We start from the raw sequence: 60,948 nt of genomic DNA on the forward strand, positions 1-60,948 counted from the left end.
TCATAATTTCTCATCCTTGGGCAGTTTCCTAACACACACAACACCCCAATTTCATCATCAAATCATATTTTCATGGAGATCAAAGCTTTAATTGAAGAATCAATGATATTATCAATGATGAAGATTTTAGGCTAATTCTCTTTTGATCATTCTCATGTGAACAATTATGTAAGACAATTGTATTCAACTTTTCTTATGTTCATGTTGGATTAGATGTTTAATTTCCCATTAGTCTTTTACATCTAATGTTGTTTGGATTGTTTGAATGATTACTAGTTTATGACTTGAATGAATTCCATCTATCTTTTGATTTCAAATTCTTGTTAATCAATTATTATTGGAAGAATCTCTTATGAATTTGTAATCTTGTTAATGAATAGATAATTTAGTTATGTCAATTCTCCGGTTTTCATTATCGTGAATCATCACAACCTAATTGATTAGTTCTTAGCATTCATTCAATCCAAGCATATAACGAATCATGTCCATGTGGTTTCCAACGAACATAAGTTAGGTTATACTTTTGAAAACATAATTTGAAGCATGAGAATGGTCCCTTTATTTAATTGAAGTATTTTATTAAGTTTATGCCCATTTTTAGTTTTAATCAAACAAATCAATCAATCAAATCGTTTTAAGTTTATGTCTAATTCAATTAACTCTTGTAATTTGTTTAACACTTTCCCTTGATTCCCTGTGGATACGATACTCTACTTACCCGTACTAATTATTGGTATTTAGTTTTAATTTTGATTGGTTCAACGACATCGATCAAATTTTTGGCGCCGCTGCCGGGGAATCGGTGTGCAAAGTGTTAAAGTTTGCTTTCAATTGTTAACATTTTCAGAAAAGACAAAAAGAATTAGTTTAGTTTTGTTAGTAGTGGTTTAAATTCTTTGTATTTTTGTATTTCCGAATTACACTAGGTGTGTTATTTGTGTAGGTTACAGGTTGTTTATGCATACGAGGTATTCAAAGAAGAAATCACCGTTGTTGTTTGATCCGGAAATTGAGAAAACAGCTAGGAGAAACCGAGTACTTCACCGTGCAAACATGAGTAATCCCGGAAATATGCCACCAATTATTCAACCAACCGGAACCCAACAAGAACCTAACCTTGAACAAAATGCCCAACCCCAAAACCAACCTCAACAACAACATCCACCCCGCTCCGTGAGAAGTGGATTCACAACTCCTCATCGAACTGGAACACCAACCTTTGTTGGAGAAGGATCACGGTATACGGAGTCGGTGTATGAAAGAGTTGATAATTGGAATGATGGGAGGTTTGATAATTATGATGGATATGATTGGAATGGTGGAGATGATTATGGGCAACCACAAAACGTTCAATACCCTCAATTTAACCAACCTCAATACATCAACCCAAGAATTCCTCAAGGACAACCACCACGTCACAATCGTCGTGGAGTTCCACCCATTAACCAACCACATAACCGTGTCAATCCTAATATGAACTATCAACCTCCACCACAAGGAGTTGATAGTCATTTTCGACCCGCCATAGCCGTTAATGCTTCACCTATAGTACCACCGGTGTTGAGGGGTAGAGCTTTTGAAGTTAGACCTCAATGTTTAAGTATTCTACCGAGTTTTTATGGTAAAGCAACGGAGGAGCCTTATTTGCACTTGTCGGAGTTTGAGGCTATTTGTGGTACCATTGGAGGTCAAGGATTTTCTCCGGATGAAGTTAAACTAGTTTTATTTCAGTTCACTTTGAAGGATAAAGCAAAGCAATGGTTTTTATCATTGCCATCGGGTAGTATCTTTACATGGGCTGAAATGCAACAACAATTCTTGGATGAGTATTATACAATGCAAAAGACTAGTGATGCAAGAACTTCCATTAGAACCTTTCAACAACAATCGGGTGAAACATTTCATGAGTCATTTAAGAGGTTTAATGAGTTGTTGAGAACTTGTCCACAAAGAGGTTTATTTATTTACAAACCTATGAAGTTACAAGACACAAAGAGGTGATCCAGGAGCCGAACGAAGCAAATCGAGGAGCAGCAGTAGCTGCCAGCGCCGCTGGGCGGCCTAGATCATCAACCGACTTAAACACCTATTTAAGTCGAAGTAATCCTCAAAACCCTAAGAGAAAGCCGATTCAGCAGCCCTAGCCGCCCCATATTCAACCCTAGGTCGACTTTGCAGATTCTAAGAAGATTTTGGAGCTTCTAACACCTTCCGATCTTCATCTTCAACCTAGATCTACTCTTTTATTTTACTTTCAGTTGGTAAACAATGTCTTTCATCTTTTCAGACTTTGTTATTCCTTTAATAATGTCAGGCTAGTAGGTTGAATACTTGTTTGGATTGATGTGACCATGTAGAAGCTTATTGTTTTACTTTATTTGTTAGATCTGTTGGAGTGTGTTTTACTGTTTATTGTAGATCCATGTTTTACTAGTTCTTCATATTGTTATCGGTTGTATATCCCGAATATATTAGTTTAATTCTGATGGTTGTCTATGATCATACACTAGGATTAATATGCTAGGATAGAAAACATTAGTCGGTCTATAACTAGATGTAAAAGGTGGTTCACTTGTAACCGAGGGATCCAGAACCATAGTAATTAGAATGAATAGAACATGAAGCTTAACAATGTCAGACACGTTTGAGTTGGAAACGAGCATTGTGGTCACCGGAGATAATTACTATCTGGCCATGGCTTATGAGCCGGGTAACTAAGCATGAACTTTAGGTCATTAATGCTTAAACAATGAATCTAACGAGAATTTGTTTATGGGGTAGTGTGAGTCTAGGGACAACACTAACTATTTAGGCAAAGTAAATCTAACGAGAATATGAGTCGTGATTAAGTTTCCAATAGTTTAACAAATGGGTAGGATAGTATTCGGTCCTATCATGAGATCGGAGATGCCAAACAAGTATTTTAATTACTGTTATTTGCTTTCTCAAACTATTTTCAGACTAAGCTTCTCGCTGAACAACGGTTGCGCTTTTATTTACTTTATATTGCATTAGTTTAATAGGAAATCGTGACAACCCACAACCGTTAAAATTACACGTATTACTAGATTAGGTAAAACAATGCATCCCAACGAACGATCATGTACTTATCACTTAACTATACTGCATCTGATCAGGTCCTCTGCCTGTAAAGTGGGTTTTGGGATATTTACTTGTACTACATGTAATAAAAATTTGAAACAAACAAAAAAACGCACGTCAGTATCCTAAATATAGTTTTATTCTAATTACTAATGACAATAATGATTATCCTAATTATAGTCTGATTACAATTAATAATATAAAATAAATTATTGATATAAATATTAATTCATATTACTCCAAATCTGTATCTATATTTATGTGTATGTGTATTGGGGGGGGGGGGGGGGAATTATGCACTAAAGTATTAATTATTTGTAAATTGGGTTAATAGTGTAAATTGGTGATAAAAAACCAAAAAATGTAAATTAATTATTTTTAAATTAGGTTAAAAGTGTAAATTTGTGATGGAAAATCAAAAGGTGTAAATTTGTGATGGAAAACCTAAAAGTGTAAATTAATTTAGACATTTTTTAATTAAGTTTGAAAAATTGAGGGTTGTGATTGGTCAAATAAGGTTAGGTCAATTGTCTTTTAGTATATATTAAAACTAGATTAAACCCATGCGTTGCATGATGAATAACTATTGTCATTAAATTTCGATAAAAATAAATAATAAATAATACATCTTATCCTCACTTAGTTATAATAATAATAATAATAATAATAATAATAATAATAATAATAATAATAATAATAATAATAATAATAATAATAATAATAATAATACATGTATGAGGTGAAAAAAGATCAATATCTATACTATATTATAAAACAGATTTTTCCTAGATTTTCAACATTGAACTTGAAATTTTCAATATTGATTTTAAGTACTTCCCCAAAATGTCTCTCCTATTTATTTTATATTTATCTAAAATAACTATAATACTCTTTCCCTCTCCTCAAATTTCAATCAATCATCTTTTTTCTCTCTCCTCCATAAATCATTTATTCCCTCAATTCATTCAAAATCTTTTATCTCAAAAACTGTACATCGATAAATTATAAAAATTGTATGGGTGTTCTTAAAATTTCATGCTCTTTCATTAGAGATGTCATTCGATATACTTTCGACAAATTTTTAAATCCGAGGGCGGAACCCGTACGACTAAGACATTTTACTATCATACTCTATGACATATCAACTCCTATAACCTATCATACTCTATGACCTAGGTATCACCCCACCATCTCACCACCGCAACGCGCAAGTACTTGCTCTCGTAATTATAAAAAAATGATTACCTTATAAACTTTCAACAATAAAATATCTATAAGAAATAGTAATTTAAACAATAGGTAATAAAATGTTATGTAATTATAATAATTTTTAGGATATAAAATATGAAGACTATTGTAAATTTAAGAAAACAAATCGAAAAAAACTATTAAAAATATGGAAATAGATATGTCATTTGATTTGGATGATCTCGCAGCCGACTTATTATCATTTATGGTTTTTTTTCTTTTTTTACTTTTTACTTTTTTTATTATTAAATAATAATGAATTGTAAAGAATAATTTTAAAAGAATGTTTAAAATTAAGAAATTAATGTAAGTATGACACATAACAAAAAAATCCTACATGACATTCTCTAATAATTGTCAACTAATCAAAAAACTATCCTCTCTTAGTTATATAGAGATATAAGATTAAGATTAAGATGCTCCTAATTCTAGAGTTGTTGGTACAATGATTCATAATTTATAAATATGTTACTAAGCTGTGTGTTTTTATCATATACTCCTATATTTTAGCTTTTATAAACCTATGTAGAGGTTGGCAACCATCAATGTATAAGCAAATAGCAAGTGGTAATATGATGTTTAATATATGTGTGACGTTTTAAACCAATAACATAACAAACAATACCAAATTGGGTTGACCTTCACATATTGAGAGAAAAGTAAAAAAAGAGGTTGACCGTCTTGTCTATTAGACCATATGTTTTGACCTTTGAGTTAATTGCAAAATTGGTCATGTGGTTTACATCTTTTAATAATGGGGTTCTCTTTTCAAGTATCGTTATAATGGGGTCTTTATTCTGAGAATATTCTACAACACTGGTCTCTTTTTAACAAAATCGTCAGTGAGTGTCGTCAAGTCTGCACGTGGCCATTACGTCAAGTCTGCACAAGATCATCATTTCAAAAAATTCAGAAAGGACCATCATTGTTAGTAAACTCGGAAAGGGACCCCATTGTTAATATAGAAAAACCATAGGGACCAATCTTGCAATGAACAACTTATATCTTTTTTGATTTAATTCAAGAGATTGCAACATACAATTGTCAGTGTGTGAGATCTCTAATTAGTAAACTTATGTATACTCAAAATTTTAATAATAGAGATATACCTTATATAACTTTTATTTATTTCTTTTAAATAATTGATATACAAACTTTTATAATTATTTATGGTCACGAAATTAAAGGTTATGTGTTAGAAATTTGATATTACTAAAAAATAAACCTGTTCGAAAAATATAATTACCATATTAAACATTTATGTAACATATTAAACATTTATGCAATTACTTTGTTAATAAATATTAATTAATAAATACATAGTTTACTTTTATATAAATATTAACAAACTGTTTTAATATATTTTTGATATATCGTGTAACACAATTTGTTTTTTTAAGACGTGAATATAAATTATTAAGTGGATTTGATTACCATCAGCAATTGAAACATTCACAAATTTTGGGATATTTTTATAAAAATATACTTCTAATAACTAAATTATCAATAAACATGAAAAGCTAAAGTATATTAAAAGTTATGTATAAATTAAGTATTTATTAAGATTCATTCTTTTATAAAAAAATTAAAAAGTTTTAGTGATGGATTAAAAAAATGTGTAAATTATTAAGACTTTTCTACAATTATTCATAGTACTATTACTTTTTTATTTCATATATATATATATATATTGGCAAGATAAAAACAAATGATAATATGTATTATCAAGACTTAATTGCAACAGTGATCCATATGGTTATTACATTTTAGTAATGGAGGTCCTTTATCGAGTTCATTAGCTATGAGGGTCCTTTATATTTTGTATGAAAAGACAATATTACCACTGTACATGATGATCATGTGCAGACTTGACGACACACTTACGGTTCTGTTAAAAAGGGACCAATCATGCAAAAAGTTTTCAAAACAACGACCCCCATTGCAATAATACTTGAAAAGAGACATCTTTTGCTAAAGTATATAAACCACAAATACCAATTTTGCAATTAACTCTTGACCTTTTATGTGTGTAACTAGTTTTCTTTCTATTTTATAAGTCAACGCAAATCCCATCTTATACAAATAAATTGATTAATAATAAAACTTGCCAACCTACTTACTATGAATGCGTCACTATGATATGTTAAATTAGTTTCAATCATTGAAAATGTATACCATTTATATCTCATCTAATCTTTATCTATAATAAAGAATTCTAAAACTATTAAAAATGTATTATGTGACAAGTCTATATTTTTCTTTCAAAAGGTTTGATTTTATTTATAATTTCATATGTTATATTTAAATTTAATATTGTAATATTTTTAAAAATAAATAGCTAGTTTATTAAATGTTTATATTAAATTCTTACTTTTTGATTGTAAATTTCTTTTTTATGTTTTGTTAATGCAATAAATACTAATCATATATATTATGTTAGCCAACTTAATATCTCCAAACCAAGTTATGATATATCAATCACAAAAACTACATATATTCTTTTAACTTTTTTGTTTTAAAAATTTTAGTTAGTGCCCGGGTTAAAACCGAAATTATTAGCTAGTTGAAAGTAATGTAGGATTGTTTTTTTCTTCGACTAATAAAAGAAGACTAAGGTCAAAAAGACCAAAAACAAGTTTAAGATAAAGATTTGATCAAAATTAAAAATCTAACAACCTTAGGGTTTGCGGGTTCGAAGACTTAACCCATACAAGTTTGTCATCAATTGGGGTTAAAGTATTCTCGTTACTTGTTAATCTATAATCTATAACCTATTATAAAGCAAACTGATATATATTATTTTAAGAAATTCAATACATTTTTATACCTAAAATACCCATATTTCTTAATTTTAATTTTCATATACACATAATCTATAATTTTATACTACTTCTATAACCTATTATATAGCAAACTGATCTATATTATTTTAGGAAATTTAGTACATTTTTATACCTAAAATACCCATATTTCTTAATTCTAATTTCCATATACACCTAATCTATAATTTTATACTACTATCTAATAAAGAAAACAACTCTCTTTTTAAAAGTTACATGGAAGAATTATTTAAAATATCCTTAATGATTAAATTACACTATCAGTCTTTTCTCTTTTAAAATATCTTCATTAACGTTTTATATCAATTACTTTTACATTAATTATCTACACCAGACGCCGTCTCCACCACCAACAATCGCCTCCATCACCACACCATTACCGTCACAATTACCGCCGCATTGCGCGGGTACCGTGCTAGTGTTAAAGAAAGATAACTTAATTTCAAAAACAATTTGTGAGAATTTTTTATTTATGTATTGAATCATATATTTTTTTTTACAGTTCATTAATATATGAAACGTTATATGAATGTATGTTGCATTGTCGTTTTAAAAATAATAAATAAATAAATAAAATGTATGTTGTATAAGAAACGTTATAAAACTTTATATATAATTATATAGTCATTTACTCATATGTAAACGTAAAACTTGAACAAATTCATTCATAAGTTTACAAAAGACTATTTTAGTGGTTTTGAAAAAAAGATTTCTTTCACAACATATATATTTAAAACGTTTTAAATGTAAATAAACTTAAAAACAATATGTAACCCATTACATAAATTAGAAATGACCATAAGGATAGTCTGCTAAATAGTAGTCGTATTTCTTTTTTGTTTCAAAGTATAGTAATTTATCTACATCTTACAAGAATGACGATACTAATATACTATAGAATGATAATACTATCAATTTATGGATGGTCAAATAGGATGATCAGGAACTTAATTTATTAAACTTAATGAAAGATCAAATGTAGACTCAAGAGACGAATGGATGAGATTAAGAGTTGATTTCGATGTGGTGTACAAACTCCTAGTTACCACAAAAGTTACGGTTCCTATTTTGAAATATTGAACCATATATATATATATATATATATTTCCATAGGATTCACATATTCCATAGACCCTTGCTACATATGGGAGTATATGCACGTTCCATAACCTGTTTAAAACCATCAGAAAAATAAGATCAGTAAATTACTTCAAAATAATATCAGAGATATTATCAATTTGCAAATAGCATTCCCATTTCGTCTGAAGATGAGTCCAATATTAGAGATAATCTCGAATAAATGTGTAAAACATGTCAAGAGTGTACGACATTGCTACTAGCTAGTTTTTTTTTTTTAACACGCTACAATTTCTATATTCAAATCAGTATCAAAGATCCTAACAATAGTCATTCAAGTCTTATACAAATTAAGTAATTATCTCATATAAAAGTATTTTTCTATGAACATTAATTAGATCTTTGTTGTGCTATTGAAATATTGATTTTCCAATATTCTTTCACATTGTTTTACCTTTTATCACAATAACATTGATTCAATTCTAACATGAAATAATTTCATCATGCCAAAACTGTTGTATCTTTTCTAAGTAATGTTAATTCCATAATTACTAATCGATTATATTAGTTCATTACCATCCGTTTGCATTATTAGTTCATCCCATGCAAAGGTTGGAGGAACTTTTCTACCATTTAGGTATACAATAGAAGCAGCCTCTCTACTTTGGTAAAGGTAAGGTCTGCCTACATTTTGACCTCCCCCAAACACCGTTGAGGAATTGGGGCTCAAAACTCACGGTAGGCGACACTGAGCAAGTTGGTTCTTTCTTTCTTGCTTTCTTTCTTTAGAAAATCATAGTTGGATTAAACATATAAAGCTCGATCTAACAAACAAATTCACAAATGTAACACTCACTAATTAGGTAATTAACAATTAACTAGCATAAAAAGCACTTTTCCAGAAAAGGGAGAAAAATAATACAGTAATGAAAAGATGGAAAATACTTACTTGGATCACTGAAAGTGACAAGACCACTTCCTTTGAAATCACAATTCCAATAATTTCTTCCATGCATTTGGTAATATGCATTCATTGCATATGATGCATGTGCATGAACCTTATTGGGCCCAAAACAATTCCCATTCTCATCAATCTCCCTACAATCCACACCACCTGGGCCACAACAAAAGTCCAACACACCCTGAACCACTTTCTCATCCGCATGTGGCTTAGCCACACACCAAACTGATGGACCCCTTTGAACTATCTTTGACCCTTGCCCAAACCCAAATTCCATTTTGGCTCCACTACAAAACTCACAGCTCAAATCCACATCATAAACCTTTGAACCATCCCCATTGAACAGCCCAAAGTTTCTCTCACTTGAACCACCTTGTTTCTTGTTTTCATTAAATAAAGCAAATAGGAAGATATCTATTTTGTCATTAGGTTTCATTGGGGTCCCTTTGTTTGATTGCGCCTTGGTGATTAGCCTACTATTGTAGGTTTTTGCATTATCCGGTGAGGCTGCTGTTTCACCGGGCTCACCTTTTGAGGGCCATCCAGATTCAGAAACCGTTATATGAATGGATCGGTTTCCAAATCCTAACGACACAATAGCTGAGCGTATTGCGTCAATTTGTGCATCTAACATATTTGTATAGACATACCCTTTGGGGTCATGGACCCCACTTGAGTTACCAAGTAAGGCGTATTCAAGTGGGACCGTGGTAGGGTTATCACGATAAGCAAAGTATGGATAGGCATTGACCATAAATGGTGAGTCCGTGTCGGCTAAGAAGGTGACAATGGAAGTCATTATAGGCATTAAGGTGGTGGCAAAGGTGGAAGCAGACGGTGGAAATGAACTGGCTAACACTGCCATACTATGTGGGGTGGAGATCTTGATTTTCCGGTCTAGTCCATGTGACAACAATACTTCATGAAGGTTTTGCATGGCTTCAATAAGTGCATTAGGGTCCATATCATCATCATCATCCATGGCTAAGTACTCATTACCAACCGCAATGCCTACAATTGAGGTGGCAGGGATGAAAGGGGCGATACGGGCTGAAAACCAATCCTCAGCCACGGACTTGGAAGAGCTTATATTAGCAACATGGCTGTTTTCGACCGCAACTATGAGGTCAATGCCCGAGTTGGAGAAAGCTTGTAGGATTTGAGGGTTAGTGTCATATATTTTGACTTTGTCTATGAGTGTTGATTGCAAGAGTTGGGCTACTGTTTTTGGTGAAGGAAGGTTGTTTCCGAGTGTGCCGTAGTTTATTCCTACAGCGGAGACGGTGGTGAATAGGCGGAGGAGGTGGAGGAAGACGGTAAGGAGACATAGAAGGGCCATATTGATTCAAGTGAACTTATGCTAGTAAAGAAATGGAGCTAACCAAGATATGAATCCTTTAGTCAATAAATAGATATATAGCATATGTACAAATCTTATGTGGTAATGCAAAATATATTTATCTTTTCAAATAATGGATTACAGTAAAACTTTTGTACATTCTTTATAAAAGTGAGACATGATAATTGTAAATGTTGAAAAAAGGAATAAATCTAAAAAAGAGTAGTGAAAAAGTGCTTTTTTTAATAACGGAATTGGTCTTTGGTCCAGCTGGTTTGTTGAAACAAAATAAAGGTACAATCCCTTTTCCTTGATTGTTGTAGACTGGTAGTCCTCATTCATTCTACCAAAATTCAAAAATTGCTAACTTAATACAATCGATAATATTTCATCTATGACCAGTATTGCTTCTGGTAGATATTTCTTTCTCTAACGTGAAAAAAGTTAGGACTTACGGAAATATATTGAGACCCTGAAGATTACAATGCATAAAGACTCCCTCTAGGGCTCTAGTTACCAAATTTATATCCAAAAGAACAAAACTCGTTATTCCTAGCAAAAAGATATTAGTAAACGGCAAAAATACCTCTTGTTTTTTGGTACCTTTATCTTTACTTCTTTACTACTAAATAAAAGTTTTTAAAGAGTTAAATATTTTTTGAATTAATCAAAATATTCTTAATGAACTTCCCTTCGTAAATAACTAGATGTGAAATGATCAATTTTATCTTCAAGGATTAATTAACTTACGCCATAAGTTTCTTATCTTCTAAAATATCTCTATTTCCGCTTTAAATCAATTACCTTTACATAAATTACCTTCAATATTCACCGACACCATCGCCGTCAATACTGTCGCATTGCGTAGCAACCGTGCTAGTTTAATATTATCAAAACTCTAATCATAATCAAAGTTGGGGGATGTAGGGGTAATTAGACTATTATGTCTCAAAATTGGGGGTAATTAAATCAGGGATTAAAAACCATAACTTTAGAAGTTGGGATGAAAAAGATCAAATTTGTAATTTACTCGATAACTTATCTACTTTCATTTTCTGAGCATCATCAATCCGGGGGAAAAAAGAAAAGAAAAAAAAAAAAACACATATTGGCAAGAAGCCAAACATGGGAACTATATAAACCCACGCATCCATCCATCCATCATAGGGTTTCTCTTCTTCACACGCCGCCATAACCTCAACAATAAAAAGATATATGTTTTCCTGCTATCTGTAATTCTACATTCATATATACCTCAAATAAAACATGTAAGTAAATTCTAACTATTGTTTTTAACTGTTTATTTTACACACACACATTCAGGTTTCTTTTATCAAACTTTCATCTATTTTCAATGGCATAAGTATTTTTGTACTCATAATATATCCAAGTGTTATAGTTGTTAGTAAATGTTTAAGCCTTATAAAATACTTCCCCCTTATTTCAAAATTTTTTATTTTTATTTTTAACTCGCTTTATCCCTTGGTAAATAAAAGTTCTTCAGATTTATTAACTTTAGTTAATGGAATTTAATCCTAAGTCCTAACTATCTTGAAAGCAATTGGAAGCTAATAATCGACCTAAGGGTTATAAATAGATAGAATATCTTCAATAGAGCTATAAATAAATAATTAGCATTTACTTGATGAATTTGTTAAGTTAAATAAAAAGAGGCATAAACGGTGGTGCAGCATATTTTGCATATGATGGCTTACACTTGATCTCTGAATATAACAGGTAAGTACTGTTGACAAAATTCATATTGCTGATGCAAATTATATGTTGCACCGCCTATTTCGGAACTTAAATCAAACCTTTCTTAGCTCCTTTGTAACTGTAGTGAGTTGGCTTAAGATATCATTATATCAAATTTAGACGTTTTTTTTTTTAGTCAATAAGTGCTGAGAGTATTAAACGGCTGAATGTATATATAATGTCTTATGTATTAAGTAAAATATCGGTAATTTACGGTTATTTTTGTTAATGGGACCTTAGTTTATTGGAGAGGCGGTTGAAATACCTTCGCTGGGTATTCATGTCATTCATCGATTATAAAAAGTACTTGTACAGGTATTCGTGTTCTAAAGTGAAGTCCAATTTTTTATTTTTTATTTTCCTAAAGTAAGATTATACTTTAAATATTACTGTCATTTAGTTTGTTAATAAGGATTGCAAGGTATTGTCACATTGTTTTCGATGTTTCATACTGTATTTGTTAAGATACCACATGACGACTGAATAATACGACAAAAGCAAAGATAACGGTAAAGTAGACAAAATCCATTCTCCGGATGATCAAGATGACAACTTTAAGCTTCATTTGTCTCCTATAGTTGGTTATTTAAAACCTGGAGATCTTTGCATAACTTATAGAGGCCGGGATCGAGCACCATCTGATCTGGATAGATCAAGGCTATGCGTGTGTTTACCTGGAAAGTTGTTCTGTAAGTTGTTGCTCTGTGAAATGGTAAGATTTGGTGACACGTGTAATCTATGTTCTTGTAATCGTGTAGTTTACGTGGTGAGGAACCCTACGCCCATCACTGGCCGGGAGCATCTCGTTTTGGTCATACTTGTATAGTTAGAAGTTTTGTGGTTAAGTTAATTATAGCATTATTGATTGGTTTTCTCTGCTTCTGATGTTTCAACTGCTTGTTTACAGCATATTGTATTTCTATTCAAAAAACCAAATACTCATACTATTTATGAATTATGATAGAACTTTTAAGATACAATTCTGATAAATCTCTTGTTTGTATCTAGTGCATATATCTTATAATCTTGTCATGATTAGACATTTTATCAAATAAACTGATCAATTTTATGCACTTCTACAGAAATATGATATATAAGTGTTCTGTATTTGATCTTTGTATTGACTTAACTTCTGTACCAAAAAGGGGCCATTATAGTTTAATAGGTCTACAAAATGTATATATAATGCTTAAAATCTAAAGGGTGGGTATATTGAGAATTCACAAATAAATAAAAAAACGCGAAAACAATTTTATATTACACATTTTCACATCTTTTCTTTCTCTTCAATTAAAAATGAAAATTCATCTAAATCATTCAAAATGTTTTATCTCACAAATTTTAAATCATTAGATGAAAAAAAAGGTATGGTCTCTTTCATTAGAAATGCGACTCGATATTGTAACATCCTAAATTATTAAGCCAATTAAAAATTGACCTCTATTATAGTTTTGACATTAAAATAGTTTCATAGTATTTTATTTTTGAACATGGGATTGTTTTAGTTGGAACTTTAGCGGATAGCGGGTATTTTACCCACCAAAAATATTATGGGACGTGGCATGTAGAAAGGATGTTCAGCCATTTCATTCTTGTTGAATCATCTCCCCACTATCTTGATTCTCCTCAATTCTTCTTATTCTTCAATCTAATTCCAAGCTTAATCTTCCAAACAATTCAAGTTTCCATCAAAGATTAATAATAACAATAATTTTATAACATCTAAGAAATTTAAAGGATTGGGGTTTATGCCTAGTGGTGGTGGCTGAAATTTTGAGGAAGAAGGAGGAGAAATTAGGGCTTGAATTCATGATTTTTGTTCTTGAAACATTAAGGTAATTTTCTTATTAATCATAGTTTTAATTATTGTAGAAATTAGGGTTCTTATTATTAAATTGAATTGGGGAAATTGGGGGTTTTCTTTATATTGATTAAATTGATATAATATGAATTAGGGTTCTTGTAAGTTAATCAAATTAGGGTTTAATTGAGTTGCATGATAGATTTTGATGAATGGAAGTAAGAAGAAATCTGGACAGATTCTGCCCCTGATGTTGTAACGAGTTAAACACCTTCATGACAGCATTTTCACTTGTTGAGTCCTAAAAAGAAAATGTAGGTTATTGTGTTAGCAAAATTTTCCCACTGGAATGAGTTCAAAATTCGAAGTAGAACTCTAGTTATGAATTTTTGAATCCAGTGGCGCAATGCTGATCTTTCAGCAAAAATGATTCTGATGTCTGTTGTTAAAACGGGTAAAACACATTCTTGCAAGTTAATTCATGTTTTGGTCACTGAATATAAAATGTACTAAAATGTGTTAAGAAGAAGTGGCCACTGGAATGAGGTCAAAATATGGTGTAGAACTCAAGTTATGGTCATTTGAAGGCAGTAGGGTCAAAGCTGTTTAACAGCAGCAGTTTTGATTTTTAAAACGACCAGAAATCACCTTTGAAAGGCAATTCACATGTTGGTCACTAAAGATAAAAGGTAGGTATATGTGTCACCTAAATTTGGCCACTGGAATCAAGTAAAAAGAGTAAGTAGAACTTGAGTTATGCTTGTTTGAAGTCTGCTAGGTCAAATATGTTAATAACAATTTTGATACGAAAGTAACTCTTGGCCAATTGAAAATGATGTAAGAGATACATGTTATGTGAACCAACCCAAGATTTATATAAGATTGGAAATGAGGGGTTGGGTGTTGAAATGCTAGTGATTATGGCTAGATGGCCTAGTATGTGATTGATGATCCTTTATGCGTTATGATTTGTTGCTAGGTTGAAGCATACATGTTTTGTGTTCATGCGGTTTTCTTGATTTATAATTTTGGTTTTCGCGGAGGAGGTGAGTTTTCTTGCATACTTTTATATATGCCTTGGGTCAGTTACCATTCATGTTGAGTGAGTCCATGGTGGTAATTGATTTGGCGTTAAGTCCCATGTTTATGGTTGAGTTTGATTACAGGCCTAATCGGTGGCCATAGGCTCATGTGGAGCATTTCTTATTGATATATTTGATTGTGATGGTAATCATTTGCTTATATGGATCCATGTAATGCCTAGCCCAAGGGTGAGTATTATGGATATGACACGACGGTGTCATAGTCCATATGCAACAGTCCCTTGAGCATTGCCCTCCTTCGTATGTATAAACGTATGCAAGATTATTCACTAAGCTTTGCTTACTTTTTAGTTGTTTACCCTTTTATAGGTTGTCCCGGATGAGGAAGAAAGTAAGTATTGTAAAGATTGGAGTTAAAGATGCTTAATGGATATGGGTGGCGTTGGTTAAATGCGGATAATGGTATTGGTAATAGGACCCATAGTGACCCCTTTGAACTATTGGCTCTTTGTACTCTTGTTATGTCTTTTTGGAGAATTATTATGATATCTAGAGTTAGACTCGAGTTTTTGGGTATTTTAAATGGGTCGTTTTGTAGTTGTAATGTATTGATTTTGTTTAAATGTGTTTTGGAGAAACTCATAATCCGTAACAGGTTTGGATGATGATTTTACGAATGGGTCATGCCGAAATTTCTAATTTTGTACGTCGTCATTTGTGAGATGTCAACTCGGGTAATTGACCCATTTGGTGGTAAAATGAATGTTTGGTCAACAGATACTTTTACCTTGCTTATTTCCGAGTTGAAAACTTATTTGAACTTAGAAATGTTGTATTATGAAGTTTGGTTTTGATTTTGGTAGTCTATAAGTTCGATTAAGCATCTAACGATTTTTGGTGTCGCTGAACTGGTGCCCACTGCGGCGCAGTGGGGATTCTCGGTCCAGGGAGCATGTCACTTCCACTGCGGCGCAATAGGGATTGCATCCACCCACTGCGGCGCAGTGGGCTTATATATAAAAAAAAAAAAAATCCTTATTTTTCTATTAATCGAGTTGTGTCGTTTCAGATATACTTTTGACGACTTTTTAAATTTCGTTTTCTTTTTGATACTTACACATAAACTACACATGTGTAGGTTGAACGAAAATTGTGATTCGGAACGGGCTTCGCCTTTAAGTAAATTCATAAAGGGTAACTGGTGGGGGTGATAGGTCATTGAGTGTGATAGGTCATAAGGGGTGATCGGTGGTCTACCTAACGGGCTCCGCCATGGAATGACGGGCACCATGACGGAGCCATGGATTGATGGGCTTCTCCCTTAACCTTGATTATTGTGTACAGATGGTCATTTACAAATTTACATGTGAAAACAAAAATCCTACATACGTGTAATGAAAAAAAACAAAAATTAAAAATTCATTAAAAGTATACCGAATTGCATCTCTAATGAGAGGACGAAATTTTAAGACTACCCATACTTTTTTTTTTCATCTAACAATTTACGGTTTGTGAGATAAAACATTTTAAATGATTTGGATAAATTTTAAAAATTGGATAAAATGAGTGGTCCAAAATTATTCTTGTATTCCTTATTTTTTTAAGGGTTCTTAACGCTTCCTCTAAAATCCAAATCTATGTTAACAAATTTGATTTTGCGTTGTATGGACACTTGTTTTTGCGAACATTCCGATTCCATGTACCAACACAGGATATGATGTGACAAAAAAAAAAAAAAAATTACACACAAAGACAGCTTAATAAATACATAAGTGTTCTGTTAAGGCACTTTCTAAAAGAAGCAATGATATGTAACTCTCACCCTAACCATATTTGGCGCAAATAAGGCATCTACCAAATAGTTCAAGGACTACATATGTAACTCTCACCCTAACCATAATTGGCGCAAATTTATATCCAATTTCATATTTCAAACTTGTTAAGCTTTTTTAACATTCATCAGCTCATATTTAACATTCTTATGTAGTTAGGTTCACAAAATTATTGAATGCAATCAATCAAATGAAACCAAAACCCCCCAAATTTCCAATCTTTTTAACAATATCTAATGTTTTACATCATCCGCCGCTTTTTCGCAACCCAACACACAAATCTTTCAAAAAAGATAATTTCTTTCGAAACCCCAAATCAATGTTATATGGAACTATCTCAAAAATTTTACGAATCAATGAAAGAATGCGTAAGAATTCGGTCGAAACCTTTGGCTCAAGGGCTGCATTGTCAATTGATCACAACGGGTTTAAAAGGGTCGGTTTTTATTCAAAATAATGTGATTAGTATGTATGCAGGCTGTGGGTTAATCGATGAGGCGATGTTTGTGTTTAATGAGATTGAGTTGAAAAATGTGTTTAGTTGGAATGCACTGATTGAAGGGTTGGTTGATAATGGGCGGGTAAGTGATGCAGAGAAGGTGTTTGATGAAATGCCTCAAAGAGATGTTGTTTCTTGGAATTCTATGATGTCGGGTTATTTCCGTAACGGGATGGTGGAGAAGTGTGTGGAGGTGTTTGTGGAAATGGTTAGGAGGTTTGAATGTGTTCCTAATGTGTATTCGTTTACTTGTGTGATGAAAGCGTGTGCTTGTGTTAAAGATTTGAACTTGGCTATGCAAGTGCACGGGTTGGTTACAAAGTTTGAGTTTTTAAGGGATGATTCTGTTGAGTCGTCGGTGGTTGATATGTATATTAAGTGTGGGAAGCCGGATTTTGCTGAACGTGTTTTTTTAAAGATGGTGAACCCGAATTTGTTTTCTTGGAATTCCATGATCTATGGTTACTCGCAATTATATGGTGCACCAAAGGCTTTGGAGTTTTTTGAAAGAATGCCTAAAAGGGATATTGTTTCTTGGAACATGATTATTTCTATTCTGTCTAAGCATGGGAATGTTGTGAAGACGCTTGGTATGTTTATTGAGATGTGTCATCAAGGTTTTAGACCATATTCCATGACATATGCTAGTGTTCTCAGTGCTTGTACCAGCGTATATGAACTTGGATGGGGGACTCACTTGCATGCCAGGATTATCAGATTTCAACTAAGTGTTGATGAGTTTGTCGGTAGTGGTCTTATTGACTTGTATGCTAAATGTGGGAATTTCAAAAAAGCACGTCAGGTATTTAATGATATGAAAGAGCACGACATAGTATCATGGACTTCACTTATGGGTGGCGCAGCACATTGTGGCAATGGAAGCGAGGCGTTTTCATTGTTTAAAGAGATGAAAAAAGTACCCGTGGTTTCTGATCAATTCACTCTAGCAACTGTTTTAGGAGCTTGTAGTAACTTGAAGGACAGTAATCTTGGAAGCCAGATTCATGCATACTCAGTCAGACTTGGTATTGACCATTTAATCCCAGTAGCAAATGCTCTTATTACAATGTATGCCAAATGCGGTGATATTCAGAGTGCAAAAAACACATTTCAGTGGATGTCACATAGAAATCTCATATCTTGGACAACAATGATCACATCATTCTCTAATAGTGGTTATGTTGAAAAGGCTCAAGAATATTTTGATAATATGCCTGAACGAAATGTTGTTTCTTGGAACTCAATGTTAGGGGGATATGTACACCATGGATTATGGGAAGAGGGTCTCAAAGTTTATGTTTTGATGAGACAAAAAGGGGTAAAACCAGATTGGATTACTTTTGTAAGTTCAATTGGTGCATGTGCAGATGCAGCCATACTAAAACTTGGGAACCAAATCGTTTCTGAAGCTGAAAAATTTGGTTTTGCTTCTGATGTTTCAGTTAAAAACACAATCATTACCATGTATTCAAAATGCGGTCGTATTAAAGAAGCAGAAAAAACATTTGATACGATGCCTATCAAGAATTTGATTTCATGGAACGCAATGATGGCTGGGTATGCCCAAAGTGGTCAGGGTAATCAAGTAATTTATACTTTCGAAAAGATGATTAGTTCGGGAATAATGCCCGACGATATAAGTTATGTGTCAGTTCTATCAGGTTGTAGCCATTCCGGATTATTATCTGAAGGTCATCATTACTTTGATATGTTGATTCATGATCATGAAGTGAATCCAACATGTGAGCATTTTTCCTGCATGGTGGATTTACTAGGGCGTGCAGGGCTTGTTGAAAAGGCAAAAGATTTTATCGACAAAATGCCAATGGAACCAAACGCTGCTGTTTGGGGAGCTTTGCTGGGTGCTTGCAGGATTCATGGCAATTCAACAATGGCAGAAACTGCTTTAAAGAATCTTGTTAATTTAGATGCAGAGGATTCTGGAAGCTATGTTCTCTTAGCCAATATTTATCTTGATTTGGGGAACTTGGAGAATGTCTCAAATCTTAGACGATTTATGAAAGATAAAAGAATAAGAAAGGATCCAGGATGCAGTTGGATTGAAGCAGATAACAGGGTTCACGTATTTACAGCAAATGATACTAATCATCCAAAAATCAAAGACGTTTATGACACGTTAGGGGAGGTTATTAAAATGATAGGAGAAGCAGGACTGTATGTTAAGAAAACCAGTTCCATGTATCATAGTGAAAAGCTTGCATTGGCGTTTGGGTTGATGACTTTACCAGCATGGATGCCGATTCATATAGTGAAAAATCTTAGAATATGCAATGACTGTCATCAGGTAATGAAGTTGGCATCTCATGTTACCTCAAGGGAACTTATAGTTCGAGATACAAACCGTTACCATCATTTTACAGATGGGTGTTGCTCGTGCCGGGATTACTGGTAAATTGGCGACATGAGGTATGATATACTTTACATATTGTTAGCAATCTTTAACTCAAAATTCACATTAAAACCAATGAATTAATAAAATAACTAACACTCTTTTTGCTGAATGCATGCAAATCAAACACAAATACTTTAAGTTATCCAATATGATGAACTTCTACTTACCCAACGACCTCTGATCAGATCACTAACAACCTCTGATCATCGACACACCAGTGAGACTAGTTTACAAGGATGGTTGAACACAAATAACCCAGAGACATCTTCTTCCATCTAATAACAGACATGTAGACATTAATTTTCAGGTGTTTGCTCGGTTTCTCTGGCCCTCAATTTGTGAGGCCAGAATCTCAAGAACCAAACACCTGTAAACTCATCCACATTCTCATTTTTCTCCAATGAGCGCCCCATTGTCTCTCGAGTAAAAAAGTAGGTCATGAAAAACCCTAAGACACAAACCCCGCCCATTGCCATTAAAGTGTCAGACACCCCCTCTCGAGAATCACGGGAAGACCAAAGAAACCCTATGGATCCAATTATTGCCCCAACTTTTCCAATTGCACCAGAAATCCCATGACAAGTTGCACGAAACCTTGCTGGGAAGAGTTCTGCCGGGACTATGAACGTGGTTGTGTTTGGTCCGAAATTGGAAAAAAAGAAGGCAAGTCCGTACAGTAATATGAACCCAATACCTGGATCGGATCCCCAACCGCCTTTGTTAACTTTCGCGACCGTAAACAAGCTTACAGCCATTAAAAGGAACCCGGCTGCCTGAATCTTGACTCTTCCAACATAATCAATCATGTAAACAGTCACAAAATAGCCAGGGATAGTCGCGCTGATTGCAACCAGTGCCTGGAACTTCGCTACTTGCAATGCATCATCGTATATATTCATATGACTCTTATGAGTCATATAGCCTTTAAATGCATGATATTGGAACAGATTGAGAGGGTAGAAAACAAGATCGATCAAGAACCAATTGGTTGAAGCAGCTATGAGATCACGACCATGTCGTCGCAAAAATTCTCGTGAAAAGAAAGGGTAGGTGTTCGATAAAGTTGCATGAGTGTCCGGTGTGCTAATCATCTTAACATCTTCCCGTATTGAGCTCGGTGTGCTAATCATCTCAACGTCTTCCTGTATCGATCTCAGTGATACCTTCAACACATTCTCCATATCTTTTGCTGCTTGTAAAGTGTTTTTCTCTACCAAAGCTGTGAACCTATGAAACAGTATTCAAGAAACACAATTAGTTATAGTCCCCAAAAAGAAACCTCATTTGTAGTGAAAACAATCATGTTGTTTTAGTAGGGATATGATATGGTTCAAAACCGGACTCTTATGGTACTGCATATGAGTACTGCATACCGGACCATTTTATACTGGTTCCATATCAGTTTGGTAGCGGTTGGATCTCAAACAAATTTTGTGAACCGGACTAAAAACTTGTGTCGTTGTTTACTTTTTCATCAGAAGAAAGAAAAAGATGGTGTGGACTTGGACTGTAAGTCTGTAACTAGGTATATGTATTGTACCTGGCTGTTTCAGGCATCTTCATCCGCCAATAATAAGTCATAGCTGCTGGAATTGCACCAAACATAAGAATAAGCCGCCATGCCAAACCCGACTCAGGTGGGACGGGAGCAGTGTTTTCCCATGGTTGGAGTTCTAACGGCGTTGTTAACTTGTCAGCAAAAGCTTTGAAAATGGAGCACACAGCCATGGTAATGACCGAACTCAAAAGTATTCCAAACCCTTGCATAGAGAACACGCCAGCAATGAACGCTCCACGAGTCTTCTTATTCGCAAACTCGGACATAATTGTGGCTGATAACGGGTAGTCCCCTCCAATTCCTATCCCAAGCAAAAACCGAAAGAATCCAAGGCTCACAAACACCATCGAGCTTAACCTTGAAAGCGAGAATCCACATCCTAGAGCTCCCACAACCATCATCATAAGTGAAACACCATACACATGACGACGTCCAACACGGTCACCTAGCCGTCCAAAAACAAGCTGGCCGACCACGGTCCCCATCAAAGCAACACCAATCATTGCTGATGCGATAGCTTTAGGGACCTCAAACCAATACTTGTCATTCCCATTTCTATCTACCTCAAACCAATCCTTTTCGTACTCATTTCTATATATCTTGGGGTAATATATCCTTCCGATCATTCTCATGATCGGAGGGATACAAAATAAATCGTAACTATCAGTAAATAAACCCATACCCGCAATTATGATTGCTTTAAAGTGGTAATATTGTGTCTTTGCAGCATCAAGTGCTGATAAAACTTTCAATGCCATTTCGGAATGAATTGTACTTGATTCGAACACAAGTATATATATATATATATATATAATATGTAGAAATGGGTTAAAAAAACATATCTAAAACTATGTGTTTTTAATAGGTATAAATAGACAGAAATATACTAAAGATATATGGAAGTAAATTGCTAGGGAGTTTCGTAGTGAAAAATCCTTTGGCATATACTACCTCCGATGTTCTCCGTCTCCAATATTTTGAAAGAAAGTGTCAAGGTTAAGGTTCATTGTTTGTTCTTAATACGTGATGTGCTTCCATTTGGTAACAAATATAAAATAATAATGAAGTCGTGAATGTCAACTTTGTTGTCGTTAATTGATGAATTATGTCTCTTGTCGATTAATTAAATTAAGCTATATATACGTTAATTAGTATGAATGACACAAGTACCTGGTGTTTCCAATAATTCCTTAAAACACTATTTAAGTTAATAAATTTAAAAAATACAAGAGAATAATAGAGATAACTGTATTATCCATCTCATAATAAGATTTTAGGGGATGGATTGATTTTCGCCATTCATCCATGAATATTCTTTGGATCAATTAATTTCATATTAGTAACCGTGGGTACCCTTTTCGTAGATCAAAACAAATAACACAACAATAATGGCAAACAAATTACGTGAAATTCGGAAGTGTTATTCAGAGTGTTATTGTCAATGTATATTTATACTGTATGAACTCAGTATAAAGCAATGTATGCACGAGACTAAAAAAGCAACCTGGGTCAATGGTACTGAACCCCTTACAGGGTTGTAGGCATACCTTTCATAGGCTTTGTGCATCCTTAACTACTGTTCCCAACTCCGAGGAGAAGGTTTGGGTAAGCTAATGAAAACTGCCATAATTTTGTATTTGGGACGTATACAAGAACATACATATTTTTTTTTATAAAATTTTCGTGTATTATTTTTATCATGATCTAAAGGTCAATATCTCGTCTTATTATTTTTAACTTTAACATTTGTTTTACAATAACCAACCAGACATAAAGAGTATCTATTAATTAGCATTTGGTCCATGACATAACGTACGTTGGACTAATGTAAAAATCCAAGAAGAGTGAGACACCCTTTCATCTTGTCTTGCACGTTAGGTTGCTAACACGATATAGTAAGTTCCAAAATAAAATGTCAATTTCACATGTAACATATTCTTTTGATATGTTGAATCTTTCCATATATTCTAGAATATTGTTGAAACTTTGCATATTCTCTTAAAGATTCCAACAATAAAACAATGTCTTTCAACCATATTTGTGTGTGTTTGATTGAGATGGGATATATTTGAGAGACCACATATATATTCAATAACATGTTCGTAGTAAATGGATAATGTTTTTTCTGTTCGGGTGAGCGAGATGCGCACGACATGTCAAAACGAATCTATATAAAACGGGTCGGGTGAGTATAATATTTAGCGTTCTAATTTTAACATGTTTTATAGCAATAGTTTACTTTCAAGGAAAAATCAATTTAATTATTTGCATATACGTTGTAATGTCATATTTGTAAACTTCAAGAAAAATTAGTAAAGTACTGAACAATTTTCTTTTTTGTTCATTGAACATTTTGTAATTCATTACGCTTCACGAGTTTAACTTTAGAACTAACAATTACTTTTAAATTCTTTTTTGTATAATATGTATATACTTGATAAACGAAAGAAAATAAAAGTCTAGTAGAACATCACAAACACATAACTAGCAATTGTTCACATTTAGTATATAATTTAAAAAATTTGAACAAAATTAAGTTTTCATAAGCCATATACTGTACTTTTATAATAGATGATAAGGAGTAAACTTTGTGAGTGGCGTTGAAGAATTTCACATTGACTCAATGGAAAAAGACCTTTTAAGAAAGCCAAGCTTATGGGATAAATTTTAAATGAAACTTTTTATATTGCTGATGTTTCAAGTTAAAGAGGGCCATCATAATTTAAACAGGGGGCATTTATAGAAATTCTATAAAAACTTGATTCATTAGTGAATAAATACTAGTTGTCATTACTTAATTGGCCCAAGGTTATAGGGTGCCATTGCCCCCCCTCTTTCTATTGTGCATCCGCCCCTGTACGTCATAACCCAGTTAATTAACTTGGTGACCGTTTTTAACCACTTTTAATTTATGACCACTCCCGGGATGTTTATCTAGGGATGTTTCAAACCAAACATGACTCCTAACTTCGTAGCGTGCTTAGTGTTACAATAAAATTAAATGTTAGTTGAAATCTCAACTTTGATACGTGCCTGGATAGCTTGGAGTTAACTTTGGAAGTGAAAAACCATGCACATATATTGCACGTTGTTTTATATGTTCATGCGTAATAAATTATTGTTAGTATTATATAGTTGTTACTTACTTGGTCAAATGAGAGGATATGAGCGGTTACCATATTACACGTTTCCTCCTTGTTTTAGGCTCCACTTAGTGGTAATTAATTTATTTCAATTCCTTGTTTGTAATCAAGGTTATAAATAACCGTATGTTCTAGTATGGAACTATGAATGAAATATGAAAGTTTAGTCTTTTCTTTCTTTACCCACTCTATGGGTTACTATATTTGGGAGTTTGTAGGTTTAATTTGTCCAACAAATCAAACCAAAAGTCAGACCCGAATTCACGAATAGATAGCCTGAACACAACTCAAACATTATTCTACGTCTTTCATATATATTCTATTACATATTTTTGAATCCGTCACTGCCACTAGATTAATTTAAGACGGTTAAGTTGAACACAAAAAGTTAACTCAGGATCAGCTTTCAAGGATGCTTGAACACAACCAACTCGTAGACGTACACCGCCCAGCATGGAATTACATTAATTTCCAGGTGTAGGCGCGGTTTCTCTGTCCCACAATTTGTGGGGCCAGAATCTCACAAACCAAACACCTGTAAACTCGTCCACATTCTCATTTTTCTCCAATGACCGCCCCTTTGTCTCTCGGGTAAAAAAGTAGGTCACGAAAAACCCTAACACACAAACTCCGCCCATTGCCTTTAAAGTATCAGACACCCCATCTCGAGAATTACGTGAAGTCCAAATAAACCCTATCGATCCAATTATCGCCCCGACTTTTCCAACTGCGCCAGAAATCCCGTGACAAGTTGCACGAAACCTTGCTGGGAAGAGTTCTGCTGGGACTATGAACGTCGTCGTGTTTGGTCCAAAATTGCAAAAAAAGAAGGTAAGTCCATAAAGTATTATGAACCCAATACCTGGATCGGATCCCCAACCGCCTGTATTAATTTTAGCGATAGTAAACAAGCTTACGGCCATAAAAAGGAACCCGGCTGCCTGAATTTTGACTCTTCCAACATAATCAATCATGTAAACTGTCACAAAATAGCCAGGGATAGTCGAGCTGATAGCAACGAGTGCTTGGAATTTCGCTACTTGCCATGCATCATCGTAGATATTCATATGGCTCTTATGAATCATTTTTCCTTTAAACGCGTGATATTGGAACAGATTGAGAGGGTAGAAAACAAGATCTATCAAAAACCAATTGGTTGAAGCAGCTATGAGATCACGACCATGTCGTCGCAAAAATTCCCGTGAAAAGAAAGGGTAGGTGTTCGATAAAGCTGCACGAGTGTCCGGTGTGCTCATCATCCTAACGTTTTCATATATTGAGCTTGGTGTGCTGAACATCTCAACATCTTCTCGTATTGAGCTTAGTGAAACGTTCAACACTTTCTCCATATCTTTTGCTGCTTGTAAAGTGTTTTTCTCTACCAAAGCTGTGAATCTATGATAACAGTATTCAAGAAACACAATAATTAGTGTCACAAAAGAAACGTCATTTCTAGTCAAAACAATCATGTTGATTAAAGGTATGTTTAGCAAAACTAGCTGATAGTTGTTATTTAAACTTCTAAAATATATATTTAAGATTCTAATTGACAGGGTAATTGAAGCTATTAATAAAAAGGTATGAATGGACAAACTAAATAATTAATTATGGATTTGGTTGGTAGTTATATGAATTAATTAGGGTATTGGTGAAATATGATTATCCAAGTGCTCAAAATGCTAAAAGCTAGAAGATAACCACTTGCTTAAAACTAAAAGTTTTAAGGTCCTGCAATCAAATGTGACATTTGTTTAAGAAAAGTTATTATCCTAAAAGCTACTCGTAAAAAACTGCTAGAAATCCTAAAAAGTTCCTTGCCAAAAAGGTCGGTTTGGACTCGGATCGTATTAGAAGGTAGTGTACCTGGCTGTTTCAGGCATCTTCATCCTCCAATAATAGGTCATAGCTGCTGGAATAGCACCAAACATGAGAATAAGCCGCCATGCCACGTCTGACTCAGGCGGGACAGAAGCAGTGTTTGCCCATAGTGGGAGTTGTAACGGGGTTGTTAACTTGTCAGCAAAAACTTTAAAAATGGAGCACACGGCCATGGTAATGACCGAACTCAAAAGTATTCCAAACCCTTGCATAGAGAACACACCGGCAATGAACGCTCCACGAGTCTTCTTATTGGCAAACTCGGACATAATTGTGGCTGATAACGGGTAGTCCCCTCCAATACCGATCCCAAGCAAAAACCGAAAGAACCCAAGGCTCACAAACACCATTGAGGTTAACCTTGAAAGTGAGAATCCGCATCCTAGGGATCCCACAACCATCATCAAAAGTGAAACACCGTACACTCGCCGACGTCCAACACGGTCACCAAGCCGTCCAAAAACAAGTTGCCCGACCACGGTCCCCATCAATGCAACTCCAATCATCGCGGATGCGATGGATTTTGGGATATTAAACCAATGTGTGTCGTTCCCATGTTTATCTACCTCAAACCAATCCTTTTCGTCCTCATTTCTATATACCTTGGAGTAATATATCCTTCCGATCATTCTCATGATCGGAGGGATACAGAATAAATCGTAACTATCAGTAAATAAACCCATACCGGCGATTATGATTGCTTTAAAGTGGTAATATTGTGTCTTTGCAGCATCAAGTGCTGATAAAACTTTCAGTGCCATTTTGGTATGAATTGTACTTGATCCGAACACAAGAATTTATATGATATGTAAAATGCATTAAAATAAAACATGGATAAAACAATTTGTTTTTAGTAGGTAAAAATAGACAGAAATACTAAAGATATAGTGAAGTAAATTGCTAGGGAGTTTCGTAGTGGTAAAATCCTTGGCATATACTACCTCGGATGTTCGTCATTTCCAATATTTTCAAAGATCGACGTTGTCAATGTTAAGTTTTATTGTTCATTTTTAATATATATGTGATGTGCCGATCCATTTGGTAACAAATATAAATAATAATGAAGTCGTGGATGTCAATTAATTTGTTGTCGTGAAGAGTCCGAAGACAATCCCCAAACCAGACCGAATTGCCCAACCTACCATTCAAGTTACATGGTCCAGGTTAATATTAAGAAATGAAAGTTAAAATTTTAAGAAATGAAAGTTAAAATCTTTTAAAATTTTCAGAAATGAAAGTTAAAATCTGTTAAAAATTTTAGTGTACTCATTATAAAGCAATGTATACGTGCTCGGGACTAAAATAACGTGGGTCAATGTGACCGAACCCCTTACAGGGTTGTAGGCGTAGCCCCCCGCCTTTTGGTACCTTTGATAGGTTTTGTGCATCCCTAACTACCATTAACCGTTCCTGACTCCGAGGAGAAGATTTGGGCAAGTTAATACTGCCATAATCCTATATTTGGGGCGCATACAAGAACATACACGTATTATTACAATACAAAATCCATGATACATAGACTGTACACGGTCAAATTGTTGTATTTGGAAAGTGATCTCATGATTCGTATCGATATCCGGTCATTGAATCACAAGCTCGTTTTTATACAAAATTTCTAACAAAACCTTTGAAAAAGAATGTTTCTATGGTAAGCCTTGGGAGTCTTTGTGCTCGGGAAGATGTTTCGATTCCCAAACTCAGTATGAATTGTATATAAAAGGCTCAATGAATTGAGTAAAGACATTATATCAAAGTAATTACTTTACTATTATATATATAAAATGTAGAAAATTAGGCATAAGAAGTACTCGTAATCCATGACATAACGTACTACGTTGGACTAATGTAAAAATCCAAGAAGAGTGAGACACCCTTTCATCTTGTCTTTGCACATTAGCATGCTAACACAATATAGTAAGCTCCACACTAAATGTCAATTTCACATATAACATATTCTTTTGATATGCCAAATATTATATTGAATCTTTGGATATTCTCCAGAATATTATGTTGAATCTTTGCATATTCTCTTAATAGGTCACGAACGATTCCAACAATAGAACAATGCTTTTCAACCATCTTTGCGTGTGTTTGATTGAGATGGGATATTTAAGAAATCAAACATTCATAAAGATGTGCTTAGTAAATAAAGATTTTTCGTGTTCAAAGTTACCAAAAAATGATGAGTTTTTTTACTCGAATCCATGCATTCTAACCAGTTAATCCGGTAGCCGTTTTTGACCATATTCATAACCACATCCGAGATGTTTATCTAGGAAGGTTCAAATGTGAAACAAGACTCCTAACAATTAAGCCACCTTGGTAGTATGCTTAGAGATGAGCATATGACCCGAAAACCAGAGACCCGGCTCAAGCCCACCCGAACCCGACCCGCCCGGTAGGGTAACGGGCCAAGTCACGGGGGGGCTTAGGTTGGGTCGGGCCGGGTTTTGACGCGTGATGAACAAATGTCTCTTAGACCTGAGAACCGAACCTGTGTGAACCAACCCTCCCGATAGGATAACGGGCCAGTTCACGTGTTCGATTTTGTTGCACTGTTGGGTTTCGGGTTTGCACGGGTCAGGCCGGGTTTTGACCTATGCTCATGCCTAAGCGTGCTTAGTGATACTATAAAATGTTGTAATTTCAACTTTGACATTGAACAGGACGAAAGACAATTTGTTGGAGAATAACCAGAAACAGAAGCTGCTGTGAATACGGTTAAACATCTTAAACATATTAACAAGCCACATTTAAACACTTGCAGCTACACATTTTCATCTTCATCCCTGTACAATACGAGTTGAAAAGTAGAAAAAGGAACACTGGAACTTATAGATGCATGCAGATAGGACACAATTTATTTATTCGCATTTCATGACAATGGCTTCAAAAATACCATCTGATCGAAAGTTTGGATAGAACAGCCTTGGATCCACAGGTCCTGGGAGAGTGAACGATAGAGTAAATGGTCCAGGAGGCGATTGCTGTTGAAATTTCATTTCAAATACTCGAGAATGTCTGGTGACTGTTTTACCACCTGTGGATGTTTCTCCCTTGACATGAACCATCCCATTTTGTTCAATCTCACAGCTAAATTGACCTGCAAAGTCAAAGATGATATGCTAGATCACTCGCATGCAAACACCCCATAAAACTTACAGTTGAAAAGCAACTGAATGACAGAAAGGATAGAAAGCATACCAGCATCCTTCTTGACACCAGGTAGAGCGACTTGGAAAAAATATGCACTTTTGCTAATACCGATGTCAAACGCTCCAATAGGTGGTCCTAGTTCACCCTTTTTAGCCGTTCCAGACAATACAATAGAAGCTTTTGAACCTTCTTCTTCCACCTTAGGAATTGATATAAGGGGCATCACAAAAGGTCCATCATCAATCCTCTGCTTTTTATTGTAATTATCTTCAAAAGTAGGTAAAGTCCCATCTTCATTTGAATCTTCAGTTGTCATTGTCTCCACTGAGTTCTTCAAAAGCATTATTGTCAACAACTTAATTGAGTACTGGGTTCACATTAAATGTAGATAATCTTCAACAAGTGATTGATCCAATCTTTCTTGTCTCCTTTTGTAAGGTACCCATGTCATTAAATAATAAAAAATAAATTTTTGATTACTAATCAAAATTAGGATAACAACATAGTATATACACAAATCTTGAACTATTGGTGCTTGTAGCCATGAGTGTAAATTATAAGACAGTTATAAAAACACATGCTAGTTTTCACGGGCCTTGAAGATTTTGAAGCGACTAATAAGGTACCACCATGACAAAGATATTCAATATCTTTGTTAGCTAATCAAAAATTCAGGTGAACTTTTTGCAGAAAATATGATGTGACAGCAATGCACATTAGCATTCCGGCATGACAAATGATTAAGCAATCCTGTACTAGGATGTAGTTAACTCAACTTTTGAAAGACCAAAACTCCATGTTTGTTAACTATCATTCCTGATTGTCAAATGAGGAAATGGCTGATCTTGCATACATTTATATACCTTATATGGTAATTAACGCATCTAAAAAGCACAAAAGATAACATTAAGAATATCGACGAATTATAATCTAAGAGAGAGATCCTTCAATATGAAAGTTAACCCATATATATATCTTTCCCTAAATCATCAAGACATCAAGTACTAAATTAAAGTTAAAATGACCAACATTGAGCTATAAAAAAATCATCCACCAATGGGGATGTTTGTGGGAAATCCATGGTGAGGTGGAGGATGTTTATAAGGAGAGTGTTGTTGTGGGTGATGACATGGATGGTGTCCATCTATGAGTGTTTGTAGGGAAGGATTGTGAAGGAGGAAAAGAGAGGGGTTTGTGTGTGTATGTATATAATAATTGTATGTATATAAATTGGATATTTGTAGGAAGGATGAATATGTTATTGTACTTGTGGGTAAAAAATATTTGTGAGAAGGATGTATGGAAAGCAGATGTGGCATGTTGATAACCTAAACTGATGCGGATGTTCAATAACAATAGGACTTTGATATCTCTAGGCTCAAAAAGTTGCACAATATGAAAACAATGGTGTAAAAATAAGGTCAAATACAAGTGGATTCACTTTAACCTTAGAACTTTGATATTTTGATGCATGTTATGTTTGCCAAAAGTAGCGGGAGGCCATGGCAAAGTTGAGTTTTTGCTAAATAAACCACCACCAATAGCCTAGTTCCAAGGAGTCTTATTTATCTACGAGTTCGACACGTGTCCAAGAAAATAGCTACAACCGGCCCCAGGTTAAAAAGAACCCGCTTAGGCCGCTGTATACAAGTAAAATTTGGCTTGCCATCTAACATGATCATGGAAATCTTCCTTTAAAAGAAGGCATTTTTCTAAATGCTAGTATATATCTTCCTTTAAAAATTGGTAGCTTTAAGCACCTAAAGCATGTTAGCAAACACCCACAAATTCTAACAAACTTAGGCAGGTAAAAAAATAACTATATACATTTACATAGATCTATAAAAATTAATCTCTTTTTTATACAAAATCTAGACATGGCCCATGAAACAATATCAACATGCAATCAATCATTCTATATCTAAATTCAAAATTCTAATAAAACCCACAACATAATTATGCATTTGAAGCAAAAGGGTTTTACCAGAATCAATTTTGAGGAAGAAAAGGCTTGTTCTTGGCAAAATGGAGATTTCGGTGGAGCATTTCATCAAACATGTGGCCGGCAATGGAAAAAAAAAAAAAAAAAACGAGTTGTGATTTGATATAGTTAATTTAATGAGATAGGAAGGATCACTGCTGACACTTCGAAACTGTGTGAAATATTTACATGCTCTTTGTGTTTGGCCTTTTTTTCAGTAAATATTTGTAAAAGGGAAGTGATATTAGTACTCCCAAAATTAATTAATTTACCACAACTTTGCATTAACTGAATGTATAATGTGCTGCAATATTTGTACTGTGTGGTAAATGAATCAATTTCGGTGGTACGAATATCATTTCTCTTTGTAAAATGATATACCAGTACATGACATTGGGGCTTTTAAAAATGGGATTTGCTAACTAGTGCCCCTAGTGCACTAGTTAAGAAGCATTTAATAAACTTGTTATTTCTTTATTAATCAAAAATTTTATTTAATGTGTATTAATTTAACTCAACAATTTTTATTTTTAATTGAATAATTAATACATATTTCTATATTTTAAGAATGTTAGACTTCAATAAATACTTCATTAAATGCTTCTTAACTAATGCACTAGGGGCACTAGTTAGCAAATCCCTTTAAAAATAAACGGATGGGAAGTATTAAATTGGTACTTACATAATCCTTAATAAAGGATAATGTTAAGGTAAATCAACTATTTAAATTCAATTTTGAATTTAACAAGATTTAAACTCAGATTACTCCTAAAAAGTAACAGCTTATAAACATATAAAAAAACTTATAATGATTAAAAAAACAAAGTTTTGTTATTAACAACCTTTAGAATTATCAATAACATACATTAAAAAAAAAGAACTTTAAATATAAAAAGCATGCTTTTTAAATTTTATGATAAAGATATATCATTTTATCCTATTATGACATCTCATAATTAGCAAAACTAAAGAAGAAATAAAGATCTCCAAAATTTAGATTATGTCATCTTTTGGCATCAATATTTTAACTATATTGAGTAATATTTAATGGAAAATTAAAGATGGACTATTAGGCATCCAATTTAAGTAAAAAAAAAAAAAATCACTTAGATGCTAATCTTTTAATGTTTTAAATAAATGATTGGTCATCATGTTTTTTATGTAGTAAAAATTAATATGTGAGGGGTTTTTTCCACCCAAATAGGGTGTCAAACAGCCTCACATCCACTTCCTCTGTATATTAATTAGTCACATATATATAAAAAAAAACAAGATAAACCATTTTTAAAAAATTTAAAAATAAAGATTTAACCCCGACACCAGCCCCTCTCATCCTTTTTCTTCCACATGACACGTTCTTACGATTAGCGGTGAGGCTATGTCAACCGCGTCCTCCTCGAGGACAAGCCCTGAAAGAACCCATGAAGACCAGCTTTTGAATAGACTTTAGGGGGTAGGAGTGGTCAGTGTGTAGCACAATTTTATGTTTGAAACTTGCGACAACACCGCCGTTGATTGTGAATTTATGAGTGAATGGTTTGGTTGAGGGTCGGGAAGCCGCAAACCATAATATCAAAAATGGGGGAAGACCCCATGATATGATCGTTGCTTTTGGAAGTGTGGGACGAAAATAGCCATTAGCTCTTTATTTTTTTCTAAAAAAAAATTTAACCCCCATTTTTTATATTCATACATATCTTATTTTATTTCAAAAACCACAACAAACATTTAATAAACACATCCACTTTCATATACATTCCACTAAAATGTCTAATCAATCTTCACCCGGCAAACCCATCATCTCACCTATCCTTCCCGACTTATCCACGGGTAGAAGACTTGGGTAATAGGTCTAAATTTGACATACTTCGATGATCTAGCAACTCAACCGATTAAAGACTTAATTTAGTAGTATGTAGTTTTTTTATTTATAGAAATAATAATGCAATGCATTTTTCTTGTTTTAGTTTCTAATTTAATAATAGGGTAAATTACAATTTTCGTCCTTAATGTTTAAAAAGTACACTTGAAGAAGAAAAAATTTATTTATTATTTATATTTATTTTTAAAATTTATATTATAAAAAGTAAAAATATAGAGTTCGTCCCTAAAGTTGGCACGTTTTTATCTTTTCATCCCTGAAGTTGGCACAAACAAATAACATTAATACCCTCACGTGTTTAACACGTGTGTACATTAACGGCAAAAAACAAACGTCGTCTAGAGAAATGACCTTGATTGCAAAATGTTGCCAACTTTAAGGTTAAAATTGTAATTTTTTAACATTAAGGACGAAAAATGAAAAACCTGCCAACTTCAGGGACGAAAAATATAAATTATCCTTAATAATAAAATGTTATATTTCATATTTTAAAATGTTTAGTTTAGTTTAAAAAAGAAAAAAAAAAAGTAAATTTGATAGTTAAGAATTTTTGTAGCGCCCGTAAAAGTTATTAGGAGACAAGAGAATTGGCTGAGAAAGTTAAAAGGTTAAAATGAGGTGGATGATTTTGAAAGCGTCAAATTTATCATAAAAACCACTCCTCGTACTTAAAACATCCCTAATGTTTTGACTTTTTACTATAACATAAATTACTTCAAAGGCGTTTATTTTTTCTTCTAACCATGACACCAAGAGATAGACCTTAACAATATATAATTATCACTTTAAAGTTAAAAACCAAAACACATGAATTAATAAAAAACCTAACACAATTTTATTCATAGAATAATAATTAAAAATATATAATAATACAAAAAGATTAAAAACCACTAATAAATACTTTTCATCAAAGATAGTTTTGAAAACTAACAAAAATATCATGTAAAGCTTTTTAGTTGGTGGTTTAGATTGTTTTTTTTGTTTTCAATCGATAATGGTCTAAATTATACGAAGTAAGGTTTTTAAAACATTAAGTAGCTTAAAATATAAAAAAAGAAAAAAAATAATGATGGCCTCCATGCAAGATCCACATTTCTCCCAAAACCAACACACAAAACACACACCCCTACAAGGCCACAACCCTCATGTATTCATAATAAAACGTACTACTCCAACAGCAAGATGTACAACCCTTTTATCCATCTCTTTCCCTACACATACATTACAGTATTACAAAAATGCAACACCCTTTATAGAACTATAATCCTCCAACTTACATTAATCACTATTTAGTCTAACAAACAATGCTAGTAAATATAATTTACGCGGTCACAAAGATGCCTTTCTTGTTAAAAATGCATATAATAGATCTAAGCACACCACAATGCATAACAAACTAAAGGCAAAGATGGAGCTGGGGAGCTGGTCTAACCATGACTACATTCCTAACTCTGGGCTATGACCAAATTCAATGACACAATGCTACAATGACTTCTATGTCATGCTTGAATTTTTTATTTTGTACATAGCATTGGATTTGATCATACTACCCTGGAAAAGAAAAAGATTATCTCACTATGTTGGAAGATACATGCCAGGAGTCCACTCTTACGTAGATCAACTAAGTTACAATTATACCTTATACGTTCTGCTGCTAAGTCCACTAGTTCTTGAAGCTGTGAACAGGTCATTTCCATGGCATGTTTGCCATCCCCCGAGGGCTACTTTCGTTACCTCGGTTCAATGGACTTCCGGGTCCACCTGATGACTCGCTTAAGGTCCCATGAGACTGTGAGCTACTTGGTCCTGCGACATGGCTGGCTGGGGTGACCTTCGGTGTAACACTCAACGGTTCTACATGGTTAGCCTGCATGGATTCTTTACTGTTTTCAGGAAGGAAGCTGCCTACAATAACCTGCACATAAGAATATAAGAAAACAAGTACACTTATTTTCACCTTTGTGAGATTAACTGACAGCTATTATCAACAGGGCAAAAAACATTGTCAGACACTTACTACCCAAAATTATACTCCGCATTAACAATCATTCAAAGCCTACAGGGACTAAATATTAAAGCCTAGACATGCACACAATGGACATAAACTTGGATAATTATGAAAGTTTGATATAATTAGGGAATACCTGAACAGGAGATGCGGCAATCAAGAGTCCAGCTACTACACCACCAAAAACACGACCATCTGGTCCAGACAATGTGATGCTTAATCCACCTGTCCTTGTGCGCTGACCATACAACTCTGATTGTACAAATGAACCAGAAAGAGCTAATATGTCGAAACGTCCCTGCACAAGATAGGGATACAGTCAGATGAAGAAATATAAGACATCCGAATATGATTTAATATGATATGTTAGACCATTAAGGGATAATATGTAATGAACATATTAGATTATATTATTATATATTAAGTAACATACAAGTAGCATTAACATTCTTTTAGATAAAAAATAGTTGTACAGTTTTAAAAAGGTGTTGCACGATTTATCTCTTCCATGCTGGCCTTGAAATGATCATAGGGGTTACAAAAGAGTCTATTACCTTATTTTTTTCATATCATAAACAACTATAGATGTAAAAAAATTATCACTTTTTAACCACAGCCCCTATTATTGATGATCAGACAAAAAAAACTATGCATGAACCTGTTTACACAATATGTTATTAACAATACTACTATTAGGTTGTGATCGTTGAATTTTGTATGAATGTGTGAATAATTTGTGTTTCTAAAAAAAAAAGAATCCCACATACCTCATAAGTTGCAGTTCCACCAGAAGTTGCGGCTTGACGAAGTGTCACATTAGTTATGACACCAATGCCAGACATGATGCATACGGCCCTTGGTCCATTCTGAGAGAATGACATGATCTTGTTAAGCACATCCTGAAAATCCATAGAACTTGAACATGAGCGTAGAAGAAACTAAGTTCAAAATGAAAATAATCGACTAGTAATGAATGATATTAACACGACATTTGTAGTATTTACTACTATCATGTTTTGCAAACTCAATATACACATTTAGATGATGTAATGATGTATTTTAATTAAGTCTTCCGAGGTTAAGGATACAATTCATTTGTTATTTTCAAAGTATATACACTTCTGTTGATATTCAGACACATCTTAAGGAATTTATTGATAATATAAACTAGACAGACAGTATGTCATTGAAATCTTAGTTCTACGCTCAGGAGTAGCTGAAGATAAAAAAATATGGTGAAATTATAAAGCCGATGTCATTAAGCAATAAGATAACAGTGATCATAAAACTAACCTCTCCAGGCTGCACCATGATAATATGTGGAGTAAACCCAGATCCAGCTTGTGGAGTAAACCCGAATACAGCTTGTGGAGTAAACCCAACTCCAACTGGTACTACAAAACAAAAGTAACCAATGATAATAAGAGACATAATAGTCACATATTACGGTATCAAATAAAAACTTGCCAAGTAATCTACAATTCAATATCAAATGTGCATTCATAAATGCCAATGGCACATTCACTGTCCCAATAATGAGCCGTATTCAGGATGTGTTAAATTAGGAACGTAATAAGAACCAATTGTTTACAGACTAGTATATATAGAAAGAATAAACGAAGTTAAAAAACATAACACAAAATTTAAAAATTACTCGTATATCTTACTATATGAATATCATTCTCATTGATCATAAAAGTATCATACCCAAAACATATAAATCGAAAAAGCATGAACATTGATGATAGAATAGAATCATGGGTTGCTAACAGTGTTTGACAGATGATGAAAAAAGATAACTTTTGTTCAGTTCTCTACCTTAGCAATAAAACAAACAATGACCTATCAGAGCCACAGTTTCAGTAAAAACATATGCGAAGTCTTTTTAGCATGAATCTTAACCACAATCCAGTATTCCAGTATCACGGTGTGTCGGTGTCAAAAGAAAAGTCAAAATAAAATGAGGTCCGAACACGCGAGAATATTAGAAGTGAAATATCAGATTTAGCTCAAGTCAAACAGGTACCAATCAGAAGCAGAACCCACCATATACAATCATATAAAGTCAAAAAAAACATTCCATGTTCCACCATCACATGGATAACAGCATATTTATGGATCTCATTTAACAGAAAATTTCAAAAGTCAAACACTTGGGGTACAGATAAAAAGTCAACTCTCAAATTTGCACATAATGAACCTGAATACATTAAACAAGCTATATACATACATATAAAGACTCATAGATTAAAAGTTATATATATACCGAAAGATTCTCTTTTCTGTTTCCTGTTTGTTGAACCTGGAGGTCTCCCTCTAGCTTTCTTAACCGAATCGAGCCCGTCCTCCATAGGAACCGAGCTCACCGGGGCCGCAGATATCACCGGCGGAGCCGACTGTGGTGACCGCTGTTCGAAAGCTCCGTTTAACGCCGCGGCCGGGGCGAGGCTGACCGGACTCGATTTTGCCGCCCTGGCTGCGGTGGAAGGAGACAAAGTCCCGTCCGGTGCATACTTCCTTGGCCTTCCCCTTTTTTTAACCATCAACTCGTCACGGTGGCCAACAAGTCCATGGCCACCGTGCTCATTGATGTTAATACCACGGTGGAACCCACCACCGCCACCTGCAGTGGCACCACTGCCACCACCACCGGTGCTAGACATAACATCGGTGGCAACGCCGTAGCCGCCTGTAACGCCCGGAGCGTACGGTATCTGAGCGTTACTCACTGGCGGCTGCGGCTGCGGCTGTGCCTGTGTTATAGCTGGTTCATATGTTCTCCCAGATTCAGATCCGTTCATTTGCATATAGATTTAGTTATTTGTATCTATATATTTGAAATATATACAGATTCAACAAACTACCTGGAAAAAATTTAATATATACATTAGTAACAAGATTATAGCTATTAAACTAACATAATTACAAAATAAACTAACTTTAATTACAAATTTAAATATAGCTTAAGAACCCTAATTTACTTCCAGAATTAAAATTTACAGTAAAGAAAAAACGATAAATTCAGAAAAATGAATTTCTTTTTTTTTTTTCTTTAGAATTTACAGCTACTGAAAATATATAAAATTAAAAAAAAAATTATAATTATTATAATAGTAATAGTAATAATAATAATAATAAGAAAAGAAAAAAAAAAACTAAAATGATAGAAATATACTTACAGATAAATATATGAGGAAATTTGGTGAGGAAATTATGGGAGGATTAATTAATTTATAGAGAAAAGAAGCAATTTCTTGGGTTCGGGGAAATTGAAAAGAAATGAATTGAGTATTAAAATAATAATACAGTAATAATTAATAATAATGTTATGAAATAATAATTTAATTAATTTACTTTAATTTAATAGTACTCGTAATAAATAGAAATAATTGGGTGAGTATTTTTGAGGGTTTTTGAAATTAAAATCCGCTTTGTAATGACTTTTCTTTTACGGACCTTTTTATATTAGTTTAGAGAACAAGAAGTCGTTATATTGCTTTGTAAAACAAGATCTTTATCGTATCTTCTTGTAATAATTAAATGATTTATTCATTTTCATTTCCCTTATTATTATTACCTTTATCGAATTTATTATTTTAATTTTTATAATGTTGATGTATATCTATCCATATATTAAATATTAAATTAAATAACATAAATTATATGATGGAAAGTTTATATTGGTCATTGCAACCACAGCTGTACTAATTGTTCTTTTCCACAAGTTATACTACCGTATTAAAACTTTTAAGTATTTTTATTAGTATATTACTAGCATGTTACTCGCACGTTGCAGCAAGATATCATTAAGTTATTAACAAAGTACAAATGAAAGAGACAGAGAGAGAGATTGAGAGAGAGTTTCATGTGTGATGAAAGAGGGAGAGTTTTTTAATGAAGGGTAGTTTGAACATTTCCTCACATATAACTTTTAATATGAGGGTTATTCTTTTTATACGAGTATGGTACTCGTGCAAGGCGGCGCCGGTGGATGGAGAAGGAGGTCTAGTGGTATCGTTGATGGTACTATTGGTGGTGGTGGCGGTCAAGTGGTGTAGGTTGATGTAATTATGATAGTGAAAATGTTTAAAAGATAAGGGCTTAAAGTGTTAATTATTAAAATAAAGGTTTAGAGTGTAAATTATAATTCATTAAGGGCAAAACATAAAAAGTCAAGGATAAATCTGATAATTCAAAGGTAGAATTACCTAAAATAAAAAGAGGGCATTTTCTGTAAAGATGTAGTATAGATATAAATATATATACATATATAATCTCTAATTTATACTCTATTATAAAACAAAGTACTCTCCTGCCTTTTTAACTCTATACCTTTAAAATATCCTTAATTTTCAAAACATTCTTAACTCACACACTAAATCTACCCAATATATCCCTAAAATATCTTCCAACCATATTTATCCAAACTATCTATCTCCTTTATTCATTGATTTAAATATTTTCACCAGATATCTCTATAATACATTTGATAAAATTATTTACAAAAGATACATCCTTAACCATAAAATAATCACACTACTATTTACATCAATTACTTTTAGATTAAGAACTATATCGTTACCACCAACGCCACCATCACCACCGTACCCGTTGCCGCTGCCGCATTGTGAGAGTACACATTTCGTTCTTTATAAAGCAAACTAACTTTTTTATTTTAAAAAATTCAACACCCTTTTTATACTCAAAATACCTTTATACTTAAACAACTATAATATCTTTACTCTTTAATCTTTTTATTTTTACATTAAATAATCACATTTTTATCGCTACCGCCACTACTGCCGCCACCTGTCACTGTCACCACCGCCTCACCACCAACCGCCGCAACATTATGCGGCTACTCCTCTAGTTTGATTTAATGTTAATGGAAAAGAAAACTCATAATCTAATTTTAAGTATTTAAAGTTATATTGAGTGTTTTAAAGATTCAATTCAAAAATAAAATTAAAATTTTAATACATCTATTTTTATATCTTAAATAAATTTCATAGAATTATGTATATTTATACTTCCTTATCCTTACAGTAATTAAGATAACTTGTGTCTTATATTTTATTAGAAAAAAAATTTAAAAAATATATAAGCATGAGATAAGCATAAAAAAGTTTATTGAAACCAATATGGGATCATAAGAGTTGGATGTCTTCGTCTATACATAATAATAATAATGAGTTACCCAACATTACTCCTAAAAAATACTGAAATAGAATGCAAACCTTTCTAATAACGTAATAAACGTATTATGAGCTTTTATTTTTTGAAGATTACTTGCAGTTTACATTACGAGGTAACCTTTTTGTATTCGTAATAGCTTATAGATCTAAATTTTATTAATAATAATTATAAAATTACCCATGAAAAAAAGTTGTGATTGGGGATTGAAATCTCGTTTGTAGATATATTCTCTTTGTTTTTGGGGCCTCTAGTGAGTTACATACTTACATATATAGTTTGAAAAGGTTAAATCTTTGATGATTCCATCATCTATGATTAAGTAGCAAAAACTTCTCGATAGATATCATGCATCTAAACTAAATTCTTTCTCGTTAAAGAATCTCTTTTTAGTTGCTTTAAAATAATTAGGAGATTTTTTAGGTGACAACAAATTATTAGTTGGTCTCGCATATAGGGTTCATATCCATACGCTATAAGAAGAAAAAAAAGATTGAATATATTATTGAGTATGACTCACTTTATTGAAAACATTTTATTTTTGATGTCAATCAAATTTAAAAATAACATTTATGAACTTTCATTAATAGATGAGCTTAAGTATTAATCAAGATGGAAGATGTAGGATTATTGAGTATACGAGGGCTTAAAAACCCGTGCTACGCACGTCGAGTTTGAAATATATTGTTTGCATATATTATGTTGTCGGTTTTTTAATCGTTGATGAAATTTGTTTCATAAAGCTTTATATTTCGACAGCTTAATTATACAATGTAGCTTAAATTAAGAACGAAAACAACTTAATTATATAATGCACATACCGAACAAACAAAGCATGTTTTTTTTATCGGTACAAATTGTCATCTAACCATATGTAGCAAGATGTAATACTCGTACAAAGATGTCAAGAACCCAGAAAAAGCATCACGACAAAAGTAAGGCATTTATGCAAAACATAGGAATACCACATAAACCGACAATTTCTCTGTTCCAAAATTTGTTGTTGAAACTTCAAAACTAACTCACTTGGAAATTATGGATCATAAAGATACAACCCGCTCCTCACACTCAAGAAATTTCAATTCAGAATCTTAGCCATGTTTTCTTGTTCTCTGTTAACACCCTAGTAGCTATCTCTTTCTCGATCCAGCTACCTCCCTTCTCATCTTTTTAGCTTCAACCTTAATAGCTTTCAGCGTATCTATTTTCTTTGCTAGCATCTAAGACAAATATAATTAGCCAAGTAATAAATAATAGCCTTATTACGAAACAATAGTAATAAAGAACAAAGAAGGGAACCTCAATATTCATCCTTGTCTTTTAGGCTTTGATCCTTCTCATGCTTTGCTTTCCTAAAGGCAATCAACTGTTTTTGCATTATATCGTACAACCTCGATACCGCATCCTCAGTTTCGGTTCTCAAAAATTCAATGGATTGCCTGAGATTGTAGATAGAATTGTTAGAACCATTAAAATTAAGCTTAGTGTTGTCGAGTGATCTACTCAAATAAGTTTGATGTACCTTTTGGATGCCTCAACACAGAACTGGAACCTGAAGAAGACATAGATATCATCTAAAATAATGGTGATCTCCTGTGCACAAAATCAATTGGAAGGCAATTTAATAAAGTTGTTGAATCCACATAAGAACTGAAGGCATGAAGGGCCATTGCTCATGATTTTTCCATCTGATGAGCTGCTACGATTAATGAGGTTCTTAAATAGGCTTTCAACACTCTAAGTCACAATGGATAATTATCCTATTGATAGAAGAACAGTTATATATTTATTGGACACAAAAGAAAATAGGCAATACATTAAGATTTATATAGAACGTTGCAAACCAGTAATGGCCCGAAGTCAAACATCTCCATAGTATATAGAACGTTCCACCATAATCTTCAGTGAGTCTTATAAATATCTTAAAATATGAAAGATTTAGATTGCTAAGTGCCGGTAAATTTTGACAGTGTGGTACACAATAAACAAGAGGATAAGGGGTATAGGCAATCTTTTAGCAGTCACTCCAAATGCTTAATGATGCTTAATATCACCTCTACTAATAATTTTCAGCCTCAAGGTTGCATTGCTCGCCTACTAATCAGATGGTGATGAGAAATGACCTACTATAAAATTAAATTTTAATAACAATAAGATATGAATATGACTAAATGATGTAATACCCAGTAATCATGGATTTCAGATCAAAGTATAAAGCCAGTCATTGTGAGCTATTATAAGGCTTCAACTAACTATTAGTGATTTCTAATTATATGGATTGGCTACTTGAGTGGTTGATGGCCTAATCTCATGTATGAAATGAAAAATTGTTTTTTTTTTTTTTACTTATATGACATTCATATGCAAAAGGAAAAAGAGTATTAGGCTAGAGAATCTATCTACCTGTATAATCAATCATAACAAAGTCGAAGTAAGCTTACAGGAAATAGATTCGTATAACTTATTTCGCTAAATTTAATTAGAGAAGGAAATATGAACTTGGTCAGAACCTATTTGACCCATCACACAACCACCAGCGCGTACCCATTTGACCACCTCTATAAAACCCGGGAAGTGAAATGGAGAATGAAATAACTGACCTTGAATACTCTAAGCTCAAGTTTTGTGATTAAACGACCATTCGTGTAAACTTCTGTGTTTCCATTGTTAGCAATCGGACTGACTTTACCCGTGAAACTCAAAACTGAACTCGCAATTCTATCTGGTTTCTTTACCTCATGAAAAATCAAATCAAATTACAACAATTTCTACATGCAAATAAAGATGGCAACTTCATCCCCAACTTTTATATATTAAAATAAAACAGGCAAAGTGGCTGAATACCTGAAACGAAAAGACTCGATAACTTGAAAACACAAAAGTGTTTTTTTTTTTTTATACACATGCCCCACTGCGCCGCAGTGAGGTCGAGTACTCCCACTGCTCCGCAGTGGGAAACCTCAGACCAAAACTGGAAGAACCCCACTGTGCCGCAGTGGGTTTGACACACTCCCACTGCGCCACAGTGGAAGGAAAGGAAAGTCTGGCCGTGCGATTCCATTGCGTCGCAGTGGACAAAACCTCTTCCACTGCGCCGTAGTGGCCCATAGTTCAGCAACATCAAAAATGTACTCACTTGAGATTTAACCAAAACCTTCAAACCACAAACAAAATTATAAGCAAATTACATTCCAGAATTGAAATTAAGAGAGTTAACCCGAAAACATTCATATTTGTCAAATTCGTTTGGTCCATGAACGACCACACAACCATATGGGTCGATTACCTATTTTGACATCTTACAACCAAACCAACTATCTTTAACAACGCCAAAAGACATGAACATGACCATTTACAAAACATATCAAAATATGACCAATAACAACCAAAATGTACCATGAGCCAAAGTCAAGAGGGATAACTAGGTTTCTAACCAAATTATGCTATTCTTCCGAGAATATCCAAAGTACCTTCCAACTATCTACAATCCCTAGCAACTTCGTTCTCTATTCTTCAAGACAAGCAAACCTAGTTCCTTCTTCCGGAACCACCTATAATCAAAAGGGTAAACATTTGAAAGGTAAGCGAATGCTTAGTGAATTGCTTGCATAATATCATATAAACGAAGGAGGGCAATGCTCAAGGGACTGTTGCATATGGACTATGGCACCGTCGTGTCATATCCATAATACTCACCCTTGGGCTAGGCATTACATGGATCTATATAAGCAAATGATTACAATCACAACAATTATAACAATAACAAATGCTCCACATGAGCCTATGGCTACCAATTAGGCTTGTAATCAAACTCAACCATAAACATGGGACTTAACACCAAATCAATTACCACCATGGACTCACTCAACATGATTGGTAATTGACCCGACGAATATACATATATGCAAGTATACTCACCTCCTTCGTAGAAACAACAAATAATCAAGATAACCGCAAAAGCACAATATCAAACTTTCAACCTATCATATATCATAATGCATACATAAGAAGATGTTCACTTTCCTAGCTATCTCAACATAGCTCAACAACCCTTTCACTAGCATTCTAACCTCTAACCCATTTCACTAAGTCATCGAGTTACTTATTTAACAAGTCTTTTCATATAAATTCCAAGGTTTCATCATCATGATCATTATTTCAATTACTAATAAAATCACCATTTTTCATAGTTGGAGTTTCACTACCAATCTTCTCATTTAATTAAATTTTAACATAAGCAAATCAATAACTAACTCAGTATATACAATAATTTGGGGGGTTTCATACATGGACTCATCACTAGTAAAAACTCCACTTTCATATTCTCAAAAACCCTAATTCCTAGTAAAGAAGGGAAATTAGGTTTGGAAGTAATTACCTCAGGGAATACAAGACCAAATCAATACTTGAATTTACAAATTTCTCCTCCCCCTTTTCCCTGAAATAGTCGACCACCACCACCACTAACTAATCCACACCCTAACTTGTAAATTCTTGAATGATATTAGATTATGGTTCTTGATGAGTTTTTGATTTGAGATTAGAAGTCAAGTTTGCATGAATTGAGATTGGATTGAAGAATCAAGGAGGATGAAGAAGATATTGGAGTAAGTTAGGTGATGGAAGTGAAGTGGGAAAGTGGCTGGCATTTTAATGTGATGCCACGCCCCTTTTTACTTTTTGTGGGTATTTTACCCGTTATCCGTTAAAGTTCCAACTAAATTAACCCCATATCCAACAATAAAATATTAGGAACTTATTTTAATGTCAAAACTACAAAAAGGGTTATTTTATTACCTTAAAATTATTAGGGTGTTACAACTCTCCCCCACTTGGAATGGATCACGACCTCGTGATCCAAGCCATATGCAAAGACGGATAGTACTCTAAAACATCATATTCGGATTCCCATGTACAATCGGACATTCTTCCATGCTTCCTAAAATCTTGTATGTTCTCACCGTCTTGTTTTGAACTCTCCTAAGTTCTTCTTCCACAATGGCGATAGGTTCTTCCACATAATTCAATTTGTTGTCCACTTCAATCTCCTCCAAAGGTACATAGGATGCATCTTCGGCGAGACACTTTCTAAGGTGTGAGACATGAAAAGTGGGATGAATTCCCGAAAGCTCATCGGGCAATTCTAAATGATATGCAACTTTGCCAACTCTAGCAAGAATCTTGAAAGGACCGATGAAACGGGGACTCAACTTTCCACGTTTTCGAAATCGTAGGACGCCTTTCCATGGAGACACTTTTAACAAAACACGATCTCCCACATCGAACTCAATCGGTCTTCTTCGTTTGTCCGCATAGGATTTTTGTCGATCTTGGGCCGCCTTAAGTCTTTCCTTAATCACATCAATCTTCTCAATTGTCTTCAAAACCACTTCCGTACCACCAATTTCTCTTTGTCCCACTTCTCCCCAACAAATGGGAGATCTACACTTCCTACCATACAACATCTCATATGGTGGCATTTATATACTTGAGTGGTAACTATTGTTGTACGAGAACTCCACCAATGGTAGGTAAAGATCCCAAGTCCCACCAAAGACGATGATGCACGCCCGTAGCATGTCTTCAAGAGTTTGGATAGTTCTCTCACTTTGGCCATCGGTTTGAGGATGATAAGCGGTACTAAACTTTAGAGTTGTACCCATTTCTTCTTGAAATTCCTGCCAAAAGTGAGAAGTGAAACGAGTATCCCTATCCAACACAATGGAGATTGGAACTCCATGCCTTGCCACTACTTCTTTAACATATATCTTTGCCAAAACCTCGGATGATGATGCTTCGCGAATGGGAAGGAACAAGGCACTTTTCGTCAACCTATCAACAATCACCCAAATCATGTCGAATTGGTTTCTAGGTGTTTTGGGCAATTTGGTGACAAAATCCATGGTGATATCCTCCCATTTCCATTTAGGGATTTCTAATAGTTGCATCACACCGTACGGCTTTTGATGCTCCGCCTTGACTTGAGCATAAGTTAGACACCCTTCGACACATTTCACCACATCCCTCTTCATTCTGGGCCACCAATAATCAACCTTTAGGTCATGATACATCTTGGTAGCACCGGGGTGAATAGAATGTTTGGACTTGTGAGCTTCATTAAGTAAAACTTGCTTTAACTCACAAGAGAAAGGAATCCAAATTCTTCCAAAGCGTAGGGTAAGGCCACGCGAATCCTTGGTGAAATATTGCGTTTGACCTTGAATTCTTTCCCTCTTAGCATCCCGCTGTAAAGCCTTTTCTTGAGCGGCTTTTATTTGCTCCATAAAATCGTTAGTGATTAAGACCCATAATGGGGAGATGATGATAGAATGATGTGAACTTTTCTGGCTTAGCGCATCCGCCACAACATTTGCCTTTCCGGGATGATACAAAATTTCGCAATCATAGTCTTTCAAAAGATCAAGCCAACTTCGTTGCCGATTATTAAGGTCTCTTTGCTCGAAGAAGTACTTAAGGCTCTTGTGATCGGAATAGATGGTGAATTTGACTCCATAAAGATAATGGCGCCAAATCTTCAAAGCGAAAACAACCGCCGCCAACTCTAAATCATGAGTGGGATAACGCTTCTCATGCTCCTTCAGTTGTCTTGAGGCATAGGCAATGACCTTTCCTCTTTGCATCAACACGCACCCAAGCCCATTTGATGATGCATCACAATACACCGTCATATCCTCCATACCATCGGGTAGAACAAGTACCGGGGCTTGACTCAACTTCTCCCGTAATTGTTGAAAAGCAACTTCTTGATCACTTCCCCATTCAAATTTGATGTTCTTCCAAGTTAACTTGGTCAAAGGTGAGGCTATTTTGGAGAAATCTTGTATAAAACGACGATAGTACCCCACTAGACCAAGGAAACTTCTAATCTCCGATGGGTTCTTTGGTTGTTCCCATTTCATCACCGCATTTATCTTTGCCAGATCCACCTTGATTCCTTCATTACTAACAATGTGACCAAGGAATTGTACCTCCCTTAGCCAAAATTCACATTTGGAGAACTTGGCATAGAGTCTTTCTTTTCGCAAGGTTTCCAACACCTCTCTCAAGGGTATTTCATGTTAGGATGAACTCTTAGAATAGATAAGGATATCATCAATGAAAACGATAACGGATTTATCAAGCATGGGACGGCATACACGGTTCATGAGATCCATGAATGCCGCGGGAGCATTTGTAAGACCAAAAGGCATGACCACGAATTCAAAATGGCCATAACGAGTACGAAAAGTGGTCTTCGGTATATCTTCATCACGTACCTTGAGTTGGTGATAACCCGAACGAAGATCTATTTTGGAAAAATACGAAGCTCCTTGAAGTTGATCAAATAAGTCATCGATTCTCGGCAATGGATATTTATTCTTGATGGTCACCTTGTTTAACTCCAGGTAATCGATACACATGCGCATGCTTCCGTCTTTCTTTTTAACAAATAGTACCGGTGCACCCAAGGAGAATTACTAGGGCGAATGAACCCCTTTTCAAGTAACTCTTGGAGTTGCTTCATCATTTCTTGCATCTCCGTTGGTGCCAATCGATAGGGAGCCTTAGCAATGGGGGTAGCCCCCGGAACAAGATCAATAGAAAACTCAACTTGCCGCTCGGGAGGAACACCCGACAAGTCGTCAGGAAAAACATCGGAAAAATCACGAACTATAGAGATGTCTTCAATAGATAGAGATTTCTTCTTGACATCAACGAAGTGAGCAAGGTAAGCATGACATCCATGAGATAAATAACGTCGGGCACGGGCAAAAGTACAAACGGGTATAAGACGCCCATTTCTATCACCATATACTATCAAGTCTTCACCTTTAGAGGTTTTCAAATAAACCGCCTTTTCATCACACGCTATCTTGGCATTACAAGAGCTCAACCAATCCATACCCAAAATTACATCAAATTCTCCCATAGGGAAGGGAATTAAGTTAGCTTGGAAGGATTCCGTAACAATTTTGATTTCACAATTTTTATACACATCTTTTACTATCTCCGTCCTCCCTTTCCCGACCTCAACTTGTAAGGTATGAACTAGACTCGATTTAGGCATAGGAATAACATGAATCATCCTAGTTGCAATAAATGATCTATTTGCTCCGGAGTCAAAAAGAATTCGCATAGGCGCATTATACATAAGAAAGGTACCTGTAACCACGTCATCAGCGTTCTTAGCTTGCTCCACGGTAAGTTGGAAGGACCTTCCCCGTTGATTACCGTGTGCCAATGCATTCTTTCTTTCTGCTTCTCTCATTCGTTCTTCTTGTCTCTCTTCTTCGGTTAGCTTAGGACACGAGCTCTTCATATGTCCCTCTTCAAAACACTTAAAGCAAATGAGGGGCTTATGGGGCTTCGATCTACAATCTCAACTCACATGGCCCGTCTTCCCACAGTTGTAACAAGCTTTCTCCCTACTCGAGCCATGATGATTTCTCTTGCAAGTTTTGCAAAAGGGAGCATTTCTTCCAAAGGTATTACTACCGGAAGCACCATCTTGTTTAAACCTTTTATTCGGTGAATTATCCCCATCATACTTTCTCTTCACCTCATTCTCATCAACTTTAGTTTGCTCGATCTCGTAATCTCGAGCCACATCACACAACATGGAGAAAGACTCCATTTGACGTAAACTAATCCTCTCCCTCAAACTCTTCTTCAACTTCATATAAAACTGCTCCTTCATCAATTGCTCATTCTCTAAGAACTCGGGACAGAATTGTGCCTTATCAAGAAATTGGGCACGAAACTCCATCAAACTAAGGGTTCCTTGAGAATCATTGAGGAATTCACTCCTCAACCTAGTCACCTCCGCCTCTGATCTAAATTCTTTATAGAACATGACCTTGAACTCAGGCCAATCCACGTTATCAAGTGCTCCCTTCTTCACCAACAATAAATTGTCCCACCATCTCTTAGCTTTATCCCTCAACATGCTCACAGCATACACCACTTTAAGATCTTCAGGGCATTGACTGGTGCAAAAAGACCCTTCAATCTCCGACACCCATCTGGTACAAACAATGGGGTTGCGGTCACCATGATATTCAGGAGGGTGACACACATCAAAATCCTTAAAAGAGAACTTCTTCTTGTGGAACTTCTCCCCCCTCACTTCCACCTCCTCATCTTCATTGTCCTTCTTACCCTTCCCGTTTCCATCTATCTTTTCAAATTCCCGTTGAACATTTAGAGCCACCTCCTCTCTAATCATCTGGGCTATATGATCATTCATAGCCCCTTCCATTGTTTGGTTTAGCCTTTTGAGTAAAAGTGGAGTGTATTTCTCCAACGCCCTTCCAATTTGGTCAGAAATGTCCATGCTATTTTCCAGGAAGGTAACTTCCTCTTCGTCATGTCGATCGTGTTCTTCCTCTTCATGATGTTGATCCGTCATTCTATAATAAGAGTAAATAAATCGATTTAAATACGCAACCTATCTCTCTCTACGAGTCATAAGCCAAAACCGATAACTTTATACTAGACCGTTCCAAAGTTTGATGCGGTTGGTTTATAAATTTGTTAGTACTTCAATCACAATAAGGCCGACTTCTTATTGTGCTTTAATACTAGCAAGTTCATAAGCTAACATCATCAAACACATATTCGGGTCCCATATAAAATTTCTAATACCTAAGGTCGAGTCTCAACTAAGGTTTAAGTTTAGGCACTCTCTACATGAGGGAATACCTAAATCCCTTAAACCTTGGCTCTGATACCACTTGAAACGACAAGACTCGATAACTTGAAAACACGAAAGTTTTTTTTTTCTTATACACATACGGAAGTGGTTTTGAAGACAATTGAGAAGATTGATGTGATTAAGGAAAGACTTAAGGCGGCCCAAGATCGACAAAAATCCTATGCGGACAAACGAAGAAGACCGATTGAGTTCGATGTGGGAGATCGTGTTTTGTTAAAAGTGTCTCCATGGAAAGGCGTCCTACGATTTCGAAAACGTGGAAAGTTGAGTCCCCGTTTCATCGGTCCTTTCAAGATTCTTGCTAGAGTTGGCAAAGTTGCATATCGTTTAGAATTGCCCGATGAGCTTTCGGGAATTCATCCCACTTTTCATGTCTCACACCTTAGAAAGTGTCTCGCTGAAGATGCATCTTATGTACCTTTGGAGGAGATTGAAGTGGACAACAAATTGAATTATGTGGAAGAACCTATCGCCATTGTGGAAGAAGAACTTAGGAGAGTTCAAAACAAGACGGTGAGAACATACAAGATTTTATGGAAGCATGGAAGAATGTCCGATTGTATATGGGAATCCGAACATGATGTTTTAGTGTACTATCCGTCTTTGCATATGGCTTGGATCACGAGGTCGTGAACCGTTCCAAGTGGGGGAGAGTTGTAACACCCCAATAATTTTAAGGTAATAAAATAACCCTTTTTGTAGTTTTGATATTAAAATAAGTTCCTAATATTTTATTGTTGGATATGGGGTTAATTTAGTTGGAACTTTAACGGATAACGGGTAAAATACCCACAAAAAGTAAAAAGGGGCGTGGCATCACATTAAAATGCCAGCCACTTTCCCACTTCACTTCCATCACCTAACTTACTCCAATATCTTCTTCATCCTCCTTGATTCTTCAATCCAATCTCAATTCATGCAAACTTGACTTCTAATCTCAAATCAAAAACTCATCAAGAACCATAATCTAATATCATTCAAGAATTTACAAGTTAGGGTGTGGATTAGTTAGTGGTGGTGGTGGTCGACTATTTCAGGGAAAAGGGGGAGGAGAAATTTGTAAATTCAAGTATTGATTTGGTCTTGTATTCCCTGAGGTAATTACTTCCAAACCTAATTTCCCTTCTTTACTAGGAATTAGGGTTTTTGAGAATATGAAATTGGAGTTTTTACTAGTGATGAGTCCATGTATGAAACCCCCCAAATTATTGTATATACTGAGTTAGTTATTGAGTTGCTTATGTTAAAATTTAATTAAATGAGAAGATTGGTAGTGAAACTCCAACTATGAAAAATGGTGATTTTATTAGTAATTGAAATAATGATCATGATGATGAAACCTTGGAATTTATATGAAAAGACTTGTTAAATAAGTAACTCGATGACTTAGTGAAATGGGTTAGAGGTTAAAATGCTAGTGAAAGGGTTGTTGAGCTATGTTGAGATAGCTAGGAAAGTGAACATCTTCTTATGTATGCATTATGATATATGATAGGTTGAAAGCTTGATATTGTGCTTTTGCGGTTATCTTGATTATTTGTTGTTTCTACGAAGGAGGTGAGTATACTTGCATATATGTATATTCCCCGGGTCAATTACCAATCATGTTGAGTGAGTCCATGGTGGTAATTGATTTGGTGTTAAGTCCCATGTTTATGGTTGAGTTTGATTACAGGCCTAATTGGTAGCCATAGGCTCATGTGGAGCATTTGTTATTGTTATAATTGTTGTGATTGTAATCATTTGCTTATATGGATCCATGTAATGCCTAGCCCAAGGGTGAGTATTATGGATATGACACGACGGTGCCATAGTCCATATGCAACAGTCCCTTGAGCATTGCCCTCCTTCATTTATATGATATTATGCAAGCAATTCACTAAGCATTCGCTTACCTTTCAAATGTTTACCCTTTTGATTATAGATGGTTCCGGAAGAAGGAACTAGGTTTGCTTATCTTGAAGAATAGAGAACGAAGTTGCTAGGGATTGTAGATAGTTGGAAGGTACTTTGGATATTCTCGGAAGAATAGCATAATTTGGTTAGAAACCTAGTTATCTCTCTTGACTTTGGCTCATGGTACATTTTGGTTGTTATTGGTCATATTTTGATATGTTTTGTAAATGGTCATGTTCATGTCTTTTGGCGTTGTTAAAGATAGTTGGTTTGGTTGTAAGATGTCAAAATAGGTAATCGACCCATATGGTTGTGTGGTCGTTCATGGACCAAACGAATTTGACAAATATGAATGTTTTCGGGTTAACTCTCTTACTTTCATGTCTGGAATGTAACTTGCTTATAATTTTGTTTGTGGTTTGAAGGTTTTGGTTAAATCTCAAGTGAGTACATTTTTGATGTTGCTGAACTATGGGCCACTGCGGCGCAGTGGAGGAGGTTTTGTCCACTGCGACGCAGTGGAATCCCACGGCCAGACTTTCCTTTCCTCCCACTGCGGCGCAGTAGGAGTGTGTCAAACCCACTGCGGCGCAGTGGGGTTCTTCCAGTTTTTGTCTGAGGTTTCCCACTGCGCCGCAATGGGAGTACTCGACCTCACTGCGACGCAGTAGGGCATGTGTATAAAAAAAAAAACACTTTTGTGTTTTCAAGTTATCAAGTCTTGTCGTTTCAATACCACTTCGGCTTTACAAATAGCGCACAATGTGCAGAAACCAAACACCAAGTACAACGAGCTACCTACATGTATCTAACTCGAGACAACAATATATACTACAATTACCATATTACGAATTAAAGACATAGGTAGCTTCCATTAGTCTATTCATAAAACTAACTTGTTATTATCACCATATAATCTTTGTTTGGCAACTGGCACAAAAACTATTAATAGAAAATTTGAATTTTAAATAGAGACAACTGGACCAGTTTTTAAACCTTACCATATATAACCCGTTTTGACATAATAACCACCCCCGCTGACCAGCCTTTGCCACCTATACAGGCAAACATAAAGCTAACACGCTAAAGAAACACATATTAACCTTTCCCCAAAGCCCCGATTCTTTGTCACTCCAATGCTTTTCTGGTTTCAACTTTCGTGGGGCCAATGGGCAGCCTAAAAGTTCAGTCATTTCCTCATGTTTAACCAAATATTCATTTACAATTAAGTGTCCAGGTCAAAGCTAATTAGCAGAACATTCTTTTTCAGCTTTCATAATCTGTTTGACTTCCAAAGGACTAAGTAAGCATATAATAATCTAGAACTTTGAATCAAACTCATGCCTGCAAATTTACAATGCACTCCAACAGTAAGCATTCCATAACTCCCCGTATTCACAAAACCAAAGTCATCTCTTTTACATGTGAACAGGGAGGAGCAGCACTCGGGAGTCTTTCGAGTTCCATTTTAGCGATTGACATTCCAATTAGCAATCAACCTTTATGATACCCAGTTTCTAAACAAAACTTAAAAGCTATATCCAATTCATATAGTATAAAAAACAAACCTTATACATTCAGCATCAAGTCAATGACTTTCACTGATGGGTTTCAAGTTATCTATTACATTGCATGAGTTTGTAATAATCCATATCTAATCACACACACTCAACAACAATTAGAAATGTGGCTTAAAAATACTTTTTAAGCAACTAATAAGTTATTTTTACAAAAATACAGTCCTTCACTTGAAGGTGTTCTAGCCCATACTTGAACCGATCAATTTGTAACTTCTAGTCTCGTGCTTTCACTTTTTTTTTTTTATATTACACATTGTTTAATAGTTTTAAACATATAAAATCACAATAATATGAGATAAAAAAGTTGGTTATAGCCAAAAAAGGTTCAATTAAGTACACATCCAAATATTACATAATATCCAGAAATAATATTTTCATTTATTTTTTCAATTAACCACTTTTTGTGTTCATACCAGAAACAATCAAGTTTCTTTATAGCATTTCATCGAACATCTTGTGTACATGTTAATAGTTTCAATCATATGTGAACAAAATATATGCAAATGATGCAATAAAGAACATTCAAAATCTAATTTTGATGGGATTAATAAAGTAAAAGAGAATAAAATACCTCGAGAGATGCAATGGATGACAAAATTAGGGTCACCGTTGAGATAATGAGTGATCACCAAATCTTTTCTTCTTAAACCTTGCACAAATCATAACCTTCAATTAAAAGTATATAAACAGTGATTAGAAAATATATTCATGATTGACATTTAAAATAAAAGCCTAAAAAAACGAACTTCAAAAAAGCCTACTTTCTAATAGCAATTGAATTTTGGTGATAATAATGTCTAGCAATTGAGAAAGAAATCAGGTTAAAAAGTACCTCTTATTAATAAATGTCAGAAGTTAATGACTTAAACCAAAATTTGTATAAGCTTCACTTCTAATATGAAAAATATATAAATCCAAATCATTTGCATCACTATTTACCTTAATAAATAGAGTTACATTTTTTTTAATGAAAAATAGGTATAGATATACACCTACCGATATCTCAGTTAATGACCCAAAACACAGCAAATTCACTAAAATCATATACATATTCAACTCTTATATATGATCATGATCAAACAAAGCAATATAATGAAAAGAAAGCTAAAGACTTTTCACGTATGGAAATTGGTTATTTTTATGAATAGAATGAGAGTCTTTATTGAAATATAAAGCCAAAAGCCCACAATCTAAACAAAGAAATATAATGATAGAAAGGAAGCTCAATGGTTTCGACATCATCAATTATATAACACCTTCATTAGATATCAATTGATTAACCTGAAACATTAATACATTAAATATTCCATTCATTCTCACCTAATACATAGCAGTAATAGTAACAAACCTTCAAGCAATAATTACAAAACCTCATCAAGTACATCATTATCACCAAAATTTACTGAACACTTCGAATTACCCAAGCAGCAACACTTCAAATTACCCATGCAATAAAATCATAATTATCATATTCAATGTGAAAATTAAGAATTGATTGCAAGCTTACAACTTTTATATATATAAGATTGTATAGATCTAGATAATTTAACAATTCTTGTATAATTTTAAATATGTATTAATAAAATTAATATTTTAGACCTTGTTATGATGTACAATCTACAATTATTAAAAAATGATAAAATTAATATTAAATATTAGTAATATTATAGTCAATTAAATTATCATTAAAGGATCGATGATGTTAGTACACCAATTTTAATAGAATGTTTTATCATCGTTAAATTATTTTAACCGTATTATATCATATCAATGTTGTATAAAAGAGAACAGTGATCCGTATCTGTTTTAGTTGTACATCTTTTAGTTGTTATATTTTACAATACCATAAGACATGTTTCATGGTATACAACTAAAATATAAATATATATATATATATAATAATGTATATATCATCAACCTTATAAAAAGAATCCTTTATATTAAATTATTGACCAAAAATATTTATTTTTAGCTCTGATATCACATGTTGAAATAAACATGATTCAATTAATATATCTCATATTAGGCTATAAATATGTAATCACTTACATAAAATCAATCTATGTAAGTATATATATAACATATAAACGCAAATATAGTATTTACATTACTAAAAAAGACACATATATTCTATATAGATTAAAAAAATAAAAGTTTTAAAATATTCTTATTGCATTATCATCAATATTTATTATTAACTGCAACCATCATCAAATAATTTCATGGAAAAAGATATCATGTATGTTTTATCACAAGAGGTTAGAGGTTATAAATGTGGTGTACCTTGTGCATCTCCTGATTTATATATTCATGTAGCTTAATGGTGTTTGGATATCGTTCTTGGCGTGTAATGCTCCTCAGCTCATCTTCAGGTCTGTTTGTTTTGTTGCTGGTGTATAATTTTTGGAGTTTTCATTGGGGTGTCATGGTCGACCGGGTCTGTATGGGGAATTACCAAAAACGAGCTAGGGTGAAAACCGGTGGCTCGGCCCCTAACCTCGGGGATTTTTTCCTGGATCACCTCAGGTTTTTTCCATCTATTTTAGTTCCCTCGCAGTTAAGATCCGATCATTTATGGTGTTTTAGATCAGGTCAAATGGTGGTTATGGTCCGGTGTACGGCGTGTAAGTGTAGCTAGCTCCTATCTTATATGTATAGTATGCACATTTGTATTTTTCTAGCATCTTGCTAGCACTTTTGTTTATTATTAATATATACTAGTGCCTTTAAAAAAAATAAGGTTAGAGGTTCAACATGTCCTATACCAATATTTTGGGATTGATCGAATTGTTGAAACTGAGCAAAATTTTTTGGATAGAAAACGAAATTTGAGTAAAAAAATGGTCAGTCATTTTCGTATAACCCGAATAGGAAAACCACTTGTTTACCCGTTAATTCCTTGTTGATTGAAAATATCAATTCTTATTATTAATCAAATTGTTGTTCCAAACTTATTCCGATTGTAGTCAAGCATATACTACATGCCAACTGCCGCACGAGTTCATCATATTACAAAACCAAAAATGGCAAACGATAAGTCTTAAATAAAGTGGTAGAGACTCGTCTAAATTTAACCCAAAAGACCATTTTGAGCATAGTTATTGACTGAGTCAACCAGTGTTTCTTCAAGTGGTCTATAACTCCAACCCAACTTCTGTAGTTTCGCAGATGTAACTGTAAATATCCCTTTTGGCTCGATAAATCTGTTGGCAAAAAGCAAACATGAAGTCAAAGTGTTACAAAATGTGATCTTATTTATGTTTATGATTAAGAACAAAAGATTATAGCTTGTTCGCAATCTGTGATGTTATCTTAAGGTGTTGAGTATATAAGTTGGTTTAGCCTAGCACCAATTAAGAAAAGTATTCAATTACTCGCGGAACATCCAAAATAGTCGTGTGGACCCAAAAATATTGAAAGTTCTTGTTGAAGCCTCAGCCGATTACCCATTCACATAATGGAGGATTAATTGAAAGAAAAAGAAACTCACTTAGTAGGATACTTGTAGTCAGGATAGTGTTTCTTCAGTATTTCTACAAATTCTTTTGTTCTGTCCTCGTGTGATGAGCATATGTATCTTCCATTGGCCTCCGGTTTTTCATACACTAAAATCAGTGCTTCTGCTAGATCACGTACATCTACAACCAGCTTCGGCCTGTTTTCAACTTCATTTCCTTCTACACCTGCCCATAAATGCAGTAAAAATGTCACTAAAAACTCTAAATGCAATAAGTTATCTTTAACTTACGTATAAACCTATACCATCATATGATATCAAGAAAGATGCAGACAAACAGAGAAGGTATGTAGTAAGGAATATCGGTATTACAAAAGAACCAACCTTTAAGAAGCTTCATAAGAATCATGCTACTAGTATTGATTGTGTTCTGTAACATGGGTCCAATTACAAGACTTGGGCATACCGACACAAAATCAATATCATTTCTTTTTGAGAATTCCCAAGCCTGGCTTTCTGCTTGCGTCTTAGAAAGACAATACCATTCCTGTATAGCACAATTGACATTACAGATATTATGATAGAGCAGGTCTGACTTCTGAACCGTTGCAATTTGCTTTTGGTTGTAATCACACTGCTATTATCATTGAAATGGGGATATAAAAAAACTTAATTTGCCATAAAGGTGGAAATTCGCCAAAAGTGTGGTTGTAATGCATAAGACCTACTACAACCTCTTATCCAAAACCCTATACTAGGGTAGAAATATAAAACTTTTGTGACCATATTGACAAACATGTGTTTATTGAAAAAGTATTCTTGGACAGAGACAATATTTCAGATCAAGCAAAGTATGTCTATGTCCAAGAACAAAATATGCGTATTTTGGCCTGTTCCCCAACTTGCTTGAACAACCCCTATGCTGCTTCTAATTTGCAAGAATGAGTGACTTGAAAAGTTGTGGAAAGTAATTCTTCTATGATAATCACTTTGCAATGAGAAGTGAAAGTTCACAAATATGTCGCATGTACTGAAAACAAGTCTACACTAAAGAAAAGGTCAGCTGATTACATTATTTGACTTGCAGAATTCTTGGTCAGACCAAAAAGTCTCATCCAATGGTCGATCTGTGGGTCTATTAGGTAAGACCATAATAGCAGCTATAGAGGACACATACACAACTTTCTTGACATTTACTTCACAACATGCCTTGAGTACATTTAGTGTACCATTAACTGCTGGCTCAATCACTTCTACCTGCACGAAAAGTAACAAAGAAGCTTTCATTTGTGATTAGTCAAACCTAAATGTGGGCAAAATGGATGGGTTTGAGGGTTTTATCAGAACACCAAACTTTTATTTGACGCCTTTATGATAAAAACACAACCTAAATGGATCCAAATTGCTACAAGCAGTCAAAGTCAAATGTGATTGAAGCTTGCCTCTGGGTTTGGAACAGAACTAGATGGAACTGGACTCGCATTATGGAACACACCATCACATCCCGTAATAGCTGCACAAAGAGACTCGTAGTCCAGAAGGTCTGCTTTGAAAAGCTTCAAATTCTTATATTCTTTCTCTAGGCTTTTCAAATGTGCGTTTTTCTCATCCACTGAAAGAAAATATGTATGAATTAATCACATTAAAGTTCTACGACAACCAACACATACTTTCAGACCTGCACCGTTTTGCTAATTATACATTTCTTCCATTTTTGAAAGTATTTAGACGACTAGGTAAAGTTTTAAATACTCACATCGACTTTTGCAAACTCTAATACCTAGTTAGACATACAAACGTGTATATACTTTTAGTCCTATGGATGAATAAAGACACTATTAGTCATAACAGAAAATAGAAATACGTACTAAAATCAAATTAATCAAGACCCTCGATTGATCAATTTACACATATTTTGTTTTTATTTAATCCCATAGTTTTATATTGATTAACTCATAATTCTCAAATGTTAAAAGTTAAAACGTGTATTTTATACTCACTATTGAAGAGAAATCAAATAGACGTAAATATTCAAAGTAATTCCAAAACGAGTTAAACCACAAAACATGCATATTTAATAAAAGATTTAACGAGAGAAGTTGATTATTGGTCCAATAAACACAGTAAAAAAGTTAAAAGCATTAACCAAAACGTTCAGTTAGTTTGAACTTTTTCAAACTGCTACTCTAGCTACTAGATTTAGCTTGGTGGTTCGTTCGGTTTCAAAAGATCGATAATAATTTCCAAATTTAATTACTAAAAGTAAAATAATAACAAGCCCAACATAATTAATCTCAATTATATACTGCCACTTTGGTACTAAAAATATCAAAAAAATTCATATCAATCGTACATCTCGAGATTCCTTATAAAAACACCAAAACATGCAGCTTAAAAAAAAATTACTAATAATAAAGTCCCGTGGTCGTAGCCATGCAACATAACAGTGGAGGTCCATATTCTTTAACCATGTTGGGAAATTCACGTTTAAAACTACTTTTTGAAAATACATATCTTGACTTTTTTTACCAAAACTGATATACAAAAACACAAATAATCAATATTTTTTCAACACTTTTTTGTATTATATATTTCTGCTATGCAAATACAAAATTCAAAACACAAACAACACAAAATATAATTACGTGCATTTATCTTCGACTAAAGGAAGGATAACTTACATGGGTCTCTAACAGTGCCATGAACAGTATAGTTATAAGATAACAATATCTTGACCAGCCAAGATCCTACAAAACCACCTGCTCCTGTTACACACACTATCTTTCCTTTGTTTTTATTATTTTCTGCCATCTTAATATGACTGGTTATACGCTCTTAAAAAACAATGCTTACATATATATTTATGTTTTAACTATATGGTCCCTCATTTTCTAGAACTTACCGCCAATCAATTTTACAAACTTTTCACGAATGTTTCACTTGTTTGTTGTCACCATTTCCACCGTAATTTTCACTTTCCACCCTCATAACTTTTTATTTTTCTAATTTGGCCTTCTATTAACTTGAAGTACATTTTAACAACAAACAACGTAAATAGGCAGAAAATAATAATAAGAATTTTTGATTTCAACCTGACACTTCTATATAAACAAAAATTTCCACCTTCCCTTTATAAAACACTACATTAAACCTCGTTGGCTACTACTACGGTTCCATTGCTACCCCGAGTTTTACGCAAGATAATGAAGATATAATTCTAGGTTATGTCTCAAAAATTAATAAAGTTCTAAACATATACTAGGCCCCACTTTTTTTTTTCTTTTTAATTTGATTCCATTTATTGTCGGACACTTCTATTCTTTTTGGAAGCTTCGAAAATACATCCCCCATCAATTAAAAATTCTCATTATTATTTTTATAAATAAACATTATAAAAAGGAATTTTATTTATGGCTATAAACAAACAAAACAAAACAAATAAAGACATATTTAGCGACTCGACCCCTTAACTTCTTAAAAATAACTTGAATTGCCTTAAATTATAGTAAAATAGAACATCTTTAACTATGACCATAATGGTTAAACTCTTATGAGTCACGAGTCGGCTCTTATGAATCGAGTCAATTTACA

General features: G+C 34.1%; 8 protein-coding genes, 1 long non-coding RNA gene and 1 other non-coding gene across 10 annotated transcripts; 3 read left to right on the forward strand and 7 right to left on the reverse strand.

The window, feature by feature from the left end:
- Positions 1 to 8,129: 8,129 nt before the first annotated feature.
- Positions 8,130 to 10,632, reverse strand: LOC122585209 (glucan endo-1,3-beta-glucosidase 12-like). The gene is made up of 2 exons (XM_043757319.1): positions 9,217 to 10,632; positions 8,130 to 8,360 (listed from the first exon to the last, which is right to left on the reverse strand). The coding sequence occupies exons 1-2, from the start codon at positions 10,565 to 10,567 to the stop codon at positions 8,329 to 8,331; spliced, it is 1,383 nt and encodes a 460-aa protein (XP_043613254.1). The 5' UTR covers positions 10,568 to 10,632; the 3' UTR covers positions 8,130 to 8,328.
- A 1,055-nt stretch (positions 10,633 to 11,687) lies between these two features.
- Positions 11,688 to 13,312, forward strand: LOC122583470. The gene is made up of 2 exons (XR_006321320.1): positions 11,688 to 11,835; positions 12,563 to 13,312. It is a non-coding gene; the product is annotated as an uncharacterized LOC122583470 (long non-coding RNA).
- LOC122586238 lies at positions 12,276 to 12,340 on the forward strand. The gene has a single exon (XR_006321941.1). It is a non-coding gene; the product is annotated as a small nucleolar RNA snoR101 (small nucleolar RNA).
- Positions 13,313 to 17,234: 3,922 nt separating the features above from the next.
- Positions 17,235 to 20,019, forward strand: LOC122590915 (pentatricopeptide repeat-containing protein At4g21065-like). Its single transcript, XM_043763100.1, has one exon. It carries the CDS (start codon positions 17,235 to 17,237, stop codon positions 19,908 to 19,910), a length of 2,676 nt encoding a protein of 891 aa, XP_043619035.1. The 3' UTR covers positions 19,911 to 20,019.
- Positions 20,020 to 20,088: 69 nt separating this feature from the next.
- LOC122584934 (probable inorganic phosphate transporter 1-9) lies at positions 20,089 to 22,237 on the reverse strand. Its single transcript, XM_043757017.1, has 2 exons — positions 21,451 to 22,237; positions 20,089 to 21,137 (listed from the first exon to the last, which is right to left on the reverse strand). Exons 1-2 carry the CDS (start codon positions 22,224 to 22,226, stop codon positions 20,207 to 20,209), a joined length of 1,707 nt encoding a protein of 568 aa, XP_043612952.1. The 5' UTR covers positions 22,227 to 22,237; the 3' UTR covers positions 20,089 to 20,206.
- A 2,838-nt stretch (positions 22,238 to 25,075) lies between these two features.
- LOC122590925 (probable inorganic phosphate transporter 1-9) lies at positions 25,076 to 27,250 on the reverse strand. The gene is made up of 2 exons (XM_043763106.1): positions 26,475 to 27,250; positions 25,076 to 26,006 (listed from the first exon to the last, which is right to left on the reverse strand). Exons 1-2 carry the CDS (start codon positions 27,248 to 27,250, stop codon positions 25,076 to 25,078), a joined length of 1,707 nt encoding a protein of 568 aa, XP_043619041.1.
- A 1,875-nt stretch (positions 27,251 to 29,125) lies between these two features.
- LOC122585412 (increased DNA methylation 3-like) lies at positions 29,126 to 31,731 on the reverse strand. The gene is made up of 3 exons (XM_043757547.1): positions 31,630 to 31,731; positions 29,694 to 30,073; positions 29,126 to 29,592 (listed from the first exon to the last, which is right to left on the reverse strand). Exons 2-3 carry the CDS (start codon positions 29,986 to 29,988, stop codon positions 29,354 to 29,356), a joined length of 534 nt encoding a protein of 177 aa, XP_043613482.1. The 5' UTR covers positions 29,989 to 30,073; positions 31,630 to 31,731; the 3' UTR covers positions 29,126 to 29,353.
- Positions 31,732 to 34,738: 3,007 nt separating this feature from the next.
- LOC122582410 (AT-hook motif nuclear-localized protein 10-like) lies at positions 34,739 to 38,774 on the reverse strand. The gene is made up of 6 exons (XM_043754804.1): positions 38,696 to 38,774; positions 37,783 to 38,380; positions 36,810 to 36,910; positions 36,284 to 36,415; positions 35,653 to 35,814; positions 34,739 to 35,423 (listed from the first exon to the last, which is right to left on the reverse strand). Exons 2-6 carry the CDS (start codon positions 38,321 to 38,323, stop codon positions 35,196 to 35,198), a joined length of 1,164 nt encoding a protein of 387 aa, XP_043610739.1. The 5' UTR covers positions 38,324 to 38,380; positions 38,696 to 38,774; the 3' UTR covers positions 34,739 to 35,195.
- Positions 38,775 to 49,089: 10,315 nt separating this feature from the next.
- Positions 49,090 to 50,118, reverse strand: LOC122590935. Its single transcript, XM_043763111.1, has one exon. The coding sequence runs from the start codon at positions 50,116 to 50,118 to the stop codon at positions 49,090 to 49,092; it is 1,029 nt and encodes a 342-aa protein (XP_043619046.1).
- A 6,852-nt stretch (positions 50,119 to 56,970) lies between these two features.
- On the reverse strand, positions 56,971 to 60,168 carry LOC122585491 (cinnamoyl-CoA reductase 1-like). Its single transcript, XM_043757619.1, has 6 exons — positions 60,039 to 60,168; positions 58,800 to 58,969; positions 58,429 to 58,614; positions 57,742 to 57,904; positions 57,391 to 57,577; positions 56,971 to 57,103 (listed from the first exon to the last, which is right to left on the reverse strand). The coding sequence occupies exons 1-6, from the start codon at positions 60,166 to 60,168 to the stop codon at positions 56,971 to 56,973; spliced, it is 969 nt and encodes a 322-aa protein (XP_043613554.1).
- Between the last annotated feature and the right edge of the window lie 780 nt (positions 60,169 to 60,948).

This window comes from Erigeron canadensis, chromosome 1 (assembly GCF_010389155.1).
Source record: "Erigeron canadensis isolate Cc75 chromosome 1, C_canadensis_v1, whole genome shotgun sequence".
NCBI lineage: Eukaryota > Viridiplantae > Streptophyta > Magnoliopsida > Asterales > Asteraceae > Erigeron > Erigeron canadensis.

Coding starts and splice junctions, on each gene's coding strand:
- LOC122585209 (XM_043757319.1), bottom strand. CDS start 10,567: ATGGCCCTTCTATGTCTCCTTACCGTCTTCCTCCACCTCCTCCGCCTA. Junction 8,361..9,216: donor TGTCACTTTCAGTGATCCAA/GTAAGTATTTTC, acceptor GGTTTTAAACAG/GTTATGGAACGTGCATATAC.
- LOC122590915 (XM_043763100.1), top strand. CDS start 17,235: ATGTTTTACATCATCCGCCGCTTTTTCGCAACCCAACACACAAATCTT.
- LOC122584934 (XM_043757017.1), bottom strand. CDS start 22,226: ATGGCATTGAAAGTTTTATCAGCACTTGATGCTGCAAAGACACAATAT. Junction 21,138..21,450: donor AAGATGCCTGAAACAGCCAG/GTACAATACATA, acceptor ACTGTTTCATAG/GTTCACAGCTTTGGTAGAGA.
- LOC122590925 (XM_043763106.1), bottom strand. CDS start 27,250: ATGGCACTGAAAGTTTTATCAGCACTTGATGCTGCAAAGACACAATAT. Junction 26,007..26,474: donor AAGATGCCTGAAACAGCCAG/GTACACTACCTT, acceptor CTGTTATCATAG/ATTCACAGCTTTGGTAGAGA.
- LOC122585412 (XM_043757547.1), bottom strand. CDS start 29,988: ATGCTTTTGAAGAACTCAGTGGAGACAATGACAACTGAAGATTCAAAT. Junction 29,593..29,693: donor TGGTGTCAAGAAGGATGCTG/GTATGCTTTCTA, acceptor TTGACTTTGCAG/GTCAATTTAGCTGTGAGATT.
- LOC122582410 (XM_043754804.1), bottom strand. CDS start 38,323: ATGCAAATGAACGGATCTGAATCTGGGAGAACATATGAACCAGCTATA. Junction 36,416..36,809: donor TCATGGTGCAGCCTGGAGAG/GTTAGTTTTATG, acceptor ATGGATTTTCAG/GATGTGCTTAACAAGATCAT. Junction 35,424..35,652: donor TTGCCGCATCTCCTGTTCAG/GTATTCCCTAAT, acceptor TCTTATGTGCAG/GTTATTGTAGGCAGCTTCCT.
- LOC122590935 (XM_043763111.1), bottom strand. CDS start 50,118: ATGACGGATCAACATCATGAAGAGGAAGAACACGATCGACATGACGAA.
- LOC122585491 (XM_043757619.1), bottom strand. CDS start 60,168: ATGGCAGAAAATAATAAAAACAAAGGAAAGATAGTGTGTGTAACAGGA. Junction 57,578..57,741: donor TCTTATGAAGCTTCTTAAAG/GTTGGTTCTTTT, acceptor GGGCAGGTGTAG/AAGGAAATGAAGTTGAAAAC. Junction 57,104..57,390: donor GACTACAAGTATCCTACTAA/GTGAGTTTCTTT, acceptor TTTTGCCAACAG/ATTTATCGAGCCAAAAGGGA.